This window comes from Lytechinus variegatus, chromosome 2, assembly GCF_018143015.1.
Source record: "Lytechinus variegatus isolate NC3 chromosome 2, Lvar_3.0, whole genome shotgun sequence".
Taxonomy (NCBI): domain Eukaryota; kingdom Metazoa; phylum Echinodermata; class Echinoidea; order Temnopleuroida; family Toxopneustidae; genus Lytechinus; species Lytechinus variegatus.
This window is the reverse complement of record NC_054741.1, coordinates 43,718,652-43,790,740: the sequence shown is the minus strand read 5'-3', so window position 1 is coordinate 43,790,740 and position 72,089 is coordinate 43,718,652. Positions and strand designations below refer to the sequence as shown.

The 72,089-nt window shown below is 38.8% G+C and overlaps 1 protein-coding gene across 1 annotated transcript; it reads right to left on the bottom strand.

The window, feature by feature from the left end:
- Positions 1-20,039: 20,039 nt before the first annotated feature.
- On the bottom strand, positions 20,040-68,100 carry LOC121408124 (phosphoenolpyruvate carboxykinase, cytosolic [GTP]-like). The gene is made up of 4 exons (XM_041599454.1): positions 68,079-68,100; positions 44,741-44,944; positions 21,392-21,579; positions 20,040-21,007 (listed from the first exon to the last, which is right to left on the bottom strand). The coding sequence occupies exons 1-4, from the start codon at positions 68,083-68,085 to the stop codon at positions 20,561-20,563; spliced, it is 846 nt and encodes a 281-aa protein (XP_041455388.1). The 5' UTR covers positions 68,086-68,100; the 3' UTR covers positions 20,040-20,560.
- Between the last annotated feature and the right edge of the window lie 3,989 nt (positions 68,101-72,089).

Below are 72,089 nucleotides of genomic sequence, written 5' to 3'. Positions count from 1 at the left end.
TTTTTTGTTTACATTGCAGAGATTTTTTTTTTTATTTGCTTTAGGTGAAGGACTTATTAAGATTTGGATGTTGTTGTTTTGGTTTGTTTGGTTTGTTTGGCAACGGCTTAACTTTATTCAATTAGGCAGAGTCCTAACTTATAATACGATTTCATTCTTTAACTTTTTCAAAATAATTTAAACAACTTGTCGAGTAAGAATGCAATTATACAGCTTATTGTATTCACTTCATTCGGTTGCCCACATCCACAGGTTTCGCCAAACAGGCGTAGATTTTATGCACCACTGGTCATTTCCCGCCTATAACATCGTTCATGAATTTTATTGGTCGATGGATAGCTTGAGTGAACCAATCGCTCCTGCTCTGCACCAATCAGTATTACGACCCCCTTCCCTCCTTCTCTCTCTCTCTCCACAGCGGCAAGTCATGACGTACAAAATATTTGTTTTTATCAAGCAGCAACAACCTGTATGCAAAATACTATCTATAGTTTTTGTACATGCACGTCTATAAGAATGCATACTTCAATGTAGATATCCGGCTGTTTTGTTCATAAAACACCCTCTTATTGTATTTTACTTATGGACGGTCATCGATCGAAAAAGCCTTTAAATCTTTTTGTAAAAAGAAGAATAGGGAAGAGAGAGAAGGGGGACACAATGTTTTCACGTAATTCATTCCTGATTGTGTTGATTACGTTTAATTTCTTTATGCTTAATACACAAGAATGTACACTAGTTTTGGTCTCGTCTTTCCAACCACATGATAGATCCATAATATTGTGTTGGTCTTGTATTTCGAATTCACTATAGTGTTTTTTTTTCCCGCCACTTTCCCAATCAATCACTATGCTGTATACGCCCATTCTTTTGGACCAACTGCTTAATCTCTTCATACAATATAGAAAAAGTCCTAATTAGATATCATCTCATTCTTTCACGACTCAAATATTTTAATCGGTTTGTCAGAAAAGAGATCCATTACTTTAATTATTAAACTGTGAATGGTGGGCTTCTAGTACATTCTTGAACTCTCTTTATACTTTCAAATTAATTCAAAGCTCATTTCCAGTTTCCCTCATTTATTTATTCCTCTTTGTAACAGATTTCTAAGGAAAAATACTCCCTTTGATGTAGACCATTCTCGGTATTTTCTAGACTGAAAAGCATGTAATGCGGTTTCAATGTATTAATTCAATTCAATGTAGATTATGTAAGACATTAGAAGTCTATAGTGATTACTCAATCTTGTTGGACTTCTTTTTATGATTCATGGTTCTTTTTTTTTTGTAAATATTGTCTTCTTCCAATGCCCTCATAGTAAACTCTAAGTTTTTATTTGCTGAAATTGGTTTATCCATTGTATCTTTAGGGTGGTCGAGCTCTGCTCTGCTGCCCAGCCATCATTGACCAAGATGGGTCTTACTCTTTTTGCATTCAAATATGGTCTTATTGTTGATACACTAGCACCACTTTCACACATGAATACACCTCTACACACACACTCACGCACATGCACCACTTGCACACTTGCAGTTGACCTCTCTCCAAACCTCCGGTACTTTACATTTTCACGTTCCCCTGTTTGAGTCACATAATTTTACTCCAGATATTTTCATTGAGAACCCGCAAGATAGCAAATATTACACTCCCCAAGAATTCAACAACGAATTTAAAGGGGAATCCAACCCAAATAAAAAAAAAAATTATAAGGAAAAGAAAAATCAGACAAGTTGATAGGTGAAAGTTTGAACAATATTGGACAAACAACAAGAAAGTTATGAATTTTTAAAAGTTGTAAATATTGGTAATCACTATACCCATGGAGACTTCAAATTGGCCGCATGTGGGATGTCATAGTGATGTAAGGCAAGGACTGTTCCTCCATGTACTCCAATACATATTTTGGCTAAAATGTCATTTTTCCCAAAAGTTTTATTTCAAATTATATTTTTCTTTCATGATGACATAAAACAATATACTACCTGGGTTATATTTAGATTACTGCCCCAGGGGAATTGGTATTTTGGAGAAAACCACAAATCCCTGATAATAAAGTACATGGCCTATGAGAAAGTTGTCCTTGCCCCTTGTCATAATTTACTTGCTGAGTTGCCAATTTGAAATCTACATAGTATTAGTGATCTCAGTTTTAAACCAGCTATAACTTTCTTATTTCTTGTCCAATTTCTTTCAAACTTTCACCATTCTGTTTCATTTATTTTTCTCCTTCACGACACAACATTTCATGGCCAAGGCTGGATTCCCCTTTAATATTACTCCAGATCATCTATCTCTTTTACATGCAAACATAAGAAGTCTAAATAGAAACTTTGAATATTTAGTTAACCTCTTACACTCATTAAATAACTTTCAATTTTCAGTCATCGGTTTAAGCGAAACATGGCTACATGAAAGTTCTGATATACCTAATTATAAATTGATAAGGGCAGACCGTAAGGGAAGAAGAGGAGGAGGAGTTGCTTTTTACATTTCACAAAATCTCAAATTCAAGATTCGATCTGATGTTAAATTATTGCATGCCGAGTCATTGTTCATAGAGATTGAAAATTCTAATTCCAAAAATATCATCATAGGATTAATTTATAGACCACCTGATACAAATATCGATCGTTTTCACGATGAACTAGAATATTTTCTTCATGAAATAGGGAATGAAAACAAACATTGTTTTTTGCTCGGTGATTTTAATATCAACTTCTTGCCCTCATCTCACATTAATAATTCATCAAATTTAATGAAATTATTATATTCGTTTGGTTTTATTTCTATTATTAATAAACCCACAAGGATTAACTTGAATTCATCAACTCAGATTGATAACATATTTTCGAACGTTCATAATAACAAAGCCATAGGAGGGATTTTATGTTCTGAAGTTTCGGACCACCTGCCTATTTTCTTAACTTGTGATTGTAAACTGTCTTACCCCAAATCAAACAAAGAATATACTTATCGTAAAGAATCTAAACAAAATATAGAATTACTGAAGCAAGATCTAGTTTTGGAAGAATGGGATGTTTATAATGAAGTAAATCCCAATATTGCATACAATAACTTCAATAATACATTAAAACATTATTATGAAAAGAATATCCCTATAGGTAAAGTAAAAAACCAACGTAACAAACCCAAAAATCCTTGGATAACGAAAGGTTTACTGAAGTCCATACAGACACGTAATCGCCTATATAAATATCACTTACGCAATCCAACTGATGATTCTTTAAAAAAATATAAAATATATCGTAATAAACTAACAAAATTAATTCGAATATCCCGAAAATTGCACTTTACTAACAAAATAAACGCTGCCAATGGAAATACAAATACAACTTGGAAAGTTATCAAAGAAGTGTTGGGTACTATAACACACCCCCCACCTAATGATAAAATCACTCTCAATGGATCTGAAATACTTGATCCCACTAATTATGCAAACTCATTTAATTCTTTCTTTACCAATATTGGACCCGAGCTTGCAAACAAAATTAATAGTCCCAACGCACATTTTACAGATTACCTCACAGATCCAAATCAAGAATCTCTTTTTTTAACCCCAACAAACCCCTCCGAAATAATCACTATTGTTCGTTCCCTTCATAATTCTAGATCTTCTGGTTGCAATGGCATTAACATGTCTCTTCTTAAGCAAATAATCCACCCTCTTGCTAGCCCTCTTACTCACATATTTAATAACTCCCTATCCCAAGGTGTTTTTCCAGACTTATTCAAAATTGCAAAAGTTAATCCAATCATTAAAAAAGACAACCCTCACGAAATAAGTAATTACCATCCCATTTCCTTACTTCCAACAATATCTAAAATTCTCGAAAAAATAGTTTACACAAGACTTTATAAATTCATAAACAAATACAACATTCTAAATTGTAATCAATATGGTTTTAGAAAAAATTATTCAACAGACTTAGCATTACTTCAAATTTATGACAAAATAACAAATGCCATAGCGAACAAAGAACATGTAATTGGCATTTTTTGCGATCTTAGTAAAGCGTTTGACACCCTCAACCATGAAATTTTACTTTCCAAACTCAACCATTATGGAATACGAGGTCAATGTCTCTCTTTTTTTAAAGACTACTTAAATAATCGAAGGCAATATGTCAATTTTAACAGTTGCGACTCTGATTCTCTTTTAGTTCGATGTGGTGTCCCTCAAGGTTCCATTTTAGGCCCACTTTTATTTTTACTCTACATTAACGACATTATTAGAACCTCCTCTATTTTATCCTTCGTATTATTTGCCGACGACACCAATATATTTTATTCTCATAGAGACCTTAATTCATTAAACAATATCGTTAATCGTGAAATAGACAAAGTGTCAAACTGGTTCAAAGCCAACAAACTCTCCCTTAATACAAAAAAGACACATTTTATGTATTTCAGACACCATTCCCATAACATTAACACACCGATTCACATTAACATTGACGGCACCCCCCTTGAACAGAAAAACCAATCTAAATTTTTAGGTATAATTATGGATGAATTTTTGACTTGGAATCAACACATTCACCATGTTACGATGTCCGTCTCCAAAAGTATTGGAATAATTTCTAAGTTAAAATTCACTCTTCCTGACAAAACTTTATTCTTATTATACAATTCATTAGTCCTCCCTTATATAACATATTGTAATATCGTTTGGGCAAATTGTGGTTCTTTTAAACTAAACTCCATCTTTAAACTACAAAAAAGAGCAATCCGTATGTGCACAGGGTCACATTACTTGGCTCATTCTGACCCTTTGTTTCATAAACTTAAAACCTTAAAAATCTTTGATATCAATACGATTCAAGTAGCTATCTTTATGTTCAAATACTTTAATAATCAACTTCCTCCGTCCTTTAATAATATGTTTAGGTTTAACAGGTCTGTTCATTCCTACCCAACCCGCACATCAGGAAACCTTCATCTCACCAACCCTAAGTTATTAATAACTCATAAATCAATTCGACATTATGGTCCCGATATTTGGAACAACTTTCCAAACAACGTTAAGTCATGTTCAACAATATACTCATTTAAAGCCACTATTAAAAGAAAAACCATTGAATCATATGCATCCCCCTCTTCAAGTTAATTATTCAACTGCCCTTTACTGCACCCGCACCTACACCTGCATTGCACCCACTTGATCAATGAAAGAAATTTATGTACCATTTTACGAGGCCGCCATCATCTTCAAGCTTAACCGCTCACGATGGCGGTCTCCTGCATTCGTTTAAACTGTTATTTTATTTTCATTGAATATAGCTACTTTTTTATATTAATTTTTCATTGCTTTGTTATGACTATTTCTTAACTTGTTTTGTAAAACTCAATTGTATCACCTAGATGATATGTTGAATATTTATGCTGAGTGCAGAAATAAATTCAAATCAAATCAAATCAAATAAATTACAACCTTAACATTATAGCTGTATGAATATTGAAATGTGTTTCATTTACTAAACGATTTGGAAACAATGTTTATGTCAAAATATGGATTATACTACTTGTCTGATTACCAGGCCTATAAGAATTCGATATTACAGATTTTTGGTAGAGACACTAACTAGATATGATTAATAATGTGATTTTACAAAATGGCCTCTAGATGACGTCATGATGACCTTTTGACTTTGAACTTGTTTTATACACATCACATGATAAGTCCCCATGTCTGATATTTTGAAGATAATTGATGATGTAGATTTGGAGATTTAGTGCTACCAAGAAAAGGGCGGAAAAATAAAAAAAATCAAGAAATAAATCAAGAAAAAAAAGAAAATTCGTACGAAATTAATATTTGATCTGTTGATTGATAGATCACCTAATCAAAGAACTCACAAAGGTCGAAGCTCAGCTAGCTCAGTCGTCATAAACAAAAGAACAATTCATTTGCATTTCAATATCAATGACCAAGATCACAATAAATAATGAAATGATGCCTGCACCTGCTTAAATTCCCCTTGAACAAAAACTCACAAGGTTACCAATCAACGATATTCGTATCGCGACCAACGCCGGGGATTTGCACACACACGTTCCAAGATGCTAGCTGCGCTATATGCGCCCACTAAAGCTCAGCCGGGGCAGCCTGGGTAGAGCAGGCATGCATGCAGCTAGCTCAGGATTACGGTCGCAATCACTGTGGTGCTGAAATTACCAATTATTAGAGCCTTGCGGTGCAATATGTATGCTAGCGCAGACCTGCCAACATTTGAAAATGGAAAAAAGGAGTCCACGAATCACGCAGAAAGCCGAACTCCCAATGGCGGGGGTCAAGGGGCCCGCCTTAGGGCCCCTTGTGGGGTCCAGGGGCAAGGCCCCGGCGGGGGTGCAAGCTGGAGGACATTTAGGAAATTTCACCTTAAAAACAAGCCTTCTGGAGCCCTTCTTGAGCTTTTTATGCCTTGTCCTTTCTCTGGAGCCTTTCATAAGTGGCTTTTTTGGCACCATGTATTACCTCTCTTGAGTAAGTACAAGTATAGTTTCTTTCTACTCTCCATAGCCAATTTATGTACCATCAGAGAACTTAATGTTCTTGTGCTCAGGCTTGCTCTCTGCTTAGTTTTGTTCTTTACCACGATGGAAAATACTCTTTCACAGTTACTGTTGCTATGAAAAATTATAAAAATACTTACCTGATTTTCTTATTTACGAGATAACTCATACATCTACTTGATTTGCTAGTTCAGCCCTCTGGACTGCCATACCCGAAAAGAACTCCCAAGAATTTAAAAAGCGCGAGCGCGCCCTCTCCCGTTCAGGCTTACTACCCATGATCACCGCGCAATTAGCGTCCATCTTCCTCACCTTTCGCAAGCCCATACGTTGAAACATGTTGCTGCGCAAGGCGGAGGGTCGGTGGGAGGGTATCAAGTAGATGTATGAGTTATCTCGTAAATAAGAAAATCAGGTAAGTATTTTCATAATTTACTTCAATAACTCCATACATCTACTTGATTTGCTAGACCAGCACGGACTCAAACCGTAGGGAGGCATGTTTTCAATTGTAAGCCTAAGAAAATTTGAAAAAACAAAAACAACGAAATTTAGGGAGAGGGGGAAAAAGCCGCAGCTGCTTTAAGCGCCGAAGCAGCAAATCTCGCCTCGCTGGACGGAATGTCCTTCAAGTAGAAAGAAGTGAAGGAGTTAGTTGAGCGCCAAAAGGCGGCCCTCAAAAATGTCCTCGAGAGGAAAGCCCTGTATACTCAGGAATACTAAGTATCATGGGCCCTCGGCCTAGTGTCAGGAGAACAACATCACCTGCTGACTAGAGCGTAAGAATCGGAATTTGTTGAAAGTTTCAACAAGAATCGTGATCGGAAAACTGAAGCTTTTAAGGCTCAGTAAGTGATCAATCGACCAATCTGAGAAGGCGAGATATCTCAGAATTAGCCTCCGCGTGGGAGAAAGCGCCCAGAATTCGATATCTGTCTCAAATGCGTGAGGGCAGAAAATCTGCAGAATTCTGATAGAGAGCTGTGGTAAAAAGTTACTAGCGGTCCGAAGGGGACCAGGAACGACGGAGAGTAGGGATTTAGGAAGAAAACCACTCGTAAGGCAGACAAGGGTCGAGAAAGCGACTGAGTGCCATCCTGTTAATAAGGAATGCCGCGGACATGTTGCCTATGTAGAATAGAGCAGTCTGGTCAAAACAGCTCAACCGGGCGTGTCAGGGAAACAGCGCGGTACACATCACGACAAAAGTGTGTTAGACCGAGTGATCGAGAGAGAACTCAGGATCCCCTTTCTCCCATACTGATTGAAGCACCCATCTGAGGGTGCAGTGCCCGCGGTGGAAGAGGTGGCTTGGCTCAAGCCACCATCGCCGAGAGAGCCCGTGAGGCTAGGCTGCGATGGCTGTCCGCTGGGCGGGGGAATCCCTAGCAGCAGCAAGCGTACGCCAGAGGGAGCTGGCGAAAAAAAATCTGTCACGATATTACGTGTAAACGACCATCAAGAGATGCTCTAAACGAACAGACATCGCCAGATATGATACCTCAACCGTTACATTCCCAACGGAATCGAATGAGGTAGCAACGGCCCTGTCCTATCAAGTTAGGGACGGAAACTGGCTAAGAGTGTCGAAGTCCTCACTTGAAGAAACAAGCGAAGGAGACTTGAGGAAGTAATCACAAAATTTCCATCAGTCTGCGGTGAGAACCAGTTGTTTATGAAAACAGTCACAAGGCCTGTTTCTCAGGTGATCGTAAGAGCAAGCACCGCCGGCGCCGGTTGCGGCAGCGTGGAACAGTCCGATATCGGTAAGATAAGGAGCTCCAAAAAGCTGCGGGGGGCGGCAAAAATGACGCCCTAAGCAGCGGGGGATGAGAATCTCAATTTCTAAAAGAAGAACTCCAGTGAAGTAAATCACTTACATGGAGAGACTCATCCACAGTCGGCCCGAGAGAAGGCGGGTCGTAGTGATCGTGGTTAGGAAGGCATAAGCATACATCCATCCACGGTTACATCATCCTCGGTCGTGCGGTGACCCTGGCCACATGCATTGCATGGAAGGAGGATGAAAGCAGCATGCGGGGCGACTCGAGTGTGCCGTGAAAAAATTTCTAAGAAAGAAGCCGATTCGACAAACGGGCACGGTAAAGACATCCACCGTAGACCACTCCGCACAAGGAGGGAACGGCGGAGACGCCCGCAAGATTGACCCACATAGAGGGCAGTCTATAAGATAGACAGTTAGAGCTTGACCGATGGTCTGGCGGTGTACAGTTTGGTGTGAACTCGCCGACCCGGTACGGTGGGAGTGCCTAGAAAGTAGGCATAGAATGCCGACAGAGAATCCTGGGGCTTTAAACAAGTTTGAACGCACGTACATAGCCAACAATCTCATGAGATGTACGGCGGTTACTTTCCTCCGAGATGATGTTTACCCAACCGGGAAAGACTCGGGGAACAGCTGTGAATGTCAACAGGAGGGATATCTAGCATATGAAAAGCTGATTCCTTCCACGTATTCGGTGCGGGTGCTGCCGGCGGTGTCCGGGGGGACGACCGGTGATGGCAGCTCGGGCAGGGTTCGTACGAGCCGCCCGAATACGAGACAAATAGGTTAACATAACCATAATGCACCGGGTGGTGAAGGCATAGCGATTATTAAGCACAGGAGAACTTTTAATCGCCGTGACATTCAGATCCGATATACATACTCATAAGCTTGGAGAGCTATGAGATAGTGAGACATACCGCTGGGCGGTGATGGTGCTCATATCAGAGTCGCCCTCTCTTCAGCGGCGATCGCTGGAGAACGGGTATCTGTACTAGCCCTGACTCTGGCGTTGCAAGGGTAGGAGCTAAGTAAGACAGGGCACCCTTGCTTTCGAATAGAAAGTGAGGTTCAGGCCAGAAAAGCGACGGTCTCGTCGCCTGGGCGGACGGTCCGCGGACGTGATAGGTTGCCTTCTCAAAGCAGTCAAACATTCTCACGAGAGAAGTGCGGCATGCGGTATGTAAGAGATTCATACCTCCAATCTACGGGCCCGCTTAGGGGGAAGAATGGAGAGAGTTACCGCTGAAGGAGTCGTCGCCGTATGTGAGCTTGACGTAGAGGGCGAATTCGGGAGTACCTGCATAATAATCGCCCCCCCCCCTGCCTCTGCCTTCTCGCTAGCCTCGAGAGGCTTGAAAATTTTGAGACGGCGGCGCCGGAGCCTGGCGCTTCCGGGCAGCAGCAGAGCGGGGGTGGATTTACACCCTCGGAGCTGGCGGCTTCCTCGTCGTAGGAGCCGCCTCGTCGTAGGAGCCGCCTCGTCTAGAGCGACCCCGTCACTCTCCGAGACCCCCAATTCGGCCGATTGAGCTCGGGGCGCCTGAAGAGGCGGGGCGAGAAAATATGGACTCCCTTGCTTCATCAATACCCCCGCTCGGAGGGTAGATGTGAGGTAGATACTTGTCAAGCAGCGCCTGAGCGCTTACTGAAAAGTCGACCGCGGGATAGGGGTTGTCCTCGCACTGTCCGCCTTCGAGAGACTCCTCGTAAAGGGAGTCTCGCTCTATGGACTGAACCGGGGGGTTGTCCAGTAAGCGCCGGGGTGGCCCTGCGTGTCGGCTGGGACACGTGCTCTGAGATCAACGAAAATGCTGGAAAGCACACGCGATCTTGGGGCACCCGGTTAGTCGGTGCACTGGCTGGCGATTTAACAGAATCGCTCGAGGATTTCCCGGGTGTCTGGTGGTTATTGCCCACTTGTCTCGCTTGATGCTCAGGGGCATCAGCGGGGTGAGTAGACGTCGAGGGTGGGGTGAACCCGCACTGCTCGAAAGCAGAATGTAGCAGCATGAATAGCTGTGACATCTGACCACCGACACAAGGGTCTGAAGGAGGGACGCCCATGGCAACAGGGCTGGCCGACCTCAGCTTCGACCTCTTCTTCTTCGCGGCCTCCGCCGGCGTGGCCGGGGCAGAAGAAGGCACAAGAGGCACGGGTGATTTCTTACGATTTGCCGCCCCTGGCAGGGCGGCCGCCAACAACGAAACTTCACCCGAATCTGACGGGGTCAGATTGTGGTCACAGTCTGATGTGTGACGCCTCTCGCGGTAGCAGAATGTAGCAGCATGAATAGCTGTAACATCTGACCACCGACACAAGGGTCTGAAGGAGGAACGCCCATGGCAGCAGGGCTGGCCAACCTCTCCTTCGACCTCTTCTTCTTCTTCTCTTTCTGCGGGCTCCGCCGGCGTGGCCGGGGCAGAAGAAGGCATGAGAGGCACGGGTGATTTCTTACGATTTGCGTGGCCGGGGCAGAAGAAGGCACAAGAGGCACGGGTGATTTCTTACGATTTGCCGCCCCTGGCAGGGCGGCCGCCAACAACGAAACTTCACCCGAATCTGACGGGGTCAGATTGTGGTCACAGTCTGATGTGTGACGCCTCTCGCGGTAGCAGAATGTAGCAGCATGAATAGCTGTAACATCTGACCACCGACACAAGGGTCTGAAGGAGGAACGCCCATGGCAGCAGGGCTGGCCAACCTCTCCTTCGACCTCTTCTTCTTCTTCTCTTTCTGCGGGCTCCGCCGGCGTGGCCGGGGCAGAAGAAGGCATGAGAGGCACGGGTGATTTCTTACGATTTGCCGCCCCTGGCAGGGCGGCCGCCGGCAACGAAACTTCACCCGAATCTGACGGGGTCAGATTGTGGTCACAGCCTGATGTGTGAGCCTCTTGCGGTAGCAGAATATAGCAGCATAACATGTATGACTGTAACATCTGACCACCGATACAAGGGTCTGAAGGAGGAACGCCCATGGCAACAGGGCTGGCCGACCTCTCCTTCGACCTCTTCTTCTTCTTATTTTGCGGGCTCCGCCGGCGTGGCCGGAGCAGAAGAAGGCACAAGAGGCACGGGTGATCTCTTACGATTTGCCGCCCCTGGCAGGGCGGCCGCCAACAACGAAACTTCACCCGAATCTGACGGGGTCAGATTGTGGTCACGATCAGATTGTGGTTACAGTCTGTGTGACGCCTCTCGCGGTCAGGGGCTGGGCGATCTCTCCCGATGCTGTCAACGGAGGACGACTTATACGGCAGAGATCCTGACCTGTGCCGGGGGGAGAGAACCGCACTCTCCCTCCGGACTTCTGGTGACCCGGTAGCCGGTGGGTCGCATAGCCCTATGGGTGCTGCGGCGGCAGGACCTAGTTTAGGCTTGGAAGCCTTGGCTACCACTTTTTCCTTTGTCCGAGACCGTGGCACCACAGTCTCGGCCTTCCTTCTCTTAGCATCCGACCGCAAATTCGGAATGCTGATCGACGCACCCTCATACTCACCGCGGCGTCCCTCCTACTCGCCTGGAGGCGGCCGACTTCTGTAACTTGCAATCGGGACGGTCCCCGTGGAGGGCACCAGGTCCTCTGGGGCTGTGTTAGTCCCATTCAAAGGTACCTCTCTCTACCCTGAAAAAGGAAAAACAAGAATTTTTCTTTTTTTTACAAAGATCTCGCTTAGATTAAAAGTGGAGACCGGAGTGGTCTTTCCCTCCTCCTAAAAGGAGTTTGTTTGAGCAAACAGAACAAAACAAGAGGGGAGGGGTAGGGAGGAAGAAGAACCTAAGAATAGTTTAGGTATCTGCCTGTAAGAAAATAAAAAGGAGGTCGGAGACTTTGAAAAAAGAAACTCCTACAAGGTTCCCCTACTATATTCTCTTTTTTTTTTTTTTGTGCCCGAAGGAAAAATTCGAAACAAAAATTCAAAAATGAATGCAAGTTCAGAAGAGAACGAAGTTTCCACCTGCGAAGAAACACAAAAACAAGCATTTCAGAGCAGGAAGAAAAGGGATTGAGAGACAAATAATTCCAGATAAGAGAAATTTTACGATAATTTCCAAGAGGAAAAAAGTAACCTCCTGTGGAAAGGTAAAGAAATTCAGAACAGGAGGAAGGAGGAATGTCTCTAGTAACGATTCCAAGAGGAAGAACGACACAGTAAATCCTCAAAGGGAAATCGTAGAGCCCGCCTGTCGAAGTAAAAAAATATAAGACTAGGAGGGAAGAGGGAATTGAACGAAGAAAACAATTCCGGGAAAGGTCAAAAAAAAATTCTAACAGGAAGGAGACACCACCTGTAAAGAACAACAAATTTTTTTTTTTTTTTTTTGGGGGGGGGGATTGAATAACCAATCAATCAAGGTATAATTAAACAATCCCCGAAGCGTCTGTGAATAAAATATTAATCAAGAATTTTATTCAGAACAGAAAGGAAAAGGAATTGAGCTTTAAGATCCGCCTGTGAATAAAATATCAATCAAGAAATTTATTCAGAACAGAAGGAAAAGGAATTGAGCTTTAAGATCCGCCTGTGAATAAAATATCAATCAAGAAAATTATTCAGAACAGAAGGAAAAAGAATTGAGCTTTAAGATCCGCCTGTGAATAAAATATCAATCAAGAAATTTATTCAGAACAGAAAGGAAAGAGAATTGAAGAATTAATCAATCAATAATCAATCGAAAATCTTAATAAATCAATTCCAGAAAGCAAGGAAGGAACAGAGTTGAAGATCCCAACCTGCAAAAATAAATAACAATAACACCCTCGACAACAAAGTGTAGAGGCTGTCTAGAATTTAATTCAAAAACGGCACCAAAAGCCACCACGCTTTGAACGTGAAGAACAATAACCATGACAGGTGGTGAAGGCTTGCTGCCACGTAGGCAGGCCAAGCCCGGTGCCTCGCGAACGCGCTAGCGATGCGGCGCGACGAGAACTCAAACGTTAGAAAAACAATTTAAGTGTCACCAAAAACACGTCTAAAAAGTCACGCCAGGTGTAAATTCTGAACACGATCTTACACACAAATGGAAAGATTGAAATTAAAAGGGAGAATGCACCACAGATAAGCGAAAATAATATACCAAAGCTCAAAAAAGATTTGAGCTCTTAGGAGACTTATCTGAGCACGTCTTGACAGGTGGCTTGCCGAAAGCAAAAGAGGAAGATGGACGCTAATTGCGTGGTGATCATGGGTAGTAAGCCTGAACGGGAGAGGGCGCGCTCGCGCTTTTTAAATTCTTGGGAGTTCTTTTCGGGTATGGCAGTCCAGAGGGCTGAACTAGCAAATCAAGTAGATGTATGGAGTTATTGAAGTAAATTAGCAGAACTGCTTTCATTGTTTTGCATAGGAGGGAGTACAGCAGGGGTCTAAAAGTTTGCAAGAATCGACACTGAAACGGCAGACTTGTAAAATCCAAAGTTAGAAAAGCATTTAGCTCACTAAGCACAAAGCACATACAAAAATATCAGGACAAAATATTAGTTTAAAATGTTACCATTTCTAAACCCTCAGCTGGCGAAACAATCCATTTCCCACACGGTATTCCAGAAAGGTAGTAGTATAGTAGCGGAGGCACGCAAGCGCTGCGCTGCATCGTATGCATAGAGTTACATTCGCACTACACGCGCTATGAATCCTCGCGATCGCGGGCGAACTGTCCAATGTCAATACACACGATCGCTGTCGGATAAATAGCGCGCTGGCCGTGGCTTGTTGGGCTTCGTATATGCACACACGGAGCACAGGCCCATCACTCGTTCTTATCCATTGAACTCTGAACTCAGGTCTGAACTCCACGTACGCGCGAGTAGTGCATGCATTTAATTAACGTTACGCACGGTATATAGGTACGATCCGACACACGTGCGTACGTACGTAAATGTAACATTGAGAGGACTCAGAGAGAGAAAGAGAGCCGTAGGCAGACGGAAAGTGCGTCATTTCCCAAAGAAGAAAGAAAATCATCTGAAATACAAAGAAAACGGAGTTCTCCGCTTTTGGGCCGCTATAAATTCTGCAAAACGGAGAAACTCCAGAAAAACCGGAGAAGTTGGCAGGCCTGCTAGCACTAAAATAAAAAAATCTAAAAAAATCTTAGATGTTTCAAAATTGGGCAAAAATGAAGGACAAAAACATATGCCTTGCTGGAAAAAAAAACAAACAGAAATTTGATTTAAATCTGAGGAATATCACCCCTGTTACTTGCATAATTATGATGCTTATTTGAAGAGCTGCAAATCTTGTGTAAACAAAAAAAGGAATCATTATGGCCAAAAAAGGAATTTCCAACAAAAAAAAAAGGAATGTGTTAAAATGAACCTTAAAACCACATGCGACAAATAAATATCCAATGCAAAGAGTATGTATGCAGTGAACAAAAAAAAATAATCTCTTGGCCTAGTCTGGGCTAAGTAACCGAGTGTTACAAATTGGACCCTTAGTCTTGGGCCTGTTTTTATATATCTACCAACTTTAATTAAGTCAGTAGCAGGGCTCAAAACAAGAATTGAGAGGGGCAAAGCCATTTTTAAAAGGGCACTTTCAGCTTGGGGCAACCGGTAATGTTGTAACCCGGAAGTAAAAACCCTAACCGAACTGTCCTGTATACTCCAATAATTTGCAAGCGGGACCCGCTGACCCATCGGGTTTTAACCCGCAAGTCAATTTATCTTTGAAAAATGAAAAATGTTATTTCTGCAATCCCCACACACTATACAGGCTAAAATCAGGAAAATATATGCCAACTACTAACCTAGCCTAACCTAGAGAGAATTTACTTACAATTTGCGAATTCGCCTTTTATTCCGGAGAGAAAATGTTTTTTTTGGTGACTTTGTACCACGAAATGGGTCTGCTCTAATCTCGAAATTGAAAGCATTGCGCAATTAACTCCTCATATCGGAGCCGCAGCTCAGCACGCGCTAGCTAGCCCAGGCTGCCCAGCAAAGATCGGCAAAGTTGTTTTTCAGTCCAGGTCGGTCGACACGGCGACTCACATCATCATAATAACAATATTCAATTCTATGGGACCTCGTCTATAAAGTAAACAAAATTGAAATAAATACCTGGATAATGATAGTCAATTTTTTCTTCATGTATATCTCCAAATTATTTCCTTCTGTTTTTGTATTTCATACGATATGGCCGCTGAAATTCGATGTTGAGTTTCCCGTCGCCCGCCCGCGTTATGAAATTTAGCCCGCATTTGAAAATCAAATTCTGAAAATAATTCATTATTTCACTATTTTGACATAGATCTAGATTCAAAACTGATATAAAACATTAATATAAGCTTTTCAGTCACACAATTACTTGTATGTCTTGTAAATACCTGTAAATCTTTTTTTTTTTTTTTTCCTTGTGAATGGAATGACACTGCATGCTCAACCATACCTCGAGCGATGTTCGTGCAGGCTCCACTCAACTTCACTACCGCTACACTACGCTCCACCTACCCGATGTAGTGGTAGTGAAGAGGAGCCTGCACGAACATCGCTCGAGGTATGGTTGAGCTACCTCAATAAATCCTAGAGTCTAGTAACCTCGCATTGGTGAGTTGTCATCCGGCCTAGTAACATCCAAAATAAGTTATCTTATTTGCAAACTATAACTTAAAAATCGTTTGTTTTATTTTTCCAGGGGATGAGTTAAATATCAGACAAAAAATAATCAAACAAAGCTGAATCTGTTTTACAAGGCCGACGGGAGGCTCACGCACGTACGCATTGGCGCTTTTACTAGCTACCCAGTCTGAGCTCTGTCTCTCTGCCAGAGAACTGGGGGAAAATCGCTCTGTAATGGCCTCAAAAATGGTGATTTTCTGTTTCAGACAGAGTTTATATTTCGGGTATATCATTCAAAACTGCCAATAAAGTTTGATGATTTCTTCATTGTCATGTATATTTAAGTTATTAATGAGTTCATTTTCACCAAATTTAGACTCCCCAATAGAGAAATGCAATTTTTGTGGAGATCTGCATTTTCAAAGAACTTCAGGAAAAGTTAGGGTATGTGGGCCTTTATTACATGGACAAGTACTGGAATTAGATGGAGTAGAAATTAGATATTGAATTAATGTATATCCAAGTTCAACTCACAGTCCTGCCCACAAAAACACACCCACATCCAAGATTCTAAGCATGTAAAAATAACTTTAACAAGTGGAATGCCTCTGGCCGTCTCACCTGCATCACGTGGTTCAATATAGCAGCAGTGCTCACTTTGAATACTACTCTAACTCGCACACGATGTTCAGTGATACATGGTTACTCTTATTTCCCTTTTTTATGAACTAGACCAATAAACTTACAGAGATATGATGGTTATTCAACAAAAAACCCCAACATGGCCAAAGTTCATTGACCTTACATGACCTTTGACCTTGATCATGTGACCTGAAACTCGAATAGGATGTTCAGTGATACTTGATTACCTTTATGTACAAGTTTCATGAATCAGATCCATAAACTTTCAAAGTTATGATGGTAATTCAACAGATACACCCAATTCGGCCAAAGTTCATTGACCTTTGACCTTGGTCATGTGACCTGAAACGCGCACAGGATGTTCAGTGATACTTGATTACTCTAATGTCCAAGTTTAATGAACTAGACCAATAAACTTTCAAAGTTATGATGGTAATTCAACAGATACCCCCGATTCGGCCAAAGTTCATTGACCCGAATTGACCTTTGAACTTAATCATGAGACCTGAAACTTGCACAAAATTTTCAGTGATGCTTGATTACTATTATGTCCAAGTTTCATGAATCAGATCCATAAACTTTCAAAGTTATGATGGGAATTCAACAGATATCTCCAATTCGGCCAAAGTTCATTGACCCTAAATGACCTTTGACCTTAGTCATGTGACGTGAAACTCATGCAGGATGTTCAGTGATACTTGATTAAACTTATGTCCAAGTTTCATTAACTAGGTCCATATATTTTCTAAGTTATGACATTTCAAAAACTTAACCTCAGGTTAAGATTTCGATGTTGATTCCTCCAACATGGTCTAAGTTCATTGACCCTAAATGACCTTTGACCTTGGTCATGGGACATGAAACTCTATTAGGATGTTCAGTAATACTTGATTAACCTTATGGCCAAGTTTTATTAACTAGGTCCATATACTTTCTAAGTTATGACGTCATTTCAAAAACTTAACCTCAGGTTAAGATTTGATGACGACGCCGCCGCCGCCGTCGGAAAAGCGGCGCCTATAGTCTCACTTTGCTTCGCAGGTGAGACAAAAATCATACAATATTAAACAATAAGTAATAATTAATTTAATAAGTAAACAGGTATTCCTCAAAATACAAAAACGTAGCATTTGAAAAGAGCCCCCGAAATGCAAAAAGTAGCCTCTGAAAGGTAGAAATGGAGCCCCAAAAATATTACAAAAAATTGAAAATGGAGCCCCCGAAATTTTTTTTTTTTTTTTCCCTGGTTCCACAGAATAAAAGTGCGTTAAAACTTAAAAGGTTACAAAAGGTCAAACTTTCCTCTTCTGGAAAATAATGAATAATGAAATCGGTTCCTCATGAGCTGGAAAAAATGGGACGGGAAACTCAACATCGAGTTTCATTGGCCTATTTTGACTGCTCTGCACTGGCGCTCCTTTGAAAGAGCAACTCGATGTATTATGTCGAACTGTCTCAGTCCTCTGTTCACTGTTCACAACACAAATATACGCCAGTATTTTTTTAAAAGGAAATATCTACGTCTCTAAAAGAATCCGCCACGTAAGAAGCACATGATCCTAACTCAATTTTCATAGTTAATGTTTTTATTATGCGTCGTTACTTCTCCCTTTTTTCGTGTGACGGTCTCCGGGTTTGAGAATGAACCCGGCCCGCAACCAGCGATCAGGGGCATACCGGCAGGTTAACCCGTAACACAATGGGAGCGGGTTACAACATTAGCAACCGGCAAAGTGGCCATGGATGCCCCAAAATTTCAAGGGGCATCAAGGCCATTCTAAAGGGCATGAAGGCCACCTTTATTCTATTCAAAAGGGCACCAAGGCAAATTTATCAAAAAGAGACAAGTAGGCCTTTAATTTTGCAGTGCAATCTACTCCGGCACTTCCTTATCAGAGTAAAGATCTGTCGAGAAAAAATTCTTTCAGGGGCACAGTTCTGGTGAACATTTTTTAGGGCTCCATTTTTGGGGGGTTTCCTTTCCACTTCTAAAATAATTCATTGTTTTATGTTGAGTTTCCTGACAAAACTACCAACTTGTAGACTAAGAGAAATAAAAAAAAAAGTTCACATCAATTCAGACTTCTCTTCCCAACCTAAGTAACATTGCATGTTTTTGCCAAACAGTACGCTTTAAAATTTAGTGTCATAAAATGGAAGTACACGTAACATTCCACAAATACAAAAGAATCATTCATAAATCAATCTAATCTAAAATTCAAATAGATCTAGAAGTTGAAATCATTCCACAAAAGTCCCATTGTAGATCACTTCAAGATGTACACAGCTCACCCTCAATCACACTGCACGTACACTCAATCATCCCCAGCAGTGACAGCACTATAGAGTATACATCTAGGCCGCTAGAACTGGGGAAGAAATCTTCCCATTCCTGCTATTAAACTGAATGCTACAGTGCCGACTTTTTTAATAAATTCCAAAAGCAGTAGGACATCTCTCTAGTATAAATAATGTGAAACTATCAATAAATATTGAATATCACCCAGAATTAGTACTTCAGGGGACAAAGAAGCGCTTTCCAGGTCTTTTCATTGTATTTCTTCGATACGAGTTGAAGAAAATTAACCAGACAGTACCAATATCCGAAGGGAATTAATATAAATTAATTCAAGGAAATGCCTCAAAATATCACCACAATTTAAAAGTATATGAAAAATATCTTTTGATGATTCCATCTTTAATAGATGAGTATTTTTGTAAAATTTTGCAAATGGAAAAATAATTCCCTCAAACCTCAAAATCCCCCTCCATTATAAATGGACTCTCCTCTTACTACATTGGGGAATTACCCTACCCTATTCATTGTATCGTACTCCTCGCTCTGCGCTGCAGCACGAATGTTGGCTCCACTCACCTGAAGAGTGTTGGCCCGTGCGTAAAGACAACGTATTAGCAGTAACGTTACATTTAACATTCGGCGGAAATCCGCTTTTCGGATTGTTTTTATGTACATAAAACATAACTTTATAAAGGAAAGAAATTACATGCAAATTTAAGATAAAATAAATTAAATTCAGAAATATTGTACATTAGACCGCAGTTACTACTATTTCCTTTCAAATGATGATCAAAACATAAGCATCCTCTTTCCTTTCGTTGGTCATCATAAGTTGCCATCTTGGATGTGTCATCATCCTTACAGATGTATTTACCAGTCGCTATACATCGCGATTCGTGCCATGCATGCCACCAGCATGTTCAACTAATGTTTATGTATGCACGAGCTTTCAAATTATTAAAGTGCGTTGGAAAACTGGCCGGCAAGCGACTATGCACACGCAAGTACCAGGCTCATCTCAGGCTCAACACGCACTACACATACATACAACATACTTGCCAACTTTAGAGAAAAAAAGAGGAATCCATTTTTCCGCAGAGTAACGAGCGTGTGACATTTTGCGTGGGAAGGGTGTGGGGGTACCCGCCTGCCATGGTTAGCTGGCAAGCACGCATGTCGTTTCGGGAGAGTGAGTGTGCAGGGCTGTGAGTGTGTGCAGGGCTGTGAGTGTGTGCAAGTCTGGACTGCAAACGCTAGTTGACCGAGAGTCATTTGGACGAACTCTGTGTGATTCATGTCTTTTATACTATTTAATTTCAAATGTTTGTATGTTGTCATCTGCAAATATCATTGTTTGAGATATCTTTGGAATTCTGCATGGCTACTTATTCTGTGATCATGGAAAATACAAACTTTACACTGTTATCTGCATGTGCAATGCTAATAAACTCCTCTCAGTGCATACTGTCGCAGTACGTGCATCGACGGAGCAAAAAATTAACTTGATTTTCCCGCCTTCCAAATTCGATGCATCGATGTCAAGCGAATTAAAGCTGTCGAACACAAAAATAATATGGCTCAGGCCTACAATGAATGGTAAGTTACATGCTAACTTCTCTAGGCAAAGATTTCATGTGATTGAAGTGCTTACATGGACAATGGATTAAATTTCAACTCATTAACTGTCATATCACTACTCTGAGGTACTTTTACTTCTAAAATCTTGCCCTGCTCAAAGTACTTTAGCACCTACAATGTATTCCCTATTTTTTTTTAAAGAAAAACTACCTAATAGATGTATTTTGGAGAAAACCATTTGTTGGTAACACAGTCTACTTACATCTGGTGTTTCTTTCTCCAGTCCTTCCCAGTAAAACTTGCCATCACTGGTCTCAGCTACATTTGTGAATATAGTATTGCTCTCAATAGTGGCCATTGCATTGGGGTTTGTTGAATTTGATGTACCTGGTGCAACACCAAAGAACCCTGCTTCAGGATTGATGGCACGAAGCCTACCATTACTATCAAACTTCATCCAGGCAATGTCGTCACCAACACACTCTGCCTTCCAGCCAGGGATGGTAGGGTTAAGCATTGCCAGATTTGTCTTGCCGCAGGCGCTAGGAAACGCTGCTGCAACATACTTCTTCTCACCCTGAGGATTTGTCAGTCCAAGAATCTAGAACACAAACACAATCAACAATAAGAAAAGATATGATTTTTAAAATACATATTCAAATTTTAGAAGTCAAAAATTTCATTTCAAATCTCTGTTATTTTTTTAAAGTTTGATCAATCATGTCACTAAAAACAATATGGCGACAATTGTTAAGCAAGAATTCAGAGATTTTTTGATGGTTACCTTAAGATGATAGAATTTACAAAACAATAAATTTCAATAATTTGACAATTTGAAATGGTGAGTCATTAAAATATGAATAAGAAAATTGGCTTTTTTGGGTCTTGACTAATTGTCTCCTCCAACTGTAAATTAAATTAGATGGTTAAACTTTAACAAATCATCAGAACTACAATTTCTACACTTACAATGTAGAATACTCACCAGCATGTGTTCAGCCAGCCAACCCTCGTCTTTTGCAATCCTTGATGCAATACGCAGAGCAAAGCACTTCTTTCCAAGAAGCGAGTTTCCTCCATATCCACTGCCGAAGGAGCAGATCTCCCTACGGTCAGGAATATGAGAGACGATTGTCCTCTCTGGGTCACAGGGCCAGTTATTTGTCAGAGGCTCTGCAGAATAAATGTCAAGAATACTTGAAACATGAGTTCTGGCACACAGGAATTCATAACTTATGTAATTCTGAATTCTATAACCCTCTTGATAATATAATGCAATTGATAACTTATATAGGGACAGTGATTATCCGCGATGGTGAAAACTGACGGAATTCACGGAAATTGCCTTTTGAAGCAGAAAGTGCCATTTCAAACGGAAAATCACGGAAAACATATTTTTCCTCAGAATACACAGAACAGTGACAGTAATTACTCCAACATATGAATATTAAGTGGCCACAAAACTTAACAAAACACGATCTCACTTCACTACAAAGTATGACAATCCACATTTCGTGACTGCTCTTGACTCCATCACTCTCAATCTTACCCCCACCGGCCTCGCCCGTGTCCCGGGTCTTGGCCGGCGGCGGGGTCGGCCGTATCGAAAACATTCACATGCAAACAACATGGTCGTGTGTTGCTGCCCTCTATGTTTGAAGATGTAACAGCACGATATTCTGATCTTGAAATCCAAAATGGCGGATAGGCTAAAGTCGTTGACTGGTCGAAACGATGTCCAAAAACCCCCCAAATTATCGACAAAATTTAATCTAACAAAAAAATAATGCTAATGATGTGAAAGGTAAGGATGTATTTATGTCAGTGTTTGTCAAAATATTTTGTGTATGCGCATAGATCAGATTACAGCGTATTCTACTGCGCTGTTGGTACAGTGGCAGATACAAATTTTGACCAGCGCGAGTGATATATCGCCACTGAATGGTAAACAGAATTGCCAATTTTCCGTGTACACAAAGTCTATGGGGAAACCGAATTTCCGTTTTCTGACACGCTGAAACGGAATTTACGATTTTCTGAAACGGAAAAGGCATTTTTTTGGAACGGAAAATCACTGTCCCTACTTATAGATAAAGCAAATTTATGTAATTTTTAGACAGCATAGAAAACAGAAAAGTTAAATGTAAATATCTGCTAAATTTGTTTATTCTACTAAAGGAACTAATTTTGCTTAACGAACTGATTAGCACTTTTAGCCATTAGAGAAAAGCTCTCTAATACTTTCTTGTACAATCATGTGTAAAAGTCTGGTGCACTGCTACACAAAAGACTTTTTGTGTATCAGTCTTTAAAAAATGTGGCACAAATTGTCTGCCATACCAGGATTTTTTTCCCCAGTCCAATCATTACTAATTTTTTTTACATGTCTAATGGCCACAACAGAAATACATACAGATCATTAAAAGAGCAATGAATTTCAGGTTGAATACCTAACTAAAGCAAGGTTTCCACTTTGGCGAGTTATCAAAATGAGGCACTCGTGATAACTCGCATAAAGCTCACCATGAAACTCGGGATAACTCACGACAACTTGGCATGGCTCGGCAGAGCTCGTTCAAACTCGAGACAACTCTCCTTGAAGTCGTGAACAGTTTCAAAATTTTTGAACATGTTCAAAAATTTTGCTAACTTGCTGTTACTCTTGCTGAACTCACCTAAACTTGTTATACAGTGCGTCCAAAAAAAACTATACACTTTTGAAATGGCTGCGAAATTAAAAATATAGCACTTTTGGGAAAAACACTGACATGATATGGAAGCTAATTCAGTCAAATTTCAAATGACACCAAAAAGTTGGGAAACTATTCATGATTGAGCGAGCACTGCCCACTGAAACAAAGGGTATGAAAACTAGGGTGGGCTGGAATTAGCCTTCCAATTTATGTCATTTTTTGAGAGGCAAATCCTTTGGTACTTGCAAAGTTAAGCGCATTGTGATAAATTATTGATCAACCGTGACAAGTTTTGGTTGTTTAAGCAGATTTCATAAATTATTAAATTGGTTGATTGGTTAACAATGGTTTGACTTTTAAAAAATCTGAGCTAGAAGGTCACACTTGTCACCCGTGTCTGCAATATGTTACAAAAATGAAGCCCAGAAAAAATTGCGTTCGAAAAAAATTATTTAGTTCTTCAAAAATTGAAATATAAAGTGACCAGAAACACCATCTTAATTTCATCCCATACACTTATGTGTACTATTTAGGTGTCTATAAGACAACTATTTTACATAATCGGTGTTTGCCTTGTAGTTTTAGCTTCTCATTCTCAATAATGGTTGTTTTCAGGGTTTATTATTTCTAATACATGCACTTGAACACGTTTCATCTTGGTTTGAGAATTTTTTAAAATCGGCTGCTTACAAAGTTAAACAATACCTTTAATGCATGAGTGAACACAAATTATACTTTTTGGGCAGCATTTCAACTTTATCATGTGGATCTCAGCAATGTGTTCATGAGAGTCGGGAGAATAGCGGGCGAGATAAGGCTTACATGGGAGAAGTAGGTTGATGAAATAAGGGTCAACAGAACATTCTGCCCCCGCCCTCTACCTATAAGCGAGTTCGTAATTAGGCCCTGTGTATGTGTGTCAGAGGTCACGGGGTCGATTGAGACAAAACTCGGGGGGCTGCGCTATTTTCGGCTATTGTGTACAAAGTGAATGCTAATGCGTATATATATGTCCAATCATTATCAGCGTAGGTGACTAAATATCTGTTCGATTTTTTGTAGTTTTCGTACCATTTTGCAACATACTTCTTCGAAATGGATGGTTATGAATCTGTCACCATAGACGAAATACGTTTATGGAATGTTACACGTTTGAAGAGTTTCTTGAGAGACCGAAACCTAAAGCTTTCTGGACATAAAGATGAACCGGTTGCGCTTGTATTTGCAGCAATGAAGATGCCGGATCTTGCTCCCGTTGCGACGGGGAGTTCAGCGGGGGATAAGGACCAGCAGTTCGCTGATCTGCTGCGGCTTCCTGGTGGAAGCAATTTGCCTGACCCACGTCAAATCAAGGATTGGAAGTCAGAGACTCGTGCAATAACGGAATGGCCCCCAACAATGGTGTTCGACATAGGGACATACTTGAGAAACATTGATGATGTGCCCCTAGGGAACAGACTGATGTCTGATTATTAGGATGGGAAAGCTTACAGTTACTTTGCCTTCGGGTGGATTAAGGAGGTTGAATTCCATCCAATCGATGACGACAGCAATTGCTTTTTGCGCACAGAGTGTATCCCTTCTCAAAGGGTAAATAACATACCTTGGAAGGTATGGGTTTGTCTGGACAAGAAGACTGGAGCCGTTCAGAGTGCCTTTTGCACATGTTTTGCTGGGTAAGCTGCTTTAGATCTAATTTGAACTATCATTGAGCTTGGTATATAAGACTAGCATAAGAAAATTGTTTCACAAATTGTACATACATGTGTTAGTCTGGAAATTCCATAAAGCGCACTTCCACGAGAAGGCGAAAAAAATATATTTACCATGTAAGTCAGGGTGACCAGATTTCACAAAATGAAATACGGGACAATCGACAAAAAAGATCAACAAAGAAGGCTACACAATGTTACACCTGTGAAAAACTATAAAAAAATTGGAAGGGAGGGTGAACGAAATAATGGAGAAAAAGAAAAGACGAAAGAAAAGAGATGAATTGAGAAGAAAGAAAGAAACAAGGGGAAAATGAAGGAAAAAATGTATTTAAAAAAATGAAAGAATGAATAAAAGAGAGAAAAACGTTTCCGTCATTCTTTGAATTGAATAAAGAAAGAAAAAGAAAGGAATGGAAAATAAATACAATGTGTGAAAGACAATAAAGGAGAGAAAGAAAAAAGTATGAGAAAGGAGGAGGAAAAAAAGAATGAAGGAAAGAAAGAAAAATGTTTCCTTCATTCTTTGAAAGAAAGAAGAAAACAAAGAAAGAAGGAAAGCAGTAAGGGAGGAGGGAAGAAAGGAAGGAATTAAGGGAGGGAGGGAGAGAAAGAATAAGGGAAAGAATTAGAAGTAAAATGAAGAATGAAAGAAAGGAAGAAAGAGAGGGAGGAAGAACTGAAGTGAGGAGGGAATGAAAAGATAATGGAAGAAGAGAAAGAATTAAAGGAAAAAGGAGAGGAAGGGAGGCGGGGGGAGAAAAAAGTTTTAAGAAAGAAATAATATAAAATAAGGGATTGATAAAGACGGGTAAGAAAAAGGAGGAAGAAAGAAAAATGAACAGAGAGAGAGAGAGAGAGGATCAGGAAAGACAAATATAGGAAATAAAGATAGATGGAACAAAAACAGGCAAGCAGGAAGGATAGAAGGATAAAGAAACAAGGATAGAAAAGAAAGAAAGGAAAAAAATTCAAACTTCAAGCAAAAAAATCCAATCATCTAACAAAAATCATAATGATATTTGGTGTTTTTCAAATATATTTTTAAGATTAAAAAAAATGTTTTAGAAATGAATAAAATTTCAAAGTGATCTTTTTACTTAAAAATTAGATGAAACATCGCGGCATCATACACAACAAGACTCAAAACGAAAGCTGAAACAACTAGATCTAGTTATGAAAACTCAATAAATTGTTCCTCCGAGATTACATCTCCAAATCAGTTATCTGAGAACCCATAATAAAGTCATACAAATTTCCCGCCGATTTTGTGATTATTTTGGGATGTTTGGTGGAGAGAATCTGCTCAGATCCTATGCCTAGCTAGAGCCTGCGCCAAATGGCAGGAGGCCAGTTCGTTTGCGATGTATTGGGTTAGCAAGAAAATCACCGCAGAACTTGCAAAAGTTTATTTATCGATTTTACTGTTGTCTCTGCTTCGTCATCTGTTGGTTATTTTGATGAAAATTCGTCACTTTTAATTACATTTTGTTCAATATTCTGAAATACGGGACAAATAGGCGTCCCGGGAAGGGTTTGTCGGGATGCCGGGACAAAGAAGAAAAATACTGGACAATCCCGGGAAATACGGGACGTCTGGTCACCCTGATGTAAGTTGACTTGCAATACATTTAGGGCTACATGTACCTACCTGGGCCTGAAGTCTCTCTTTATTTGACATTTAATGTCATCTTTGTATATAATAGAAAGATTAAATGAGAACAAAGTTTGAAATTTAATATTTATTTTATGAGTAATTTGGAGGGAGAGATTACAGGAGATCCCGCCCGCGCATGCGCAGTCATCATTCAAAGCATCAAATATGACTCCTGATAAACAGCAAGAAAGATTAAACTAAGATGAGAACAAGTTAGAGCTAATTTTGCCCTTGAGTAATGGGAGGGAGTGGGGGGCCTGTAATCTCTCCCTCCAAATTACTCATAAAATAAATATTAAATTTCAAACTTTGTTCTCATTTAATCTTTCTATTTTATTTCGTAATTCTCCTGGAGAAATTACAGGAGATTTTAAAGCTCAGGAGGCATATTTGATACCAAAATTACACCAAGTCATAACCCTGGTGTGAACACAACATAACCTCTACAACCGAGTATGAGGCACTGCCTAACAAGGAGGATGAGAAGTCACTTTTCTGATCCAAAGCGTATGATAGAGTAGTTAAAAGTTTTCTCATTAGTCCATCCAGCCTGTCTGAAATAATAGCAGCGATGGGAACTTCTGACCTCTCAGCTTCTGACACCGACGCAGCCCTCGTGGATTGCGCCTCATAGAAATCAGTGTCTACCCCAGCTGCAGCTAGATTTACTCGTATCCAAAGGGAAATGGTTTGTTATAAATGAACTTATCCTCACATGAGGCTTCTGATAGCTGATAAAAAGGAACTTTTTATGATCCACTCAGACGTTCTGTTCTTCGAATATGTTTTAGATAATCAAGAACACACAGTCGCTTATCTAGAGGGTAAGCTTCCAATGTCATATCTTCACATGCCCTGGTCTGTCTGTGTTCAGTAGTTGACCAAAGCAAAACGTAGCTACTAGTATCTGTAAGAGTCATATGCTCAATGTTTAACTGATGAAGCGACTGCACCCGCTGCGCTGAGGTTAGTGCTAAGAGGGTGACAATTTTCAGGCTCAAGAGATTGAGGCTAAGGGTTCTCTCAGGTGCTAGCTTTCTTAAATGGTTCAACACTAATTTAATATCCCAGATATGTTAGTGTACCTTGGTTTGGGTGGTCGAAGTTGAAAGGTTCCTTTCATAAAGTGGTGCACTAATGAATGAGTTCCCACTGTAAAAGGATCATCTAAAACTAAAAATTTAGACAAAGTGCTTCTGTAGTGTTCAAGGTACTATAACCAGCTCCGTGTTCACATAACTTGTAAGGAACTCCAATTAATGTCTTGATGATTGAACATAACTCCAACATCTGTCTAAATAAAGTTTTTCCATTTTCTTATGTAGATACAGCGCATAGTGAAATGCTATGCTACATGCGCTTTACAAGAATTGAGCATTATTATTATTATTATTATTGATTTTTAGTAGAGTCTCTCCGTGAAGACCTCATGATCTCCGTGGTCTTTTTATTCAGTCTCTTGAAATGTTTCCGGAGATCCTGCAATATAATAGATCAATGTAATCTCAAAAGGGGTGAAAATTGAGAAGGGTAAAGTTAGTAACCCTTTCCTCCTCTTGAATTCTACAGGTTCCCCTATAATTTGGAGCAAGAAAAACCGAAATTGTGAGGGCCAATATGAGATAACTAGTAAGCCCGTATATCCTTGTCATTCAGAATTTTCTGCAAGCAACTTGGCATGAGACAAAATACGTGGGAAGACATAAAAATTCAACTTGGCCCAGTTTAGAAAAAAAAAATCAACCAAGAATGTACTAGGATCGGGTTGCCAAGAGATACCTAGGCAATTGATTTAGTCGAGATGCAGAAAAGTCAATATCTGGTGAGCCAAAGTAAGGAGTATATTGGTTAAAAGCTCGTTTATCCAGTGTCCACTCTGTCCTATCATTGAATTTACGAGACAGCTTGTCAGCTACTACATTTAGCTTGCCTGGAATATAAGAAATAGACAGCCAAATATTTCTCTCTAAACACCATTTACAGATTGCATTTGCAATTTCATTACAACTACATGATCTATGCGTAGTAGGATTTGGTATTTTTCATAGATGTACAAAAGGACTTTAGTCCGAAAAAGGCTGCCAGTAATTCAAGATAATCAATCTCACCATTCTGAGCTTTAACAAGCTCCTCGGCATTCTATTGCCCATCTTTACTAGAATTTAGCTCTATACATGTAGTTTCCCATCCCGAACCGCTTGCATCGGAGTACAACTCCAGGTCCGGTTCTTTACTCTCAAAGACGAGTACAATGTGCAGGTTTGCTATCCACCATTCAAGATCGTACCGAGCTGCCTGCGAGAGTTGCATGGGTCTATCAAAATGACCTTTGTTAATTTTCAGTGCTACAATTTTGTCCAATTCCAAAGCCCGATAGAAGAGGGCCATATTGGACAGCAGGGAATGATAGTACAAGTTTCCCAATTGTTCTGGAGACTGCTCTAATACTAGGCAAGTTAGTTTGGAGGAGGCCTATATAAACAACACTTTTCAACTTCATTTACCTTGTCAGAAGATGTGTAATATGGACATATTCACTGAATTAAGGACCAATCCAAGGAAAGTAATTTCCTGTAATGGTTTGAGTACCGACTTATCAGGATGAATAATAAACCTAAGCTCTGATAAAAGGCCAACCGTGGCATCAATTGCCTTCTGTACTTGGGCCTTATTTTACCAATAATGATGGTGTTGTCATGATAACCCACTAAGATGTGGTCTGCTTGGTGCAGTGTGGCAAACACTGGTTTCAAAATTTTGGTAAAGAGCCGTGGTGCAGTACTCAAACCATTTGGTAAACATGTAAATTGAAAAAGCGTGTCTTGCCAAATAAATATTAAGTACTTTCTATCTGAAGGGTGAACTGGGACCGAAAAGTAAGCATCCCGAAGGTCCACTGAGGCAAGAAAACAAATTTTCTGACATTGTGTTGCTGTATGTATGCTATCCATCTTAAAATGCTGACAGCCATACTTTTTCAGGTCAGGAAGAGCCAGAATAACTCTTAATTAGCCCAATATTTTTCTTGGGCCGAATAAAAATGTTGGACACGAACTCTCCATTCTCATGGGAGCATTGTTCAATCACCTTTTTCTCAAGTAAGTGTATAATTTCTTGATTTTAATTACTTCAACTGTTCTGATATGAAAACAGTGTGGGGGTAGTGAGCGGTATGGTTTAATAGATAAATTTTCAAACTCTAATTTATACCCTTCAACAGCTGATAAGATGACGTGATCAGAAGTAATATTTTCCAATTGTTTACAAAATGCCTCATTCGGCCACCAATAGGAAACTTTGAATAATCATTGAGTTAACTCGCCTCTTCAGTAGAAGTAGTTACTTTTGTTTTCTTCCAAGATGCACCCTGCTTTGGGGGAAAGGGGCTGTTGAGAGGCATTCTGCTCTGCGAGCCTGGGTTCTGCCACTGGTCATGACCCTTGTTCTTGTGTCGTTTCCACTGGGGATGCCCTAAAAAAGGACCCTCTGGTTGCCTGACCACAAATCATGTTGGCTGATTGAGCCCATCCAGATTCACGAGTACTGGTTTTATTCCTGGCATATGGGTGATATGTGTGAGACTTGAATTGCTTGTCGTTCAATTGGCCTCTCATCATCCCTGCAGCTGCCTTTTGTTGCTCACTCAGTTCTTTCACTTGCTTAGCAAGATCATCTCCAAATAAGAACTTGCCCACTAGGGAAGATTTGCACAATTGTGTAAATTTCATATTCATATCAGGTCTGATAAGACGTTTCCTTGTGCAATTTAGCTCAAAATTGGTAGTGCTGAGCAAAGTGAGGCAATCTTGTTGAGCTTCAGAAATATTCTCTGGGTCTAAAGATTGCATGAATGCTGTCAAACCTCTGGTTAGTGAACGTTGAATTTATTGTAGTTGCAGGTTTCTTTGTCTAGTTAGGCCTACTTGTTTTAGTTTGTCCCAAATGGGAGCATTAACTCTTGGCATATCGACCAAGGTTATCAATTGCCGTGCCCCATCTCTTGGGGCTGGGCAAACTTAGCGGCTAATGCCGGAATGCCTGGGCCTTAATTGGCCCACATCACATTCACCTTCCCCACTCTCGAAATCTGGAGCTTGTGAATTGTCATCATTGACATTGGTCACATGGACCTGACCTGCTTGGAACTGTATTTAAGAATTCTGATCATCATAACCATTATTATCATCGTAAAAAGACAGCCTCAGAATACTATCTTGATAATGGCTGATCTATGCCTGGGGAGTAACTGGCTCCCTGACTGGTTCTGAAAAGCCTGGTTCTCCAGTGCTTCAGTCAAAAGCGATTCTAATTTAGTCTCTCCTCAAACTCAGAGTTTGAAGTTGAGGGGAAAGGTTTATTCTTTTTGGGCTTGCTTTGTTGGTGTCATATCGGTTCCTATGCCCGAAGAGCCCAACGGAGATTTAATATCTCCTTTATCTTTATGTTTTTGACAATTTTGGGGCTTGGCTTTCAATAGTGCCATATCGGTACCTATGCCCGAAAAGCCCGACGGAGATTCAATCATATCTCCTTTATCATGAAGTTATCTATAACTGTATTCGACGAAGTCGAATACGAAGACTGTTGATGCGACGCTGGTTGCTGGCTCGTGGAACGGGTCCCTGCGCCCGGCTTCGCCGGCGTGTGGCCCGGTGGAGAAACCGCACTCCGCTGCGACTGAGTCGCCGGCGGGCTGGTACCCACATTCAAGAAAACACGATTCATAATCGGATTTTCGTCATTAAGTACTCCTACTTGAACCCAATGTCGATATCAGAAGGAGGTTGTAATAGAAAAGAGCTCTAGCGCATAATTTCCAGCAACCAACTCGAAGAAGGGGAAGAAAAAACCATTTTTATCTTACCCCAAAATGGCGGAAAATGACTGCCAAATCAATGCTGCGAACGTAATGACTGCGCATGCGCGGGCGGGATCTCCTGTAATTTCTCCAGGAGAATTACGAAATAAAATTATTTTTTTCCTTAAAACTCTTGTTCTCTCAAATTAAAGATCATTAAGTAAACAAAATTATTTAGTGACCATATGTTTTGAATGACTTTTAAACCTTTTTTTTCTCATTGATCATCATCACATTGTTTTGTGTTTATTGCATTTCAATTAAAGTTATAAAATATTAGAGTTGAGATTTTCTAATATATGAAGTCTAACCCTCACTTTTTTTTCCATTATTACAGGTACAGTGGGACATGTAACCATGTTGCAGCCATCCTCTTCAAAGTAGATTTTGCATGGCGCAATGGCCTGACTAACCCAGCCTGTAAGTCAAAGGAATGTGGCTGGTCTGCTTTTGCGGCACGTCACCAAGTAGAACTGAGGCGTATCGCTGATGTTGCAATTAGCAAGCCACGCTTTTCTAAGCAAGGTATGAACATGTAGATGCACAGAAACATTGTGCTAATGGATTTAATTGCATTTAAGCCAATTCATAGATGAAGTTGAGGTCACATTTTGGGGGCTGACTCAGGCGCACAAATTCTATGAGAGGTTTTCTCCAGTGGCCTCTTGACTCCAAAGTAATGGCCTCGATTACATCTCTTGGTTATGTTATATCTGAATTCGAAATAAAGCATCCTTAAGCCTTGAAGTGCATCACTTTTGCATGAATACATGCATTTGCAAATATTGAAACCAGCATAGAAATACATGTAGTTGAAGTTGACCCCATGTTGATAGTAAAAGTTCTTGCATATTATCATATGATTATGTTCACTAGTAAATTTACAATTGTTTTTAATCTCATGTCAAGGTAATGTTTCTGGATGGTAAACAAATTTTTAGGATGAGCATACCAAGATAATTTTATTTTTTATATTTTTATTTTTTTTGTCAACCAGATTCAGCGGCCTCGGATGGAATCAACCCAGCAGTGCGGAAATGATTTTCCCCAGTGGATTCCCGTGCCAGCGGTTCTCGACCGCCTCCTACTCTTGAGATGTTGGTGGACGCCTTCTATCCTGATTTTGATGGTGCCTGCTTCCTGCAGTATGCTCGCCAAACAGCAGCTACATGTACAGGTAAACCATCCACATTGGACCATGTTGCCAGCTTTGAGGAAACATCGACTTTGAATTTGCCAGTACCTCTGTGGAACTTTGCAGAACCTTTCAATTCTGTAGAAGACTTCTTATCTTCACTACCTACTTACAGTTCTGCCGAGGTAGAAGAATTAGAGAAAGTGACCCGTGTACAGGCAGCAAACATGGAATGGTTGAGACAGAGGAAGGGGAGGATAACTGGGTCCATCGCTCACATCGTACTCACGAAAGGAAGGACACTACTCGCTAGCAGAGGGAAGAGCGTTGATTGGGCACCTCTTGTGAAGCGGGTGTTGGGATACATCAAGATTAACCCAGACATATCTTCGCTTAAATACGGCAGAGAGCTGGAAGACGAGGCTCGCACAAAGTACAAGGAGGCCATGACATCAGCAGGACATACGCACCTTCTTGTGTGAGAATGTGGACTTCGCGTAAAGGCGGACCAAGTGTTCATTGGGGCAAGCGCTGATGCTGTGGTGTCATGCAGGTGTTGTGGTTGTGGGCTTCTTGAAATTAAATGCCCTTTGTCCTTAGCAAACACCTGTCCTAATCATCAAAATCTTCCTTATATCGACATGATCAGTGAGAGACCTACACTCAAGAAGAGTCATCCATACTTCTCACAGGTGCAGTTGCAAATGAGTGTGTGGCAAAGGACCTGGTGTGACTTTTTTGTTTATCCCAGGCATGGACATTTATGCATACGAGTACCTTTTGATGAGCATCGATGGAATGAACTATTGGCAACATGTGAACATTTCTTTACAACCAAACTCTCAAGGGAACTGGTTACAAGAGAATTATTTGAAGTTGAAGAAGTTGTTGACTTGGAGGTTGAATATCTCTTTCACTGAACTCTTGTGCATGGACTCTATACTTCATGTTCCAGTTTAAATAGCAATTTTCTGATATATTTTTTCATTTATGTTTCTATTAACATACATGTATTTTATATAAGAAAATCATGCACAACACATTCCTTTATCAAAGTGTGATGTGTACATGTAGTTTGAGGTCAGATTACATTAAATTGTATTTACTTTTTCTTGCAATAATTTAAGATTCCATTAAAGGTAATACATGGAATGTACATGTACCTCTTAGTGAGACCGTTGGACAAGACTGCAGGTTTTAGTACTGCCTTGGCACATAAATACCAGCTGACTGGGATATTTGTAACACTCACCTGATTGGGAAATAATATGTTTTGAAATTAAGAACTATCCTGCTTTATATGAATTTTTGTTTATGGGTTTTATTAGACTTTAAATGGGCTTATATTTATTTAACCTGATATATCGGACTATACATAAACACAAATTTATGTATACACCACAGAGATCCACCATTTCCTGAAAACCAGTTTCGAGAAAGTATTACATGTATTTCAAAGACATCCACATGATTTTGTTTATCTATTTCCCTAGTAAGTTGCAGATCATGCCCTGAAATATTTGGCATGAAATTTTTTTTGCAGGAGTTTCTGCATTTATTGTAAAGTCAAAATAAATTTTACAATACATAAAACATAATCGTAATATGACATGAAAGTACATTGTAATGTAACAGATTTATAGGAGTGTCATAACAAAATTTAGACATTAATACAATTAAAGGATAAGACAAAGTAATGAAAAAAAATGCAGTGGCAAAATATATAAGCAAAAAAATGCTTGAGCAATAGCAGCCAAAGGGGGAAAAGCGCTACATGGAAACCTAGTATTTTATAGGTCCGGGTCTGGAAGAAAATGTTACGTCACAAATCATTAGAAAAGGAGAAAGAAGAAATGAAGAGTGTGTGTGTGTGTGCAAGTGGGTGAACGTGCAGGTGTGATACTAAGAATACTTCGATAAAATATATCTTTTCAATGAAGCTTAAAAAGAAAAGATAGATGCAGTGAGTTTTATATCATTGGGCAAATCGTTCCAGATGTCTGGGCCGTGATGTCTGATCGTTTTATGTGCAAATATTGTTATCGGGTTTGTGAGGTGGATGTTGGATGAGCGGCGTGTAGGATATGAATAAATGTTGCTGTTGTAAACAAAAATATCTTGAAAGGGTGAAGGTATAGATTTAGTTGAAAACTTGTACATGAAAATGGCAGTTTGGAAAGTATGAATGTCATGAATTTTTAATGTTTTCAGGTTCCGAAAAATAGGATCAGTATGTGCTAAAAATTGCGAGTGGGAGCAAATGTGGAGTGCTTTCTTTTGGAGGCGTAGAATTGAGTCTATTTTGGGTTTGTTGCAATTACCCACAATACGTTGCAGTATGATATATGTGACAAAATAAAAGAATTGTAAAGCATAAATAGCGATCTTTGGGAAAGACAATATTTCAGTTTGAATAGTATGCCAATACCTCTGGCAACAAGCGTGCTAATATAACGAATGTGGCTATTCCAAGATAAATTAGAGTCAATTAATACACCTAAGAATTTTGTTTCTTGTTTTTCCAGCAAGATGGATGTTATCAATGTTAATGGAACCACGAAATATATGCTTAGAATTGTTGTGTTTAAAGTACATGAAATTTGTTTTGTTAATGTTTAAGGAGAGTTTATTTGATTTAAACCACATGGACAATTTATTTAATTCATTATTGAGAACTGTTACAAGCGTGTCTAAGTTACTGTGTGAAAAAAATACATTGGTATCATCTGCGAAAAGAACATAAGTAAGTAGGGGTGAAGCATTGATTATATAGTTCATACAAATTAAAAATAACAAAGGGCCTAAGATAGAACCCTGTGGAACTCCACACTTAACATTGCAAACTTCAGAAGATTTAGAGTTAAAATTAACATATTGATATCGATTGTACAGATAATCTTTAACCCATGATAAAACAATCCCTCTGATTCCATATTGAATAAATTAAATAGTATATGATGATCAATAGTATCGAATGCTTTCGATAGATCCATGAAAACCCCGAAAGTGTGCTCTTTTTTTGAAAGGGGATTTGGTATTTTGTCTTATAATTGTAAAATTGCATAGTCAGTTGAATGTTTTGACCTGAATCCGTATTGATTAGGAATTAATAAGTTACTTGTGTCCAAAAAAGAATATAGTCGTTTGTAAATTATTTTTTCAAGTATTTTAGAAATGCTTGGTAATAACGAAAAAGGGCGGTAGTTGGCGATTTGGCAAGGGTCTTCTTTTTTGTATATGGGAATTATTTTTGCAATTTTAACTTGATCCGGGAAAATTCCATTTGTGATATATAAATTGAATATATGTGATAGTGGAGAAGCCACAAAATGAATTATTTGTTTGAGTAAATGTACACTGATACCGTCATGACCACTAGATTTAGTAGGTTTAAATGATCGAACTATTTCTAAAATTTCATAAATATTAGTGGGATTGAAAAATAAGGAATGTTCAATATGGTTGTCTAAATATTTTGTAAAGTCGTTTGCATTAGTTACTATTTTAGATGAAAGGTTAGGGACAACATTGGTGAAAAAAGAATTGAATGCATTAGCGATTTCGGAAGGATCTTGCGTTTTATGCCCGTTTAGAAGGAAATCAACATTATTACGATCATGTATTTTTTTACCTAACATTTCATTTACTGTGTTCCACAATGTTTTGTTATTATCTTTGTTGTTTTCTATTTTGTTAGAATAATACGATTTACGAGCTAGACGGATTATTGATGTTAATCTATTTCGATATTTTTTGTATTTGTGTTCTAGAGTGGGAGATTTAAGCGATATCTTATATAATCGATTACAAGTAAATATTTGATTTAATTATACCTTGAGTGATCCATCGTTGTTTATTCTTCTTTTTACTTGGGTTGATTCTCGTCAGAGGTATATTTTTGTCATAGTATTGAAAAATTTTATTTAGAAATATATATCGTATGATCTGTTAACATTATCTTCTCCAAAAACGTCTTCCCATCCCTCTGCACTCAAATCAGTTTTAAGAGCATCTTTGTTATGTCTAGCTTCTTTTCGCCAAGCGACTTTTCCTTTAATGTGTGGCTTATGTAAATGTTTATAACCTCGAAATATATTGCTAGCGTGATGGTTTGGGGGAGGGGGGATCATACATTTAATGGGGAAGTCCATCCCAACAACACAGTGTTATGCAATCACGAGAGTCGATTTCATTCATATATTTTTTTTATAAGTTTATAGTATGAATGAATCATATATATTTTCTTAAGTTTTCTCAATAAGGAGACTGCACTGAATCACAAAATGTTGGAACAATGACAATTTCACATGTTTCACATAAGGAGAAAAAAGTGAATATTTCATAATTTATGTTATATAAAAAACAAAGTGGGTGGATGACACCATTTGTTCCCTCATTTGCATCCATATCAAGATGTTTTACAACTGTTTGATGAAATTAAGTCAAACTTAATGTTAGAACATTCTTATTTGACATCTGAGTTTTATATTTTCAGCATTAAGCTTTTATTTTTTCACTTTTCTCTTTATTCAAACAAGATTTTTGTTGGGGTAGACTTCGCATTAATGATCAGCATACCAATCATTTTCCTACAGGAAAAATAAGACAATGACAGAAAGAATCAGGTTATAAAATATATTCTGTAATGTACAATTTAATTTCAGATAAATGTCACACAGAGATCTTGAAGTATTCTTTTGCCAGTGGTGCACAACACGTTTTAAAACAAGACTTGCTCAACTAAACATGACTTGTACTACATGTAGTCTATATTTCATGTATATTACACAAAGAAAATTTGTTGCAATTCATGTCATCTGAAGGGTAAAACATGTATTGAACAAATATTCCAGCACTATTTCTATTGAGCATTGAATATCTCTACAACTAATAAAGTCTTATGTCCATTTCAATAATACAATGGAAATTATAGTAAAGGAATGTTGAAACCATTCTTGTAATATATGGTTTGTGTGATTATTAAGGATCACATTTTAATTTTTTATACTGTAGACAGAAATTAACTTTTCTATGATTTTTCTTAAGCATTATTATCAACATTACTGAATGAACCTTCCAGTCATTTAACATGGCAGAGCCCTTTTAATATGCCATAGATGTGTATGCTTTTCATCGAAATGTAAATAAAGTTTGATGCAATAATGTGTCAAAACCATATTTCAAAATCCATGATGCATTTAAAGATTAATACATGTACGTGTAGATGTTGCAACGATGGAGGTTGGAAGGTGGTGCTGGAGATTATGATGATGGTGATGATGTTGATGATACATAGAGTGATGAGAATGATGAAGGTTGGAAGGTAGTGCTGGTGGTGGTGATGATACATGTAGGTGTATTAGAAAAAAGACAATGATGAAGTTTGTGATTACATGTACTTTAGAGTGATTACTGATGATTGTGAAATTTGTGAAGTAATGTTCAATCTTATCAGGGGTTGGCATCTCAAAGATTTCATACGAGGGGGGGTGGTGGTCTTCTGAATTTCCCATTGAATAAAAATAAGAGAGTTCCTCTTCAAACAAGTGGAATGCCTCTGGCCGTCTCACCTGCATCACGCGGTTCAATATAGCAGCAGTGCTCACTTTGAATACTACTCTAACTCGCACAAGATGTTCAGTGATACATGGTTACTCTTATTTCCCTTTTTTATGAACTAGACCAATAAACTTACAGAGATATGATGGTTATTCAACAAAAACCCCCAACATGGCCAAAGTTCATTGACCTTACATGACCTTTGACCTTGATCATGTGACCTGAAACTCGAACAGGATGTTCAGTGATACTTGATTACTCTTATGTACAAGTTTCATGAATCAGATCCATAAACTTTCAAAGTTATGATGGTAATTCAACAGATACACCCAATTCGGCCAAAGTTCATTGACCTTTGACCTTGGTCATGTGATCTGAAACGTGCACAAGATGTTCAGTGATACATGATTACTCTAATGTCCAAGTTTAATGAACTAGACCAATAAACTTTCAAAGTTATGATGGTAATTCAACAGATACCCCCGATTCGGCCAAAGTTCATTGACCCGAAATGACCTTTGACCTTAATCATGAGACCTGAAACTTGCACAAAATTTTCAGTGATGCTTGATTACTATTATGTCCAAGTTTCATGAATCAGATCAATAAACTTTCAAAGTTATGATGGGAATTCAACAGATATCCCCAATTCGGCCAAAGTTCATTGACCCTAAATGACCTTTGACCTTGGTCATGTGACGTGAAACTCATGCAGGATGTTCAGTGATACTTGATTAACCTTATGTCCAAGTTTCATGAACTAGGTCCATATATTTTCTAAGTTATGATGACATTTCAAAAACTTAATCTCAGGTTAAGATTTCGATGTTGATTCCTCCAACATGGTCTAAGTTCATTGACCCTAAATGACCTTTGACCTTGGTCATGTGACATGAAACTCTAATAGGATGTTCAATAATACTTGATTAACCTTATGGCCAAGTTTTATTAACTAGGTCCATATACTTTCTAAGTTATGACATCATTTCAAAAACTTAACCTCAGGTTAAGATTTGATGTTGACGCCGCCGCCGTCGCCGTCAGAAAAGCGGCGCCTATAGTCTCACTTTGCTTCGCAGGTGAGACAAAAAGTATACAATTGCAAAAATTCCACATCTAAAATTTGTAGTCCCCCAACAATATATTTGTTTGCAAAGAATGCCATTGCATCTGAAATGAGGGGGGGGGTATATCTAAAAATACAGAGATGCAAAATAGACATTTCAAACACTATGCTTCCTACTATTACCCCCTTGCTGGAGTGTAAGTTAAGCCTGAGTCATATCGATTATTTTGAAAACCGGTGTTCGACAGCTCTAAATCGATCGAACATCGATGCATCGAATATTGAAGGCGGGGAAAATTTAGTCTTGTTTTTGCGTCGATGCGATGCGCTTTGCATATTGCACTACGCACTGACGATATGCGCTGGCGTTGGCCGGGTGAGCGTTGCACAAGCTGATGACAGAGCAAAGTTCGTTTGTATTTTCCATGATCACAAAACACACAAAAAAGGCCGGGGACCAAAGCAGAATTCTTCCCAAAATATCTTCAACAATGATATTTGCAGATGACAACATATAAGTTTAAAATGAAACAATAATAAAGACATGAATCACGCAGAGTCGATCCGAATGATTTTCGGTCGACTAGCATTCGCAGTCCATTCTCCAGCCCCGTCCGCAGCCAGTACACTCACTCTCCCGAAACGACAGGCGTGCTTGACGTCAGCGCCAGCAAACAATTGCAATCAACAGAGAGCGCTGTAACTTGCCTGAGATTGTGTAGTTGGATCCAAAATGGGCTCCAAATAAATTTATGGGAATAAATACGTAATTTTCTCTGGATGGTCATTTGAATTGCTATTCAATGCTGATATAACGATTGTGAGGAAAGATTGTGGAATATGAGTTATGACGATGTTCGAGAATTAATCCTGATAATGACAATCCAGTTTTTTGGACGCAATTGAGCATGCGATCAAAATAAATACGAATGTTTCGAATCGAGCCCTAAATTCATCTAAATTATTACGATTTAACAAGATTTTATGGTCATACTAAGAATATTGACGATGTCAGCAAAGTATGTTATGTTCATATGGAAGAAATAATACTGGGATTATTTCTATTGTTATTCCATCTCTGGACGTCTCCTCCATAAGCTCCGAGAAAATATGCACAATGGTTAAGATTTTGATGTTGATTCCCCCAACATGGTCTAAGTTCATTGACCCTAAATGACCTTTGACCTTGGTCATGTGACCTGAAGGTCAGGCAGAATGTTCAGTAATACTTGACTAACCTTATGGCCAAGTTTCATGAACTAGGTCCACATACTTTCTAAGTTATGCTGTCATTTCAAATACTTAATCCTCAGTTAAGATTTGGTGTTGACGCCGCCGCATCTGAGTATACGCGAGTGCGTTCCGAGTTTTCAAGAGGGAGATACGAGCATTGCGATCGCTTTACGAGTCAAGTGGAGGTGCCCACGAGATTAGCGCAACTTTAGATCGAGCACCCCGAGTTATAGCGAATTTCATATGAGTTCATTCTGAGTGCGTTGCAAGTGCTCGTTGTGACATGCCAGCTGAATGATAAATGTCCAGTGATCTATATTTTCCCACGTATAAACCCCTCAAAAAAAGTTTAGAAATCTGAGTTTGGCCATTAATTTCTCCCAACTCTCAATTTTACACAATGCATATTTGACACTATTTTAAAGATCATTCAATTCTCTTTATAATGATACCATGCTTGTTATGATCATGCCATCACGAAAAGAGCAGGATTCAAAAGTGTTGGATGAATTTTGAATTGAAAAGCTGTAAAACGACCAAAAAAAAGTTTGAAAATCTGAGTTTGGCCATTAATTTCTCCAAACTCCAAATTTTACACAATAGATATTTGATATCTTTCCAAAGATCATTTGATTCTCTTTAAAATGATACCATGCTTGTTATGATCATGCCATCAAAACAAGGCAAAAGCGAGTTTGTGTCTAGCCCACTTATGAAAATAACCAGAAATATTGTGATTTGCAAGGGCATGCAACAGAATTGTATCGAAACTTCATTGTGAAATGGCTGGGATGGAATAACGTTTGTCATAAATGTCTTGCACATAACCTTTAATGTTGACCTGAAGATGACCGTTGAGCTTACCATGTGACCTCCGACTGTAGCACATGATGCACATCCCCCAAGTCCATCTACCATCCAAGTTTAGTTGAAAAGTGACTTACGGTTGTGGAGTTAGGTGTCATAAGAGAGCCTTGCATTTAAAGTTTAACGTTGACCTGAAAATGACCTTTGACCTAACCATGTGACCTCCAACTGCACCATAAGATGCACGTCCCCAAAGTCCATCTACCATCCAATTTTGGTTGAAAAGTAACTTCCGGTTACGGAGTCAGGTGTCATACGAAAGTTTCGCATGCATAACAATGACTTGAAAATGACCTTTGATCTTACCATGTGACCTCCGACTGTTGCCTAAGATGCAGATTCCCCAAGTCCAACTACCATCCAAGTTTAGTTGAAAAGTGACTGACGGTTGCGGAGTTAGGTGTCATAAGAGAGTCTTGCATGTAAACTTTAACGTTGACCTGAAAATGACCTTTGACTTTATCATGTGACCTCCGACTGCAGTATAACATGCAGGTCCCCTAAGTCCATCTACCATCCAAGTTTGGTTGAAAAGTGACTTACGGTTGCGGAGTTAGGTGTGATAAGAGAGTCTTGCATGTAAACTACGGTTGTGGAGTTATGTGTCATTAGATTTATGACGGACGGACGACATTTGGATCCCTAAGTCTCGCCTTCACCTCTGGTGGGTGAGACAAAAAGAGCAACATTCAAGTGTTGGATGAAGTCTGAATTGAAAAGCTGCAAACGAGTAGAAATAGCCATGAAGGGTAAACACAAAACATGATTCCTTTGTCTGTGTCTGAAAATCCATTCTGATTCTTCATATTTTATGTTTTGTTGTGGTTTATGTAGTGATGGTTTGTTTGTTTGTTATGCATTTGCTTGTGCAGAGGTGTGTTTGATTCCATTTTAATGTTGATGTTGAAGGTGCATGATAACAACTGAAAGAAACCGCTGAGAAACTCACTCATCACCATGGAAGAAAACAGTGACTTTCAATATTGTGTCATTTTGCCACTTTTGAATTTTGAATTGCCCCACATTTCAAGGCACTGCACCTCCATGTGAGCCATAATCAAATCATGTATAGTATCATTTTAAAGAAAACTAACCGATCTATTCATTAATATTAATTACACATTGATATTTACTAAAACCGAGGCGGAATTATCAATCAAAGTCAAAAGAAACCACTGAGAAACTCACTCATCACCACGGAAAAAAACAGTGACTTTCAATATTGTGTCATTTTGCCGCTTTTGAATTTTGACCTTGCCCCACATTTCAAGGCACTGCACCTCAATGTGAACCACAATCATATCATGTGGGGTATCATTTTAAAGAAAATGAAATGATCTATTCATTTATATTAATTACACATTGATATTTACCAAAACTGAGGAGGGATATAGATCATATTCAGATTTCCAAACCTTTTTTTGAGGAGTTTATTTTAAAGTGAGAGCACATTTTAACTGACCCACGCATGTACACGTACTTTTAAAAAGGTTTTTGTCGCTGCATTATTACAACTACCTACAACCATTTACCAAAACCGAGGAGGGATATAGATCAAAATCAGATTTCCAAAACTTTTTTGAGGAGTTTATTTTAAAGTGAGAGCACATTTTAACTGATCCACGCATTACACATACTTTTAAAAAGGCTTTTGTCACTGCATTATTACAACTACCTACAACCCAAGAGATCCAAGAGTTGTGGCCATTCAGGTAGGGAAACACCGAAAGAAGATGTCATTCAAACAAGGGTAGAAGCAGAAGAAGTGCAGGAAGAGACATTTGAAACGGAAGAGGAGGTAAATGACGAGCAGAGACAGGTAAAAATGAAAAGACACCAAACTAGACCAGGTCCAAGTGGAGCGCCTCTGGCAGTCGTACCTACATCAAATACCCCCAATTGGCCAACATCCATTGACCCTAAATGACCTTTGACCTTAGTCATGTGACTTGAAACTCAAGCAGGATGTTCAGTAATAATTTAATAACCTTATGTCCAAGTTTCATGAACTAGGTTCATATATTTTCTAAGTTATGATGACATTTCAAAAACTTAACTGTAGGTTGAGATTTTGATGTTGATTCCCCGAACATGGTAAAAGTTCATTGAACCTAAATGACCTCTGACCTTGGTCTTGTGACCTGAAATGCATGCAGGATGTTCAGTGATGCTTGATAAACCTAATGGTCAAGTTTCATGAACTAGGTCAATATACTTTTAAGTTATGATGTCATTTCGAAAACTTAACCTTCGGTTAAGAATTGGTGTTGACGCTGCCGCCCCCAGCATCCATCTTTGAGTGCCAAAAATGTGCATTTCCCGACCCTTGGTCGTATGAAACTCTTGTCACTCATAGCAAACTCTTGATAACTCGTTCATAGCTCGCTTTAAGTCGTGTAAATGTCACTGCAACTCATACTCGCTATGAGTTGCAGTGACAATACAGTCTTTCATTTACCAATCACTACAGACCAGGTAGATCTTTGCGCTAATCCATCTCTGGCTTCCTTGTCATTCCATAAGTTTCAAAAACTTGGGGGGAAAGATCATTTGCTTTTGCATGCCCCACTTTGTGAAATAGCCTTCCTGAGGACATAAAAAAATGTACCTCTGTCGAAACTTTCAAAAATCTTCTAAAAACTCTGTTATTACATACACACATGTATTTCAGTATGTCTGTATGTATGTCCTGCAGGTTGCTTGTCTCTTTGAACATATTTTCTTCTTTGTTTAATACCTTTTCATTGTTTGTACTTGTTAATATATGTATGTATTTGTTATTTGGATGCAGGGCCCCCAAGAAAAACAGTGCTTAGTCCACTGATGGTGTTACCCTGGGTAAACAAAACGAAATAAATAAATAAATAAATTAAACTCTTAGCTTTTTTATGCCCCTTGATCACTCTACAGAGTGGATTTGGCGCTTTACAAGTCTCATTATTATTATTATTTATTATTATACTAAACTCGGTCTGACTTGTTTCGCACTCGGTTCACTCGTAAAGCGAGCGTAGTGAACTTGATGTTGAGTCTTTTGTCACTCAAGCAAGTAATAATGAGACTTGTGGGTCGTGTGGTCCAGTGATTAGAGCATTCGACTCATAATCGCAAGGTTGATAAGAAGGCCCAAGAGTGATATCTGTCGTCTAGCCCAATTGGCCGGTTCCTCTAGGTTATGTCAGCCACTATGTGATTAACCTAGACGTAAAATGTTTCCAAGGTAATTGGTTATATACCAGCTTGCCGTTTACCAGCAAAAATGCTGTCCTGTTGAGTTCCTACAGGAATTACCACAAACAGAAACAGAACAGAAATTCCAGAAAAAAATGTAAATTTCACGCAAGCTTGTGCGAGTTAAGGCGAGTTAGAGCTCGCGCAGCTCGTGTATGACTCGCAACTCCAACTTGCCAAAATGGAAACCTTGCTTAATGCATTTTACCTAAATTCTATAGTGTCCTCTTGGAAGATAATATAAAAAGAGGAAGAATGAGTTTCTTATTCTAAAAACTATGAACTTTAACAGATGACAGCAACAAGCTATGTTTAAACCATACCTTTCAATGGAAGCGGCCTCCCAACTGAATGCAGACATTTCACAAATTCTCCTTCTCCAAGAATATCCAAGACTTCCTTCCCCATCCTTGTCATAATCCTCATACTAGCAACCACATAGGGTGAGTCTGTAAGTTGAATACCAATCTTTGAAAGGGGTGATCCAATAGGACCCATACTGAATGGTATTACATACATTGTCCGACCTGTAACAAATAAAAAAAAATGAGAACCTTAAATTATTACCATTATCAAATAAAATAAAAAAAGGTGGGCTTTTTTTTCAGTATGTTTAATAAAAAGAAATTAAACATACTTAATTTCTTTTAAATTTCTTTTATCAAAAACAAGCGAATACAAAACAAGGCAAAAGCAATTTTGTGTCTCGCCCCCACTTATGAAAATAACCAGAAATATCATGATTTGTGAGGGCACGCAACAGAATTGTATCCAAATCATGACTGGGATGGAATAACACTTGTCATAAGAGTCTTGCACGTAAACTTTAATGTTGACCTGAAAATAACCTTTGCCCTTACCATGTGACCTCCCACTGCAGCAAAACATGCAGGTCGTCTAAGTACATCTACCATCTAAGTTTGGTTGAAAAGTGACTTACGGTTGCAGAGTTATGTGTCATAAGGGAGTCTTGCATGTAAACTTTACATTGACCTGAAAATGGTCTTTGACCTAACCATGTGACCCCGACTGCAGCATCACATGCAGGTCCCCCAAGTCCATCTACCATCCAAGTTTGGTTGAAAAGCGACTTACAGTTGCGGAATTAGGTGTGATAAGAGAGTCTTGCATGTAAACTTTAACGTTGACCTGAAAATGACCTTTGACCTAACCATGTGACCTCCGACTGCAGCATCACATGCAGGTCCCTCAAGTCCATCTACCATCCAAGTTTGGTTGAAAGGTGACTTACGGTTGCGGAGTTAGGTGTGATAAGAGAGTCTTGCATGTAAACTTTAACGTTGACCTGAAAATGACCTTTGACCTAACCATGTGACCTCCAACTGCAGCATATCATGTAGGTCCCCCAAGTCCATCTACCATCCAAGTTTGGTTGAAAAGCGACTTACGGTTGTGGAGCTATGTGTCATTAGATTTGTGACGGACGGACGACATTTGGATCCCTCAGTCTCGCCTTCACCTCTGGTGGGCGAGACAAAAATTACAAAATAAGATCAAGTTTTGATTAACAATTTCAAATTTTCAATCATAAAACCACAAAATATAACCAAAGTAATAAGGACCAATCTTTTGCCTTGTAATAAAATCAGTGACAATTTATAAAACATGTGGGGATAGAGATATAGAATTTAGAGATAATGATTATGATTTCAGGGAGTTTACTTTCATAAGTTTAAATATTTTAAGCACGTACACATATGAAGAGTAAATTCCATTGGATTTAACTGCAAAAATTTAGGTTTATATCACTTTTGGAGGAACTTTTAATACCTGATGTAAGCCCAGGATAGAAGAGGCATAACCTTGTTTTTCCATATAATATTTTTTGATGGTTTCTTGTTAATTCGAGACTGCTGATTATGAATCTGAATGATGCCACTCTGTAACCTTGAGCACTTTCCGCAAATTAACAAAATCTAATATGGCCGTCAAAGTATGCATATTACCCATGAAAATCATAAAATTGCCGGCAAATTAGCTATAAATGTATGTAATTGTGTTGCACAAGTGAAATACTCTCTGAAAAAAAAAAAAATTTGAGAAAATATTTATTTTTTGATATTCAAAATGGCTGCCACAGACCTCTGTATACCCTATTATGTACAATATGAATAGGAAAAATTAGTTCTTTCACAAATAATCACTAAACTTCAAGTAATTGTGATCTATGGATAAAGTAAGATATGAAAATCATCAATGCTAACATTTAATAAAATTGTTGTATTTAATATTTAAAATAGCTGCCAATGGCCCAAATAGTATTATTTTCTATAGCAAATGGGCCAACAAAAATCTCACAAGTGAGCACTAAATCTAAAATGCATATTATTAAGAGAAATGAGTGAAATACTGACTAAAAATACAATTGCTAATGAAATATATTATTTAATATGCCATGTATGTGATAGATGCTGTATTTTGACATTCAAAATGGCTGCCAAAAGGCCTAACAGTAATATGTACAATGAGAAAGAGGACCAAAGAAATCACAAGAGTGAGCACTGAAATGCATTTATTTGTGATGAATAAATACGGTCTATAAAAAACATAATTTTTTACAAAATGTATCAATCAGGTTTAAAGTTTGTGTTCAATACTCTATTTTGACTTTCAAGATGGCCGCCATAGACATTGATTGTATTATGTACAATGCGAACTAGGAAATAAATTTTCACACGAGTGAGGTCAGTAAGCACCATAAATGCACGTAATTGTGATCTATGAGTAAAATATTGTCTGAAAGCATAATTTCTAACAAGATTTCTGCCAGGTAGGTAATAAATACTGTATTTTGAAAGTCAAAATGGCCGCTACAGGCCCCAACAGTATTATGTACAATATGAATGGGGACAAATGATTTTTAACATATTTTGGCTTTGCTTGACTTAATGGTGTTGTATGAGTGAAATATTGCCTGAAAACGTGATTATTAAATAATATATCATATTACATCATCTAAAATTTAGGTGATAAATGTTATATTTCAAAATTCAAAATGGCTGCCATATACCCTTTTGTGAAAATTGTCTGTCCTCATTCATATTGTACATAATACAATAAGGGCCAATAGCAGCAATTTTCTAATTCATAATGCAGTATTTATCACCTTAAATGCACCAGATATGATATACCTCGTTAGGAACAATGGTCTTAGACAATATTTCATTCTTACATCATAACTATATACAATACTTACAGTCAAGCAAAGCCAAATTCTGTCAAAATTATATGTCCCAAATTATGAAAATACTTACTGTTAATTTCTTATTTATAAGATAACTGGATATTTTCATTTGATTTTTTAGTTCATTATGATTAACTTGCACGCCGAATAAAGGTACACAATTTTTCCTGCGCACGCACAGCATCTCCCTACTCACGCACTATCCCAAGATCATCATGGAAATTGGCGTCCATTTCCTCTTATGAGCCTGAACGCAAGACATGTTGCCAAGCAAGGCGAGGGGGCTGGTGGGAGGGTTCAAATGAATATATCCAGTTATCTCGTAAATAAGAAAATAACGGTGAGTATTTTCATAATTTACTGTCAATAAATGGGATATATTCATTTGATTTGCTAGACCAACACAGATTCAACGTGAAGGGAGGCATGTCTAGACTAAACTGCACAAAAAATAGGGAGATGAAGACACGAAGGCTGCTGCCTTAAAGACAGAGGAGGCAAATGAGGCCTCACCCGAAGGAATGTCCTATAAGTACCAGGAAGTTAAGGAATTAGGAGAGTGCCAAAAGGCGGTCCCTAAGATGTCGTCTACGACGATTCCATTGAAAAGAGCCCAAGAAGTAGCTAACCTTTTAGTATCGTGGGCCTTCGGCCTAGTGTCAGAACATCACCAGCTGACTTGAACATTTCAACAATCCAGCGTGAGATGATGTCTTGAGAAGCTCCCGGGAACAGCTTGTGCAACCATACAAACAACTGGACAGAGTTGGGAATTGTCTGAAGAATGGCAAACAAAGGGTTGAAATAGGGAACCCACATTGTTTGATTGAAAAACCCGTTTCAAGGACCCGGACACCAGATCCTATTACCAGGGGTTAAGAGATCTGGGCCTATTTCATAAAGAGTTGCTATCATAGCAACTTTGGTAGAATAGCAACTTTTACTTGCTATACTAGCAACTTGCTATGCTAGCAACTTTGCATTTCATAAAAGCACATTTGCTGGAAAGTCAGCTTGACTTTCCAGCGAATTATTTGAATAGTCATGTATGAGGCTGATTAGGGGGAAATCCCCTTCCTCTCCACTTTTTTTTCAGTTTGAGTCACAAGTTTAGGTAGAAAACACTCGTGGATTGTGCACAGCAAGCCCGTGCCCCCCCCCCCCCTCACCATTGAGAGGCAAAATTATAAGAAAAAAATTAAAAGTGAATATAAATATTTTTTGTTTTGGTTGTAAATTTTTTCGGGGGCGAAATTATTAATTTGCAGCTGCAAACAGGGTCTGCAGCATAAGACTAGCCATTGAAGCAGAGTGACTGATGGCTTGCAATAATTCTGACTCGGGAAGAGAGTAAGAAGAAAATATTTATTTTTCAGAGCATTCTTTCTCCATTGTGTAAGTTTTCAGAGAATTTAGGCATTTTAACCCTATGCCAGGTAACAAATTATTTTGATAAATGTAAAAATGTTACCATTATCGCCGTTCAAAATTTCACCTTCAACAAATTTTCTACCACACAATTTTAATCCCAGTCCCACACTTGACTTTTTGTGTAGGTAATGCAAGGTTGTATCAACAACATGGCAGGCGCAGGCAACTGCTGTTAAAAATCACCCTGAAGCAAGTAAATATGTAGGCTCTAATTATGCATGAAAAATTGAAAATGACATTAAAAGATTATTTTTTGCTTATATTTGAAATGATTTTCAAGTTATCGCTTTCAATGGCGAATAACCATCCACTAAGGCACAAGAGATTAAATCCCCCTTGCGTGCGAACGGGTTCTGAATGCGCTCTGAACGGGGATTAAAAAAAGTAGACAATAGACCCCGTTCGTTCAAGTTCATTCACGTTCAGAATTCTACTGAAGGAGTGAGCCGAGAAGAGTATTGATTTTCATTGTCTTCTCGCAAAAAAGGGGGTGTCACTGAACGGCAAAGCGAACGGTCGGATTATTAATGAATGAATACATGCGAACGTGGGGATTAATTCAAGCCTTGATAGAGATTTCTTACTACAACGCTGAGCGTTTCCCGAATAAAAAGGGATGATCAAACTTTGAGCACTTCTTAAGTTGGACGAATAAACACGCATCCTTGTATTTATTCATTCATATTGAAAGTTTATTATCAACCTTCCCCTTTTTAATTTCGACGGGCGTATTTGTTCATTTATAACCACTTTGACATTCAATACAGATCGTTTGTCGAGAATTTTAAGACATTTCCCGTGTTTAAAGGAACGTCCAAACTTTTTCGCTTTTTGATTTTGACGGACTATATTTTTTCATTTATGTTTAAAGTCATTAAATCATACATTCCTTACAAATCGTCTAACAATAATTCTAAGACATTTCTCGAGTTAGAAGGGATGTCCAAACTTTGCGCTTTTTAATTCTGACAAACGTATTTCATTTAATTAAAAGTTGACAGTCAGACAACTTAACGATGTCAGTGCTATCTCTCCGACATTAGATCAGGCTCGGAGGTCGTCCGCTAGTTTATTCTTGATATTTTTCTTCCCGTGGGTATCATTTATTTCATACTCTGACATCGTTTACGTGATCATAAAATAGGTTCTGACGTCAGACAACTTAACGATGTCGGTGCTATCTCTCCGCCATTAGATCAGGCACGGAGGTCGTCCGCTAGTTTTTCGTTGATATTTTTTTTCCCGTGGGTATCATTTATTTCATACTCTGACATCGTTTACGTGATCATAAAATAGGTTCTGACGTCAGACAACTTAACAATGTCGGTGCTATCTCTCCGCCATTAGATCAGGCGCGGAGGTCGTCCGCTAGTTTTTCCTTGATATTTTTATTCCCGTGGGTATCATTTATTTCATACCCTGACATCGTTTACGTGATCATAAAATAGGTTCTGACGTCAGACAACTTAACGATGTCGGTGCTATCTCTCCGCCATTAGATCAGGCGCGGAGGTCGTCCACTAGTTTTTCCTTGATATTTTTATTCCCGTGGGTATCATTTATTTCATACCCTGACATCGTTTACGTGATCATAAAATAGGTTCTGACGTCAGACAACTTAACGATGTCGGTGCTATCTCTCCGCCATTAGATCAGGCGCGGAGGTCATCCGCTAGTTTTTCCTTGATATTTTTATTCTTGTGGGTATCATTTATTTCATACCCTGACATCGTTTACGTGATCATAAAATAGGTTCTGACGTCAGACAACTTAACGATGTCGGTGCTATCTCTCCGCCATTAGATCAGGCGCGGAGGTCGTCCGCTAGTTTTTCAGGGTGTGAAATAAATGATTACCATGGGAAGAAAAATATCAAGGATATAGTAGCGGACGACCTCCGCGCCTGATCAGATGTCGTAGAGACAGGGCTATAATATCGTTAAGTTCTCTGACGTCATAATGATCATGTAAATAATGTCAGGGTGTGAAATAAATGATGACCACAGAAAAAAAATGAAAAGGATGAAATAGCGGAGGTCGTCCGCTAGTTTTTCCTTGATATTTTTATTCCCGTGGGTATCATTTATTTCATACTCTGACATCGTTTACGTGATCATAAAATAGGTTCTGACGTCAGACAACTTAACGATGTCAACGCTATCTCTCCGACATTAGATCAGGTTCGGAGGTCGTCCGCTAATTTATTCTTGATATTTTTCTTCCCGTGGGTGTCATTTATTTCATACCCTGACATCGTTTACGTGATCATAAAATAGGTCTGACGTCAGACAACTTAACGATGTTGGCGCTATCTCTCCGACATTAGATCAGACGCGGAGGTCGTCCGCTAGTTTTTCAGGGTGTGAAATAAATGATTACCATGGGAAGAAAAATATCAAGGATAAAGTAGTGTACGACCTCCGCGTCTGATCCGATGTCGTAGAGAGAGCGCGAATATCGTTAAGTTCTCTGACGTCATAACGATCATGTAAATATTGTCAAGAGTATGAAATAAATGATGACCACAGAAAAGAAATGAAAAGGATGAAATAGCGGACGACCTCCGCGCCTGATCCGATGTCGTAGAGATAGCGCCAACATCGTGAAATTCTCTGACGTCAGAACCTATTTTATGATCACGTAAACGATGTCAGGGTATGAAATAAAGGATACCCACGGGAAGAAAAATATCAAGGATAAACTAGCAGACGACCTCCGCGCCTGATCTAATGTCAGAGAGATATAGCAACGACATCGTTAAGTTATCTGACGTCAGAACCTATTTTATGATCACGTAAACGATGTCGAGGTATGAAATAAAGGATACCCACGGGAAGAAAAATATCAAGGATGAACTAGCGGACGACCTCCGTGCCTGATCTAATGTCAGAGAGATAGCGCCGACATCGTTAAGTTCTTTGACGTCAGAACCTATTTCATGATCACGTAAACGATGTCATGGTGTGAAATAAATGATACTAACGGGAAGAAAATTGTCAAGGATAAACTAGCGGACGACCTCCGCGCCTTGTCTGATTTCGTAGAGATTTAGCCAACATCGTTAGTTTTCTGACGTCAGAACATATTTAACAATCATGTAAACGATGTCATGGTATGAAATAAAGGATGACCTAGGGAAGAAAAATGTAAAGGATATTACTAGCAGACGACTTCCGCGCTTGATCCGAAGTCGAAGAGATAGCGCAGACATCGTTAAGTTCTCTGACGATTAACTTTTAATTAAATGAAATACGTTCGTCAAAATTAAAAAGCGCAATGTTTGAACATCCCTTCTGACTCGAGAAATGTTTTTAAATTATTGTTAGACGATTTGTAAGGAATGTCTAATTTATTGACTTTCAATATAAATGAAAAAAAATATATATATATCGTCCGTCAAAATTAAAAAGCGCAACGCTTGGACATCCCTTCACACATGGGAAATTTCTGATCATGAACTCAAAACATCTGTAATTGATCACCTTTTAATAAAAATGAAGAAATACGTCCGTCAGAATTAAAATGCGGGAAGTTTTTACTCAGGATATTTCTTAAAATGATCACCAACGATCTGCAATGAATCTCAAATCCATACACCGACAAAATGCTTTTTTTTCGTCACATTAATCACTTGGGAAAATCCCCCTGGACCCGGCTGTATCTGTTTCTAGCTGAGGAGAACCATTCTCCGTTCTGAACGGAGTACTTAAGCGCTTTCTATTGACTCCTTTGTTATTAGTAATCCTTGCGTTCGTGGGTATCGTGAACGGAGTACTTCAGCGCTTTCTATTGACTTCTTTGTTTACAGTAATCCTTGCGTTCAGGTGTATGCAGGGGGCACTACGAATGCGTTCGTTATGGGGATTAGCAAGACAATAGAGCATTCCGAACAAGCGCGAACTTAGGTGATATTAAATCTCTTGTGCCTAAATGGATTCAACAATGGCCACAACTTTTTTTTTTTTAAAAAGTCAGAAACAGGAAAAAAAAAAGCAATTTACGATGTATCATTTTTTAGGGCCTAGGGCTTTTTTAATTTAGGCCTTAAATTTAACACTTCCACATAATAGATCTACCTTCCTCTTTTTTTTCCCCCACAAGAAAAAAAATCCTCTCCATTTTTCTTTTTTTTTAAAAGTCTGTCTATAACCTCTTTTTTTTTATCCTGGCAAACTCCTTGGCCTGCCCTGGGATAAACCGGAGAATTCATTGTTTCGGAGGAACTTTTTAAGATTTTTTTGGGGGGTGTAGATAGGACAAAAAAAATTTCTACTAGAAAGCATTACTTTAATATATTCTTTATTAGCATTATTATCAACATTGCTCTAAATATCTGTTCTCTTGTAAGAGCCCTTTGGGCATGCGTGAGCACTACGTACGCCATTGTTAACAATGAACTTGACAATGATGAACCCTTTACAGTGTCAACGTGACGCTCCCTCATTACCAGCATCAAATATTTAACCCTATTTGATGCTCCAGTAACCATACTTGACGCTCCAATAAAAAGTTGACGCTACTACTGGAGCGTCAACTTTTTATGAAATGCGCTGCAGCGTCAAATTTAATATTTGACGCTGCAGCGCATTTCATAAAAAGTTGAGGTTTTATGAAATGCGCTGCAGCATCAAATATTAAATTTGACGCTGCAAGTAAAAATTTGACGCTGTTTTGGGGACTTGACGCTGACGCTGTACCTTTATGAAATGGGTCCCTGGAGGGAGTTAAGGAACTTCATTGGAATAAGTGCAAACAACTGAGTTTAGATAACAAGGTGTGGAAGTCACGTCTAATCTACGCCAATCCCGTCAATGTCCGCGAGCAAAGCATAAGTATGCAAAGCTACGTACTGTATTTGGTTACGAAAAGATGCCCTGATTACCGACCCAAGAGGGAGTTAGTCAAGCGTCAAGAACGATCGACAGGTGCCATGACGGACTAAACCATAGAGCTCGACGTTTGAGAGAAAACTCAAGAGTTTGTAAGATTCGGATCGAGGGTATAAATCATCCATAACCAGAAGGATGATAATTGCCGATGATCAATAAACGATTCGACTTTGCTGAAAAATTCAACAAGAATCGTGATCGGTAGGACTGAAAATTGTTTTGTAAAGTTCAGTAAATGATCGATAAATCAATCCGAGAAGGCAAAGGCAGGGCTAATAAAAGCCCAGGTCGAGTCACCAGCTTAATGAAATTGAGCCAAGCCGGGTCAATGCAAACGTAAGGAATGCAAGATATCTCAGATGCCCCAGCGTGGGGGAAAGTGCCCAGGAGTCAATCTCTGTCTCAAATGCGTGAGGACAGAATATTTGCAGATTCTGATAGAGAGTTGTGACAGGATGTTACCAGCGGCCCAAAAAGGACATGGAACGACAGAGAGTATAGGTTGAAGTAAACCACTCGTGAGGAAGTCAATGTGTCGAGAAAAACGACCGAGTGCCATCCTGTCAATAAATGAAAACTGCCATAGACCGGCTGTCTATACAGAATATAACAGTCCAGTCAAACAGCTCAACTGGGCATGAGAATAAACACGGCTTGCATCACGACATAGTCATGTGTGATAGACCGAGAGGTCACGAGAGGACCCTGGATCCCATCTCTCCCATACTAAAATAGCACCCGCCTGAGGGTGCAGCGCCCACGGCAGGAGAGGTGGCTCGACCAAGCCACCATCGGTGTGAGGCCCGTAAGGCCAGCCTGCGATGGATGAGCTGACGAAAAAATGCCTCTGTCATGACCCCAAGTGAAGGGAACAATCAAGAGATGTCGGTCAAGAAGACGCTCTGAACCAACAGTCATCGCCAGACATGATACCTCAACAGTTACGTTCCCGATGGAAGCGAGTGAGGTAACAACGGCCCTGTCCTATCAAGGTTAGGGACAAAAACTGGCTAAGAGTGTCTAAGTCCTCGCTTGAAGCATGGACCTATGCTTGAAGAAACAAGCGAAGGAGTATGACGACGTGAGGAAAATAATCACCCGTATTTCCCTTAGTCTGCGATGAGAACCAGTTGTTTACAAAAAACAACAGCCACAAGGCCTGGTTTCTCTGGTGACCTCTGGTGAAGGGTGAGCACCCCCGGCGCCGGTTGGGGAAGCATGGAACAGTCCAATATCGGTAAGACAAAGAGTTACGAATGTTGCGGCAGGTGGCAAAATTGACGCCCTACGCAACTGGGGATGAGAATCAAAGCTTCTAAAAAGAGCTCCAGTGAAGTAAATCACTTTCATGCAGGGACTCACCCACAGCCGGCCCAAGAGATAGCGGGTCCCGGTGATCGTGGGTAGACAGATATAAGTATACATACTGTCAGGAAAGAAATTTAATTATAGAATGTTTCAGTTGTTCAAACATGTGTTTAACATATTCACTTGGTCCAAGTTAGGGTAGGCTTATACTTAAGCATGAACATATGTTTTAAATATTTCACAAGCAAGCGTTGGAAACGTTTGACCCCCCCCCCCCCTAGAGTTCAAGTGTACCAGGTTTATGTCATACTTTGTACAGGTGTTAGAAATATTTCTTATTAGGTGAAGCATTTTTAAAATGCAGTATCTACATTTTGCACAAAAAAAGACATCAAGCATTAACTATTTTCATAAGTCACTCCATACTATTTTATTTCTCAAGTATTCTTTTATCATCAAATTGTAGAATGCCTATTTCAGGCCAAATATACATAGTTTGTCCTCATGTTTTGACATATTGGTGTAAATGTAGATTTTCAGCAAAAAATGCAGTACCCACAGATGATGAACTTGTTAATTAAACTCATTTTTATCATGGTGCCCTCTGTGTCTCGAAGGTATTATTTTCCCCTTTAAATACACAATGACAAATTATTTCGTGGTTAATGAACAGAGCAAGTGATAATACAAGTGGAATGCCTCTGGCCGTCTCACCTGCATCACGCGGTTCAATATAGCATCAGTGCCGACTTTGAAAACTACTCTAACTCGCACAAGATGTTCAGTGATACATGGTTACTTTTATGTCCACTTTTTATGAACTAGACCAATAAACTTACAGAGATATGATGGTTATTCAACAAAAAAAAACCCAACATGGCCAAAGTTCATTGACCTTACATGACCTTTGACCTTGATCATGTGACTTGAAACTCGCACAGGATGTTCAGTGATACTTGATTACTCTTATTTCCAAGATTCATGAATCAGATCTATAAACTTTCAAAGTTATGATGGTAATTCAACAGATACTCCCAATTCGGTCAAAGTTCATTAACCTTCTACCTTGGTCATGTGACCTGAAATACGCACAGGATGTTCAGTGATACTTGATTACTCTAATGTCCAAGTTTAACGAACTAGACCAATAAACTTTCAAAGTTATGATGGTAATTCAACAGATACCCCCAATTCGGCCACAGTTCATTGACCCTAAATGACCTTTGACCTTAATCATGAGAGCTGGAACTTGCACAAAATGTTCAGTGATGCTTGATTACTATTATGTCCAGTTTTTATGAATCAGATCCATAAACTTTCAAAGTTATGATGGTAATTCAACAAATACCCCCAATTCGGCCAAAGTTCATTGACCCTAAATGACCTTTGACCTTGATCATGTGACATGAAACTCAGGCAGGATGTTCAGTAATACTTGATCAACCTTATGTCCAAGTTTCATGAAATAGGTCCATATATTTTCTAAGTTATGATGACATTTCAAAATCTTAACCATCTTAACCTTAGGTTAAGATTTTGATGTTGATTCCCCTAACATGGTCTAAGTTCATTGACCCTATATGACCATTGACTTTGGTCATGTGACATGAAACACAAGCAGGATGTTCAGTTATACTTGATTAACCTTATGGCCAAGTTTCATAAACTAGGTCCATATACTTTCTAAGTTATGTCATTTCAAAAACTTAACCTTATCTTAAGATTTGATGTTGACGCCACCGCCTCCGGAAAAGCGGCGCCTATAGTCTCACTCTGCTATGCAGGTGAGAATATAAAAGTATTTTCAAATATTGATGACGTCATTGAAATACTGTTTTCTTATTTGCTGTTAACGTTTGAGAAGAAATTACATGCTTCTAATTCTACAATAAGTTTCAAATTTTCAGAAACTAGTTTTAGAGAAATTTCAGCAATGATTAAGCACATTAGCAAACAGCAAACACACAAACAGGCAAACAAACAAGAAAAGTCTGTGCTAGGGGGAACAAACAATTCAATTGGTGACTTGAGTATCGCTTAATGAGGGCGCCCTACCACGAATACGGATTTTAAAATTCAAAGTGAAATTGTAAAAAAAAATGCAAAGGAGTATTTTCATTCCCTGGGTACAATGATTAACCACACCTACATGAATTAAAATGGATTGATACCAGAAGTGGACAGTGAAATCTTTAAAATAATTATTCCAATGATAAATAGTAGAGGCCGGGTCCTCTGCAGGTTAATCAGTACAAGGCCCTACAAGGTCTGCCTATTTCACCAAGAATGGAGTCTCTGCTATCTCACCAACTACTATGTCTTTGGTGAGAGGATCTTTTAGCATACTTTGATCAGGGGAAGGAGGTTGTGATTGATGTATTCTTTCACGAGGAGCTGGCGTAAGTCCTTGTCGTTCCGGAAAGAAGTCAGAGGGGTTTCGGAGAAAATTTCCGTAGTGGCAGGATCGCCATTGATCGGAGTAAGCTCGGATTTCATGAGGAGCTGGCGATCCTGCCACTACAGAAATTTTCTCCGAACCCCCTGACTTCGTTCCGGAAGGACAAGAACTTACGCCAGCTCCTCATGAAATCCAAGCTCACTCAGATCAATGCTACATGTGGTGTCGGAAGCAAACCATGTAAAAGACCTCGCTGCAACATGTGTGGGGTCATTTCACCAGTGACAGAGATATCCGGACCAAAGGGTACCTGGCATATCCACGGCTCTTTCACATGTGTCACCAAGGATTGCATATATTGCATCTCCTGCTCCAAGTGCAAGGCGATCTACATCGGAGAAACGAAGAGGAGGTTTCCTGACAGAGTGACGGAACATCTTTGGTCCATCAGACTCAGGTCAGCAGGGTTACCTGTAGCTCATCATTTCGCCCAACTGGACCATAACATCCGGTACTTCAAGGTGTGCATTCTTCTGACTGGTTTTCGTACAGATGGGGCAACATACCTGCCAACATTTGGAAACCCACAATTTGGACAACCATCGGCTGGGGATCCAAGGGGCAGCCTAGGCCCCCAGCGGGGTCCAGGGGCAGCGCCCCTTGCGGGGGTTCAGGCCGCAGTGTTGAAATTACTCTTATTTTTAGGGAGCCATTTTTCATGTTACGAGAGCCATTTTAAAAAAAAAGAAAAAAATCAGCGCATGGTTTCGCATCACAGTTTTTCCTGCTTGCTTACAAATTTATTTAATGTTAAACATTGTTTATTCAATTGCTATTTGTTTTCTTCATTGTTATCAGTTGTTGAATTATTATTTTCTTTATTGTTGTCCATTACATGTACATGTACGGTCCGCCACTGACCCACATCGAGGGCAGTCTATCAGATGGATTGAGCTCGACCAAAGGCCTAGCGGCTGACAGTTAGGTGTGAGCTCGCAGACCCGGTAAGGTGGGTGTGCCCAGGAAGCATGCATAGAAATGCCGACAAGAAAATCCTGGGGCTTGAAACAAGCCTGAACGCACATACACAATCTAATGAAATATACGGCTGTTACATTCCTCCGAGGTGATGCTTACCCGACCGGGAAAGACTCAGGGAACAAGCAGTGAATGTCAACGGGAGGGGTATCTAGCATATCAATAGCCGATTCCCTCCAGGTGCTCGGTGCAGGTGGAGACAAGCAGGTTAATATCATAACCATAACGCACCGGGCAGTGAAGGTGCTAATGGCGGTATTGGTGCTAATATATAATAATATAGGCTTAGCACTGAGAGGCAGCTTGCACAACCTTCTCTGAATTTTACTATATTTCTTTTTATTTATGAGTGTTCTTTTTCAAGTGTCAAGTTATTATGTGCCATTGATTCAACTAGACCAAGATTGAGCATTTCTGGTGCTGTCTTGATGATCTTTTTTTTCAAATTTGATTTTTGGCTTTTTTGCTGTGTGTACTATTAAGTAAGGAAGTCATCTTATCATGTACTTCATTCAAGGTATGTCGTCATTCAAGTAGTATTTAAGATCCTGACATGAATGGAATAGTGGAGCAGCTATTATTCACTACAATGAAGCTGCAGTCTTCTATTGCTTCTTTGAAAATATCCCTATTGCTCTTTGCAAGTGGTATTCACCCAAACCCAGGCCCCGATGCTCTTTCCAGTAGTAACAAGGGTGGTGAAAATAACACAGAAATAAATCTAAATTTGATTCCTAATAAGTGTCAGTATGTGAATACTAGGGACAATCTTTTACAGTTGAATTGTGCTTATCGACTCCCCAACGATGTCTGGGCAAAAATTTGTTCCATTGGTTTGGGGCGTTCTTGTAACTATACAAGGCGTGGAAGAAAAGGTGGGACCAAGGCAAAAAAGAAAAGAGAAGCTCCAACCTTAGGGGTTGTTGACACTGGTTCCTTTAAAGAATGTAAGTTATGCTTAGTTTATACCAGATCAGTGTATAACAAGACAGATATTGTTATTGATCATGTTAAATATTGTTATTGAACATGATTTTGACATTATGTGTTTAACAGAGACCTGGTTATCAGACACAGAAAAACATGAAAAGACAATTGGTGAATTAACACCACCTTGATTTAATCTCATTCATGTACCTTGCTCCATTCGTAGCGGTGGAGGAGTTGCCATTATACACCATTCTTTAATCACGAGTACATAATTTATGCAAATGGACCACACTGCATGCAGTTTTGAGTATGAGTGTTTCTATGAAGTTTGATGGAACAAGTTATTCATTATGCTTGTTGTTATCTATAGACCACAGTATAGTCAAAAGAATAAAGTGGGTTTTAATGTCTTTTTTTATGAATATTCTGATTTTCTAACATCTTTGTTGTCAACTTCAAGTAAGTTGATTGTTGTTGGTGATTTCAATATTCACTGGGATAATCCTGTTAATCAAGATAACAAAAGGTTTTGTGACTTACTCGAGTCTTTCAACTTACAACAGCACGTAAATGAATCTACTCATGAAACTGGTCACATTATAGATTTATGTGATTTCGCGTACCAATGATAAGCTTATCAGAACTCTGGAGGTGTCATCTTTTCTCACTGAAATACTGCAATACACTGTAATCTGAAATTAACTAAACCTTTGAGAAACAAAAAGGTTATTTCATACAGGAAGCTCAAAGCCATTGATCATAAAAAGTTGGCTGATATTCTTGCTTCAGATCTTCTCATACATCCTACTTCTGATGTCAATACTCTTGTCAATCAATATGATGCTAGGCTTAAAGGGGAATCCAACCCAAATAAAAACTTGTTTTTATAAGGGAAAGAAAAATCAGACAAGTTGATAGGTGAAAATTTGAACAATATTGGACAAACAACAAGAAAGTAATGAATTTTTAAAAGTTGTAAATATTGGTAATCACTATACCCATGGAGACTTCAAATTGGCCGCATATGGGATGTCATAGTGATGTAAGGCAAGGACTACTCTTCCATGTACTCCAATACATATTATGGCTAAAATGTCATTTTTCCCAAAAGTTTTATTTCAATTTATATTTTTCTTTCATGAGGACATACTACAATATACTACCTGGGTTATATTTAGATTACTGCCCTAGGGGAATTGGTACTTAGGAGAAAACCACAAATCCCTGATAATAAAATACATGGCCTATGGGAAAGTTGTCCTTGCCCCTTGTCATAATTTACTTACACAGTTGCCAATTTGAAATCTACATAGTATTAGTGATCTCAATTTTTAAGCAGCTATAACTTTCTCATTGCTCGTCCGATTTCTTTCAAACTTTCACCATTCTGTTTAATTTATTTTTCTCCTTCCCAACATAACATTTTATGGCCAAGGCTGGATTCCCCTTTAAGTCTATCTTGGACAAACATGCTCCATTAACAAAGCAAAAGCGATTTTGTGTCTCGCCAACTTATGAAAATAACCAGAAATATCGTGATTTGCTAGGGCACGCAACAGAATTGTATCGTTGTGAAATAACTGGGATGGAATAACACTTGTCATAAGAGCCTTGTACATAAACTTTAATGTTGACCAGAAAATGACCTTTGACCTTACCATGTGACCTCCGACTGCAGCACACATGCAGGTCCCCAAGTCCATCTACCATCCAAGTTTGGTTGAAAAGTGACTTACGGTTGCAGAGTTAGGTGTCATAAGAGATTCTTAAATGTAAACTTTAACGTTGACCTGAAAATGACCTTTGGCCTTACCATGTGACCTCCAACTGCAGCATAACATGCAGGTCCCCCAACTCCATCTACCATACAAGTTTGGTTGAAAAGTGACTTAAGGTTGCAGAATTAGGTGTCACAAGAGTCTTGCATGTAAACTTTAACGTTGACCTGAAAATGACCTTTGACCTTACCATGTGACCTCCGACTGCAGCATAACATGCAGGTCCCCCAAGTCAATCTACCATCCAAGTTTGGTTGAAAAGCGACTTACGGTTGTGGAGTTATGTGTCATTAGGTTTGTGACGGAAGGACGACAGAGGTTAACTGACAACATTTGGATCCTAAGTCTCGCCTTCACCCAGGAATGCGAGTGGTCACAAATACAAAGATCTGAAAAAACTGAAGAGTGTTGAAAAAGTCTGAAATAGAAAGAGCTCCCATACTTTTTGTACAGAGTAAAGCCAAAAATAAGCTGAAACTAGAATTTTAATTCGTCATGAGGACAAATTAGGTGATCTGTCTGATTTCATGATCACGAATCGAAATAAATATGATCATCATGATGAAAACTTAATTTTTCTTACGAAAAGAATGTGTTGAATACTCTTGAAAAAAGAGGGAGGGTCATTCCATAAAGGTCGGACGTACATTCGGACACATTTAAGAGCTGTATCTCCTTTAATTTGATGGCAGTGTTTTATTTATTTTAGTACATCATAACATGTGACCTAGGTTATCATTACACCATGACAGGACCAGGCTGCAATATGAAGAATAGAAAATATGGGCAAAAATGTGAGGGGTCGGACGTACATCAGACGAAAGCAGGTTTTATGCTTTTAGATTTCATGTCAAAATCTCTGTGATTTTTGTGTTGCAGGTACTAAAATTCTAATATGATGTGATAGCTAAAGGATGAATCTTACAAGAAATGAAGCAAAGAAATTGATAGGCATTGCCTTGTTTTAGTTACAGGCTGATCTATTTGGGGTCGGACGTACACTTTGAAGGGGTCGGACGTACATTGTGCAAAATATTTGCACACTGTACGTCCGACCCCCTTTGAAGATCAGTTACACAAAACATAGACATTCTAAACTGGATTTTTTTTAATATACATACTGTTTGGTTAGTTGTCTTTCACATATGACAGAATCAACAAATGAATCTAATGCTGGTGAAGAGTTATGCTTGATTAAAGTTGACATGCATTCAGACAGTGTACGTCCGACCCCCATACTGATTTTCGTACAGTCAAGCAAAATGCACCTCATATCTATTACAAATGAGTCAGTGGGTTTAAACTGTTTCCATTTTGATATCTACATTTTTAGATCACATCAATAATGAAACAACTCAACTATTCACACAATGCAGAATACTGTTAAACTTCAAGTAAAATGTATTTTTTTAATGGTTTGCAAAAGACATGACAAAGAATTTCTTCAACATTAACAAAACTTGTTCTGTTACAAACTTTGTTTTTACAAGGTGGGTTACGAACCATGAGTCTTCCCTGATGTTGCAATAAAAAAAAATGCAATATGACCTTTTGACCCCTAGATGACCTTTGATCTCTCCATCCTCAAGAACACATGTAATTTTCCCACTGATCGTTTTCTTCCAAGTTTGGGCAAAATTAATGCAGAAATATGTCATTTGACATTTTTACACCTAGATGACATTTGACCTCTCCATCCTCTTTAACAAATATGTGGTACTACCCACTGATAATTTGTTCCAAGTTTGAATACATTTGAATACAATACAAAAAAAAAAAACTACCAGTATCAAAAGTTAACTTTTGATCCCTAGAAAGCTTGAACAATTGACCTTGAATAACAAAATGAGCAAAAGTGACCTATTGACCCCTTAAAAAAACCTTAGGAATTATCATCTTCATCAACAAAAATATTGTATTACCCTCTGATTTTGTATTTCAAGTTTGAACAATATTGATGCAAACAAAAAAATTGATTTAAACAAAATCTGTCAGAAAATGACTAAATGGCCTCCTATCTTTTGACCTTTTGACCCCTAGATGACCTTTGACCTCATCAACACACACATGGTATCAACCAAGGATCATTTGTACCAAGTTTGAACAAGGTTGATGCAGAAATAAAGAAATGAGAACAAGTCAAAATTAAATGAATAACCCTTCACATTTTCTTAACTTACACCCCTATAGGCAAAAGTAGAATAGTCTAGACATCCATGTATCATTACAGCAAATGGGCAGATCCATTTCTCATAGAGGGGCGATTGCTGTACCTGAGATTGAGGGGAAGGGGCAATTTCTACTTTTATATGGAACTTCTTTGTTTATTAAATTTCTCATGTATTTGTAGGTTTTTACTTTTTATTTTCTTTTTTAATTTTCTGCAGGCTGTTATTCAGTCATAATTACCACTAAATTCATTAGGTTACATGTATGTGATAATTTGAGATGAAGGAAGGCAGTTTCCATTGAATATGCACACAATACACAAATAAATCACCATTTCTTGAAGATGATATCATCATTTAAAAATCTACATGTTGTCAAAAATGTGAGGTATTCTTTGTGAAATTTGTCTCAAAACTTGTGCAAGACTTCAAAGAAAAAACCAATAAAACTATACAGCGATATCAGGGTGTGTTAAAGAACTATCATGCAAAATGTTTAAGATGGAAGGTGAATTTTGCCCCCAGTATTTGTTGGGTTAAGAAATACAAAAAAGGTCATTTTAAACTAGATTGAAATTGAAATTTGTATTCAATTTTGAAAGATTGATATGAGTAAAAGATGTTATGATATTAAACTTTTGCAAAAAACATCTGAGCAGTGAAAGATAACTTCATAAAAAAAGTTTCAAAGGGGTCGGACGTACAGGGGGTCGGACGTACAAAAAAGTTGTACGTCCGACCCCCACTTATCTTGAAATCCTGGACTAGTGGTGAGCTACCTTCTGGTGTATATATTAAACAAACCAAGCTTGCTTTGCATCTGACTTTGGGAAAATTTATCTGCTTTTGTTTTGCTTGTAAGAAAAAAAGTGTATGTGAAAAGGGGTCGGACGTACATTTGAAAGTGCCTGCTTTTAATATATTCGGTTTAAGAAATTTAAGAAAAATAGAAAAAACCTAACTTATTTTTTAGAAACCTGACATAATAACAACTTGGACAACATCCAACTTTAATTATTTCAAAGCTTATAAAAGGTTTAAAATTTGTTGCAAACTTGACCTTTGAAAATAAGTAAAATTCTGTTTTGTTGCTATGGTGATTTCAATACCTTGTCAAAATGAAACGATACATTGTTTGAAATTATTTCTTTCAGATTTATACATTTCAGTTTCTTAGCTTTCATGTGATACCTAATTTGTTTTGTTTGTAGGATTTTGTAATTTTGACCAAAAGGTTTACTATTTTATGGAACTGCCCGGGAAATAAGAAAGTTGTGTGAAAAAATGTAGGTCATACACATATTGTACATGTACATATTGTACATTAAAATGTATTTTAATCTCTTTTATTGTCCAATATTTTATTTTATAACATTGTAATGGTCATAAAGGACCATGTGAAATGTTGATAAGAAAAAAAACGGAAAAAAATCTCATGTTCACCCCTGCCCCCTGGGCTCATACCCTGGACCCTAAGGACGCAAGTCTCATGCCTTCCCAATGGAGCTACAGTACACTGTTTCCCATAGACTTTACACATAAGCAAATTAAGAGGATCTCAAATCCAATTTTGCAAGTGAAATACGGGCATGATCCCGGCATCTGATTGGAAAATGGAGACCACACTTCCAATAGCTTACAATCTAAGCTACAACATACTCAATGCTCAAAGAAAACCGACAAGAAAAAGTGGAGATATGGCTCGTGAAATAGAGGAATGTAGAATTCAGTTTTGAGAAAAAGTCATTTCCCATAAAGATTGCACACAAAATGAGCGAAAATGACATACCCCTATAAATTGACATTGTTAGAGATGGTCCGTTCCTTAAAATGACAGTATAGCCATCACACGAAATAGAGTATGTCCTCAGCTACAACATATCAAAAACCTAGCAGAAATTGACCAATATTTACGGAGTGAGAGTCAAATTTGCATAATTATGATAACGTCATAAGTAGCAAAATGAAAATTTTGAGTTCCGACGCCATTTTGATGACGTCATGATAAAATTTCTGGTCAAATGTGACATGAAATCACATCTCCCATCCATACTCTATTCGAATATGAAAAAAAATTGGGGGTCAACGGACTTCCTAAAGAGCTATAATGAATTTTGTATAGGCATGTTTTTGCACATATATTGTGTATGGTTAGTGCGCATGCTGTAAACTTTGATGGAGGCTAATTCTGTTATTACTTGTCGTAGAAGGTTGATCAAGGTATCAAATTGTTTAGAATTATATTATCGGTGCATTGATATAAAAAAAATGGCGATCCTATGTTGCATAGTGCCGTTACGTGCACGCAAATTTTTGAAATGCTAAAAATGACCTGAATCATACTCTACGAGCATTTTAAAAATTTTGACGTGCGCGTACGCGCATCGTGACCTTTACATGACCTTTGATGACTTGGACAGTTGACCCTTGACCTGAAGTTAATGTGATATAAATATGGTTAATTTTTTATAATTGATAATGAAGATAAGATCATGTGATTTTACAAAATGGCGTCTAGATGACGTCATGATGACCTTTTGACCTTGAACCTGTTTCATCCAGATGACATGGTAAGTCCCCATACCTGATGATACTTTGAAGAAATTGAAGATATAAATTTTGAAATTTTACGCTAACAGGGTGGAAATATAAAATCTAAGAAATAAATAATAAATAAAAAAGAAAATTTGTACGAAATTAATAGATGATCTGTCGATTGACAGATCACCTAAAAATCTGAAATCAGATAAAAATCTGAACTCACACCCCTCACCTCTGGTGGGCGAGACAAAAATGTAAATTAGAGGCACAAAACTAGAATTTTATCACTCAACAATGCATATAGCGAAAGAGGAAGTGACGAGGGATGTAGGTCACGAGGTGACCCCTGTCGGGTTGCACGCTGTACGTGCCAGGGGCATGCATAAATTATGTGGGAGATCTTACCAGTGTTGTTGAGGGTAGGGTGAATAGCAATGTTAAATAGGGACAGGTGAGTATGCCGATAAAGATAAGAATTGATCACTTATCATGAATTTTCTTCGGGTGTCTACTTTACATAGGCAAAGTCCAATCTCACACAATGTGTAACAATTGGCTTTTTAGTGATTAGTGATAAAAGGATGATTGTTGGCAATAACCACCTTTATGCATTGTTCATGGGACATATTACTGACCACAAAATTAGAAATGAAAATCAATACTATGAGACCAGTATATTTACTTCAGTAGCTCGACAGTTTTATTCTGTTGTTCTGTCATCTTGATTGCATAAAGGGATGATGAGAAATCATTATAGTGGTTGACAAAGCACAACCTGATTCAAATTTAATCATTTCAAACACAACCAGGTTTATAGTTCTATTGTATTTGAGTAATCAAAATTGCGAAAATAAATGATCTTATTTAATTAGACATCTGCATTGGGCCCGAGTCGTTTGTTTTGAAAACCTTTTGAACGCTATACCACCACAATAAAAACATGCCAAATTTGGGCAAAACAAATTACGAGAATCTCAAATATAGAACTAAACTTATATTTTGTACCAGTGTATAAGCCAAGCAAAAGTAATTGAATTATTGATATTGAAGTTATTCATGGATTTGGGCTCATTTTCTCGACTTTAAAAATAAAACTCTTATCAAGAAGACCACCTTCAAGATGAATTCATAGTTCAGGCAGAGCAAAGCTGGGTTTTTTCAAGTCGAGAAAATGAGCATAAATGCATAAATAGCTTCAATATAGATTCAATTCCAACTTACAACTTACTCATTTTCTGAGTCCGACTCCATGATGGTGGATCAGGCGCAAGCATAGATGATCAAGCAGCCAGATGTGCAAGTACCGCACTAGCCCTGCATGCTTGTGTTGCGCGGACAGCTCACTCTACATGGTAGGGCCAGGGTGATAACTCCTTTGAAGTACACCATAGGAAAAACTGGCCGGCTGGCTAGCTACCACTACACTTGCACGGCCATTAAATTTTTGCCCACATGGTACCCCATAGAAATTCACCCGAAACTTACACGCCACTTACATAGCCTTTTGCAAGAAACCCATAATTTGAATAGCATGATTTTCGCCTATTTTTAAATTGTAGTCTCACATGTAGACTTTCACGTTAGTTGATCTAGTGTGACATCAACTGAAAGTACGATCTTTCAGAGTCAAGAAAAATAATAATGCTCAATGCTTGCAACGTTCTCGCCAGGTTCACTCTGATGGTTGTCAGCGGCGCGAAGCGACACAAGCCGCGCAGCGACCTCGGTGCGTGCGAAGCACGCACGGGGGGAGGGTTCGGGAGGGGGTGTTCCCCCCTCCCGCGCGAAGCGCGGTAGCTTATCGAAAATATCAATATCAACGAGCTTAGATTGCTGCTAAATGCACCACATTTTATGCCTGTTTAATGCTTCTCCGGCCACACAGCCGAAACAGTTGCGCAAATTGCGATTGAAGCAGAAAGGCAATTATAACTTAAAAAGGTGAAAGGAAATGTCAATCTCATTTTATACTTACGGTTCATTGATTTATTCACATTGATGGCATCGATAAATTAAGTCCATTATTTCAATGTTTAGATCGCCACATCCTTGTAAAAGTGCGATTAATTTTGTGAATGCGTGTTGCTTATATGTCAATGACCGACTACATCTACGGACCGCATGCGTAGCCCTTTGAGCTTGCGCCGCGTCACGCCCCTTACGAAATCCAAAGATTGTTCCGACTTTATTTGGAAGCCTCGGAAGATTTCTTCCGAGGCTTCCAAATAATGGACATCGGTATTTATGAGACGGGGTCCCCAATTAACTTATATAATTTTCATGAATTTTTGTTTTGTTTATTCAGATACTCACTGAAACTAACTCTCATAAGACTTCTGTTGATGATGTTTACACTTAAATCTTTTATCAAGATTCTTTTATCACTGTCAGTTATTGCTGTTTGTTCGTTATTTACCTATAAAATAATGAATGTGCTCATCACGAGCGTGAGAAATATTTTTAGTCATTCATAAAACTTTAATATTACGATTTTGTTATTAATTGCGATTTATGTTTTGAAACTTGAAAGTATAGGTTAATCGATAGGAAAAAAATTTCTAGGTAATACACTATGTAGGCCTACAAAACAGCGTATGTGAAAGAGAGAGGAAGAGGGGGGGTTGTAGATATTCGACGGGAAAGAGCGATAGGGAGGGGTCGTGGCGTGGACAATGACAAGGGGATGTTGAGATCGTGTGTGTGGGATTGGTGAAGAAGTCAATATTCGAAGCGAATACATTTTTTAATTCTACTGATGATGATGGCTGAATAATCTTCCTTTACATGTATATTTTGGTGATTTTAAATTTTAAAAATATTTTCTTGCATCATGCGTGGGAAGATCGAGGTACGTGATTCAATAAATTGCATCACAATATCACTTTAGGTGTAGTTTTAAATTTACAGAAATTCACGTTTTAACAGTTTATTAAAAATGAAAAGATTTTCTTAATTGTATAGCACTCATCCAGCGTAAACAACAAAGAATATTTGAGGTCACGAAGTCAGCTGATTCGCTCTCAAACAACAGGTTAAAAGGTCACACACGTGGCGCACTTTCCAGGGTGGGAAATCGGGAAACCCGTTCAAGCACAATGATTGGCTCAAGCCCAAGATAATGAATACTAATTAGATCACGTGCCATCGGCTTTGGGGCGTCTCGTTCACATTCCAACTCATTTCATGAATATCATCCACTCGCAGTAATTAGGCTAACGACGTTGTAAAGCTAACTGTATAAAAGCACAATTCCGATAGAAATAATAACATCAGTGAAATTGAAAAATTCATCCAACGATATTCAAATTATACTAGCAACTCATTGTGGGCGTAAACAACGAAATACATATCCTCTAAAACGTTCACACAATTCGTACTTGAAATGAATATCTGTGAATGAATTGTCAATCCACTTTTTTGAATGTGTATTTCTATCGAGATCTATTGAATCACGTACCCCTCCCGACCCAAGGTGGATTTTTCAATCACCATAAAGATATTATGCAGCCACAATGACCAATCACAGTAGACACATCCATAAATGAATAATAATTTCATTCACTCCGAACATTGACTTCTTTTCGCCAATTCCCTCCCCCATAAAGTCACAAACATCCCATCATTTTCATCTACATTGCCCACGACCACCCCCCCCCCCCCTTTATTCTTTCTTTCTCCTTCACACAAATCAATTTCAAATAATATTTTTAGTTTAAATCGTAGTTTTTAAGCAATTGTACATCAAATTCATAAAGCATTCACTGTGATGATTAAAAACATTTCTCAGGACCGTGACAGGTGCGCTCATTATTCAATTGGCAGGCCATGAGCAACAAAGAACAATACAAATGAAAATACACTGTATATACGTATAAGTCACATTAAAAAGATGAGTTGTAATGATAACAAATGTGAATGATATTAATAAAGATTATTTCTTATGAAAATTGTAACAGATTCAATGAATATCTGAAAAAAAAAACATTCAAACTGAATTAGTTTTGGATCCCATCTAATTCTGGAAGAGTCGGATCCCCAGATCAAGGATTTTGATGCCATGTGCGATTTGTTTCCTGAATGTGGTCGTTGCGAGCGCGGCTAGTGCAGTGATACAGAACTTGGTAGACACACCGTCACGAAATTAATCAACACTTTCAAAAGATCGATGTAGAGATCAAGACTTTGGAAATTATGGAGTAAAATCGGAATATAAATGTGAATAAATCATTATGCTGTAAGTAAATGAGTTGGACATTATGTCAATCCATTCCTTTGGCTTTGTCATTATCAACGTGATCTTTGAATAATTTTCTCAATTCGCTCGATCTACGGGAGTGTCTTCAGGAAAGCATTCAATGAATTCATGTAGTCGATGTAGCCCCGATGTAGCAAAGGCTGGGACGAGATGAAATTAAAATCCGATCGAATTTTGATATTATTTTTGACACTTTATTTTTGACAAAATAAGTGATAATATCAACTGAAATTCTAACAGTCCAATAATTACATTGCCCAACCCAGTAACCTACGGTACCCCTCTCAACTCACTTTATTTTTTAGCGTATTTACTACCATTTTAAAGACGTAAATAATGTGAGCAATGCGATATACGCAAATACGAGGTAAACATCTTCGCGCTTCCCACAAAAGAGATTGGGCCTCGAGTCGAGGTCGTATCGTATAGCGTACTGAGTCAAAGAAATCCCGGGAAGAAATCTTGGACGAAATAATTGTCAAGTGTATTTTAGGATCTGAAAAGCAGATTGTGTTATTAAATATATTCAGTTTTTTTTTTTTGTAGATCTAGGCCTGTTTTACAGTTGTCGGCAACGGTTGTCGGGGAACAAGGGCGCTGGAAGCGGGGGGGCAGTTGCCCCCCCAAATAAAATTTGGGGGGGGCAAAAAGAGATTTTGCCCCCTCAACGTGCCCCCCTGAAAGATGAAAAATGATAAATTAAATGAAGGCACTTTTCTGCCTGAAAATTGTCATTTCTATTGTCAAAAATGAAAATTTTTTGCCCCTGACGGGGCAAATACATTATCATAGTAAGCCCCCCCCCCTGGGAGTGGTCCACCAATGATTAGGTTTATAATTCTATGATGCTGGCTGTGTCGTCTAACAAACGCGCGGTCGCCCAGAAACGCTCAGACCGGACCCGATATCACTAACGCGCGTGAACACTAGTTACTCGAGCAAGATATGGAATCTTTGTCATAGCTGTCAAGCCCAGAAACCATAACATCTCGAGAAACTTGTTTCAGTTATTTCATTTTCAACTAAATATAAATTGAGTTAATACAGTGATAACAAGAGAGCTGTGTTGGCTCAGTCGGTAACGCGTCTGCCCGTCGAAGTCGAACCAAAGATCGTAAGTTCGAGTCAACCCTGGGCGGATGACTGAAGTCAGTGCGTTGTGTGTAAACGTCTCTCCCATGTTTCATAGATGCAGGCTATGTTACAATGGAAAACACTCCGTCCCTCGGATAGGACGTTAAATGGAGGCCCCTTGCAGAGGAGAGTCCCCACCTTTGCACGTTAAGAACCCACTGCACTATTCGTATAAGAGTAGGGGGAAACCCCGGTGTCGAGGTCCACCTGCATCCCCCCATCAGTTATATCGGGAGGAGAGACCTGTGGATCATAGTGATTCAGTTCGCTTTTCGCCTCCCAGGCACAGGTGACGCCAAACAAATAATAATAACAATTCAGTGCCCTAAAGAAAATACCAAGGTCATTTCAACTCAATATAGACATGTTATCAGAAAATTACACTCAGAATAATCATGTGTAGAGGATTATAATTTATAATTTGTAAAAATGGTGAATCCCACTCGAAAGCAACTTAGAGATAATGTTTAGACATGAAAAAAATAAAATCATCTGTAAAAGTGTCTTCCTGACCTGACTCATATTATCCGAGATATGAATAAAAATGTAAAGAATATAAAAGAAAAAAATAAGCGTTACAGTACTGCTCTACTATAA

Bases quoted from the DNA above. Each gene is read 5' to 3' on its own strand.
- LOC121408124 (XM_041599454.1), bottom strand. The intron at 21,580-44,740 runs GTATGGTTTAAA...TTTATTCTGCAG, and splicing joins GAGGCCGCTTCCATTGAAAG to AGCCTCTGACAAATAACTGG. The intron at 21,008-21,391 runs GTGAGTATTCTA...TTTGTGTTCTAG, and splicing joins GGCTGGCTGAACACATGCTG to ATTCTTGGACTGACAAATCC.